Raw genomic sequence first — 72,089 nt, forward strand, 5'->3', positions numbered from 1 at the left:
GAACCCACTTCTTGAATCTCAAGTTGTGGAGATTTTGGGAGACGTGTTGCAGCAAAAGTAGCTCTGCTACTGGAGAAGCAACCGTGGGATCTTTTCTTAATACCCTGCAAACTCTCTTTCTTCTCCTGTGCCATCTTCACCTTCGCCTCCAAACTCTTGATGTAGTTGATTGCCTCATCCACTTGGTCTGGCAGTGGCAATACTTCCTGCGTCATTACCAACACACCAAATCAATAACACCATTCAAACTCGAAAGACACACCAATCATTCTGAGAAAAACAATTCAGGCCATTAACCTATGAGAAATCATCATAGGTATCAGTAGCAAAGCAATATATCAACCATTTGTGATCTAAACAGTATGTAACTTTGTATTTAAGTTTTGTAAACCATAGCCACCCATATAAACATAATTTATAGAGGAATCAAAATCTCCATGCAAGAAAAAAGTCGGTAAGAAAACAAAAGAAGGAAGATTTAAAACCTTGGGGTTGTAGCTAGGGAGAAGAGAATTGAGTTTGTTGAAGAGGATCTTCATCTGGTTTCTTCTGTTTTTTTCAACGAGCCTTCTTTCAACCTTGGTTGAAGAGGGCTGAATTCCTAGCCGATCCATTATTAAGAGATGCAGTTAAATTTTGCAGCAATGTGAGTTTAGAACATAGGAAGATGAATGAAGTGGCGTGTGCATGTGGTATATATATATACGTGATAGAATGGTGAAAGGGTACGAGATTGATGGCAATAAATGAATTGAATTGTGAGATATCGGAAACGTCATATCGTGATGTCATATTCTTGAGTCTGCCATGTCTGAGTCATTTAGTTTTGCTCTACCGTCCAAATATACATCTTCCTTTATTATGCACTTTCCTTCTTTTCTTTCTCACTTCAATATATGCGCTAACGCGTAAAACTAACAAAATACTTTTCCTATTATTTTATATGATAGTGATGCCTTCGTCATATATATATATATATATATATATATATATATATATATATATATTAAAAATTTATTAATTTTATCTTCTGAGATATTAAAAAGGGTAATTAAAAAATGTTTTAAATTTTGTTGAAAGTAATGGATATATATATATATACATATATTTAAAAAATTTATTAATTTTAACTTCTGGGATATTAAAAAGGGTAATTAAAAAATGTTTTAAATTTTGTTGAAAGTAATGGATATATATATATATATATTTAAAAAGTTTATTAATTATTAAAAAGGGTAGTTAAAAAATGTTTTAAATTTTGTTGAAAGTAATGGATAAGTGGATAAAGTGAACAAAAATAAATGGTTAGCCAAACTTCACGTAAATTTTCCCACCCTTTATATTAGGATGGCGCGCTAATCATTTCAGCCTTATTTTTAATATATTATATTTAAAATAAAAATACATATCATTTAAAGTATTATAAGTTTTTATTGTTAAAAACGGTAAATATTCAATAACATTATAATTTAAATTATCAACACCTAAAAAATATATTTTACTTGTTGTAATAGAATAATTCAATTTATAAAAGTAATCATTTTCTTATTTTTTTTAATTAAAAATGAGTAATAATAAATTGAAGACTTAGAAAATGTTTATATAAGTATAATTTAAAATGAAATGTATTTTTTTTTTAAAATAGACTACTTATCAATTGGCCTTCAATATAATAAATCACTCTATCTTAATGAATTAAAGACAAAGTTTAGATGTTATTGTCACTCACTACAAAAAAAAAAACCGATTTACCTACGGACAAAATCCGTATGTAAGAGCAGAAATTCGTAGGTAAATCAGCATTACCTACGGATTTCTCACGGAAAAAAATTCGTATGTAATGTTGGCGTCGGTAATTTACCTACGAAATATGTACCCGTGGGTAACAACAGTCCGTGGGTAATACCCACGAACATCAGTCCGTAGGTAATTCCGTATGTAATCATACATCCATCAAAATGTCTATTCATACATTTAAATGAATGCCTTTTTTAAAACCTGTATAATTTAACATATCCAACACACATTTAATTTCAAATTCAAATATAACATAATTAAAATCTCATCATATAAAAGATAACATAATATAAAGTCAAGTCCACTTGAAACATCTAAAAATCAAAACAAACTTGAAACATAACTAAAGATCCTAATTCAAAAATCAAGTGAACTTGTAATGTATTTTGTTGTTCAAAAAAACTACAAACATAATCCTAATAGTCTGCATAATGATTATCGTCATCTTGTTGTTGCGTAGGTGGTTCCTTTTGCCTTGGTGGTTCTTGTGGCGACAATACTTGTTGAGATTGTTGTGCAACAGAACTTCGTGCTTCGGGAGGAAGGAAAGGAAGAATGACACTAACCAATGATTTCACATGCTCGGTGAGTTTATCATTGTGTTCCTTATAATTTCGAACTTCTTCCTTTAGCAACAAAACGCTTGGTGAATCCTCGGAGGAACTCGAAGGTTGATTATAGGTGAGAGTATTACCACGTTTAAAGTTATGAGCCAAGTCTCCAACTTCGTAGATTCGACCTTTCTTCTTGCCAACTGCTGCAAGAAGCCAACTTTCAAGTCTAATTCTGTCTTCCTCTGCAGAATCTATAGGGGATGATCTAGATGCAACCTTTGATCTGACTTGTGAAAGTCTACTCTGAAATTCTTCCTATTATGGATACACAAAAATAATGTCATATGTACAATATATAACTAAAATAAAGACAAATAACAACAAAATGTAACTCACGTGTGTACGTCTCGATCTTTCATCAACAAATTCACCACTACTTTTTCGTATATGAGTCTGCATAAATACCTCATCAATATATGCAGGACGACCCAATTCTTTTGCCTATAAACAACAAACATAAATAATATTATTTTTATGCAAAACAATATCATCCAACTTCTTAAACTTGATATAATCCAATGTAGTATTATCAAATATCTAACCTTCAAACATTGTATAATAGAATAATATGTAATCATAAAACATAATTCAAAACCAATTACAAACAAAGTCCAATGCAACTTATATGTTTCGTGAATACATACCATGCGAATGGCATGCTCATGTGTACTAATGGAGCCACCTGTGTGTAAAGAACCACCTGTATCAGATGTTCAGTTTTTTTGGTTTTGAATACACTTGGAACGAAAGTCAGGTGAATTCCACTGAGATAGCAAAGAAGTCCAGACATCATCAAACATCCAAATAGGCTTTTTCCCATTTTTTCTAGCTTCCATGAACATTTCAGATAACCTATGTGCAGCTTTTGAGTGGAAGTTTTTTTTAATCCTTTCCTCATGTTCAGGTTTCCAACAGACTTTTTTCTATGTAAACACAAAATTTATAGTTAAAAAAGTGAAGAATTTTTTAATACAACACTTTAAAGAAATAATAACTGAGAATTCAATTATGGAAGATGCCAAATACCAAAACAAATGGACATTTTAATTAAATGCAACAAGTATAATATAACAAGTATTGTTAATATTAAATATAAGAAGAAATACTTTAAAACGTATAAGAAGAAATACTTTAAAACGTATAAGAAGAAATACTTTAAAACGTTTGAAGAAGATTTCTCTGTCTTCATCAGTCATTGAACCCCATGTAAGCCATGGCTGACAATATTGTTGTTTAATGATGAATGTGATTGCCTGTGATGCAACCCTACATGGATGAAACCTTAAAAAAACAAGTAATAAAGAAATTATTAGATAATAAATTGATAAAAGAAATAATGTGAAAGATTTTATTTATGGTCTTTACTTACCCATTACCATAAGGTGAAATCATAGGAAGAGCATGACCAACTGAGAGAGTGTCATCCTCATTGTTTGATTCTGCATCACCTCTATCAGGATAAATCTGTGCACCTTCCCCAATAGCACAATCATTGATTCTAGAAGGCACTGATAGCGGTGAGGGTGTTGATAATGGTGTAACCCTTGGCAATGGTGATGGTACTGATGATGTTGAGGGTCCTGCACCTGATGGAGAAGGCGCTGATGCCACAACTGGGGTTGGGGAAGATGTGGTGGGAGAATTGTCTCTTCTTGATTGAAAAGGTATGTCTGCAGTCGTAGGACATGGAAAAGATGCAGCGGTAGAGATAGGCGTGAGACCTGGGGTAGGAGAAGATGTATGTGCAGGAGTTGGGAATGGGGAAGGTACATGTGCAATAGGTGCATTTGGTGGGGGTGGAATATTTACTTTAAGCACATATCGTGGCCTTTTACGCTTCATTACCCTTTTCCCCTTATTTTGACCAGATAAGTAAGGTTTTGGTTGGTCACATCCTCCTGAAGACATCTATAACAAAAAAATTATATTATCAATTATAAATGAAAGGAACATACTGCAATTAAAAACACACAACATAATAAAAGTTTCTTTCACAGAAGAATCATTGTGTTATTACATAAACAAGAAAATAGCAACACTAACAATCACATAATGTATTCATAACACATAATTCAATCATCATCAAATTCATGTTCTTCATTGTCTTCTTCTGAATCATTTCGTTCAAGTTGCCCATCTTCACTATCCTCTCCAGTATAATCATTTTCAGTGTCCCCATTTTCACTATCTTCAACCTCCTCTTCATTATCCTCTTCTTGAAAATCTTGAAATTCATTATCTTCGTCCACTTCTTCAACATGAACCTGCGAATGTTGGAATCCTAAAATACCTTCAACTTCAATTACTTCATTTACATGTGACATTTCATCTATTTGGTAAGGAACATCATCTTCCATATCAAGAGATTCAATGCAACCTCTAGGCTTTGTTTTAATTGCAACACACCAACTTTTTTTGTCCTTTCTTGATGTCGGATAGGGGACATAATATACTTGTCTTACATTATGTGCAAGGATAAATGAATCAAAGGGTAAATACCTTTTCTCCATGTGAATGTCCACAATTCCATATTTAGGATCCACTATTGTACCTCTATGTGATGGATCAAACCACTGACAATAAAATACCACCACTTTCTTTGGGGAGCTCGAAGAATTGTACTCTAGCTCATATATATGTTCAATGAATCCATAGAAATCATCATGGCCTCCTTCCGTGAGCCCCTTTACATAAACACCACTATTTATTGTTTTTTTCCCCTTGCTCCATGCATGAGTGTGAAATTTGTACCCATTGACGAAGTAAGTGTGCCATTCATTAGCACATGTGAAAGGGCCATATGATAATTCCCTTAAGTGTATGTTTCTTACATTTAAAGGTTCACTTGTAACCTACAAAGGCAAGAGATACTGACTTATTTATATTTTTTTTAGGTTATATAAGACATAACTTAATCACATTGAGTTGATCATACCTGACCCGTAAACCATTCAGGGAAATGTGCATGTATATCATTTGATGCATTTGATGAGCTTATTTGTTTAGATTGCAAGAATGAACTGTGAAACATATTGACACAATAAAGAATGGTTTATTTAGAGGATCAATTTTGTCAAAAATTGAAGTCAATTATTTGATATACTCACTCGAGGTATGGTTTTACTTCGTTGCAATTGATCAAAACATGAACATGGACAGAGTTCCATTCTTTATGGTTGAACCAATGGATTAACTTTTTCCTGAAGAACGACCAGGCTGGTTAAAGATGGATAACATTGATGGAAAACTTTCAATTCCACGAGGTATTTCATTTCTACGATTTCATGGTGACAACATGAAGTTCTTGAAATAGTGGGAACAAAAGTGAATTGTTTCTCGGTGCAAGTAAGATGCAGAAATTGATCCTTCAACTTGAGCCTTATTTTTCACTGAGCGTTTAGAATCACCCATAAACCTATAATTAAGTAAATTGGAGATAGATTTAGACAAATAAATGAACTATTTTGACATAATAACAATAATATTTTTCATACCTTTCAAATGGATACATCCATCTATATTGAACTGGTCCACCAAGTCTTGCTTCATTTGCAAGATGAATTGGAAGGTGTTCCATTGAATCAAAGAATGCAGGGGGAATACTCTCTCCAACTTGCAAAGAATGATTGAAATGTTTTCTTCCATTCTAACCAAGTCATGATCCTTTATTGTTGCCGAGCACAAATCTTTGAAGAAATGGCTGACTTCGATAAGTGGATTCAAAACATGCACTGGTAATGAATGAAATGCAATAGGAAGTAAACACTCCATGAATATATGGCAATCATGACTTTTCATTCCAAGCATCTTCCCCTTGTCTACATCCACACATCTTGCCAAATTTGAAGAATAACCATCAGGCATACGAAGTTCTTTTATCCATTGATAAACTAACTTTGATTCCCCTGTAGTTAAAGTGTAATTTGCTTTTGGTTTTAGAATCTTCCCATTAGCTTGCAACTTTAACTCCAAATCAGGTCTCCTACAATGCAATGTTAGGTCTTTTCTTGCCTTATCATTGTCCTTTGTTTTACCTTTTACATCCATGACGGTGTTAAATATATTGTCAAAGAAATTTTTCTCTATATGCATAACATCAAGATTGTGCCTCAATAAATTATCTTTCCAATATGGAAGATCCCAAAAGATACTTCTTTTTGTCCAATTATGCCACTCTCCATAACCTGGTAATTTGGACATGTGAGGCTCATCTATGACTGTTGGTAGATTCCTAACTATACTCCAAACCTCTTCAGATGTCAACATAGGTGGTGGTCCACCCATTTCAACTTTGTCCTTTTTGAAAGCCTTTTTATTCCTCCTAAATGTATGATCATTAGGCAGGAACCTACGGTGTGAGTCAAACCAACTATTTTTTTTTCCATGTTCTAATCTAAAGGCCTTTGTGTGCTCCAAGCAATACGGGCAAGCCAATTTACCTTAAGTCCCCCAACTAGACAACATGCCATATGCAGGGAAGTCATTAATTGTCCACATTAGACTTGCTCGCATCATAAAGTTTTGCTTCCTTGAAATATCGTATGTTTGAACACCACTCCACAACTTTTTAAGATCATCGATAAGTGGTTGAAAATAAACATCGATACGAGCCTTCGGATTATGTGGACCGGGAATGAGACAACTCAAAAACATATAGGGTCTAGACATGCACATTTCAGGAGGAAGATTATATGGGGTGACAATTACTGGCCAACAAGAGTAAGGTTTTGCTGATGCTTGAATATATGGATTAAATCCATCAGAGCATAAACCAAGTCGTATATTACGTGGCTCAGCGGCAAATTCAGGATGTAATTGATCAAAATGTTTCCAAGCTTCACCATCTGAGGGATGTCGTAGCACACCCGAAGGTCTTCTATTATCATAGTGCCATGTCATTTGTCCTGAAGTTTGCATAGATGCAAACAATCTTTGTAATCTTGGAATTATAGGAAAATAGAACATTCTTTTCAGAGGAATTGGTTTTCTTTTACTTGTTCCAACTTTTGGGTCATGATATCGTGCATGATGACAAAATTTACACTGTAGTAGTCGTCCATCATTTTTCCCATATTCATTGTCATAAAAAAGCATACAACCTTTTACACAACAATCTATCCTCTTAGCCTTCAACCCCAACATTGACACTAACCTCTTAGCATCATAGTAACTTTTTAGCAAACCCTCTTTTATTGGTGTAGCATCCGACAACATTGTTGTGATGAAATCTAAGCATTGGTTAGGAACATTCCAATTAGACTTGCAAGCTAACAATTTCATACACATTGATAATTTAGAATCTACAGCCCCTTCAAACAATGGCTCATTAGCCTCTAACAACAGATCATAAAATCTCTGAGCTTCTTCATTGGGAGGCTCCTCTCTGTTATTAAAATTAGATGGTTCAAATGTCTCATGTTGCCCAAGAGCATCGTACACCATGTCTTGCATTGCTACAAATTGTTCACTTTCATCCACATGTACATCACTACTTGAAACACAAACGTGATCGTCATTGTCATTAACATGTGGCACTTGTTCACCATGATGAATCCAAACATGATAATCATACATGAAACCGTTTTTATAGAGGTGAAGCTTGACCATTTCAATTGGAAAAATCATTGTACATTCACATTTATCGCATGGACATCTAAGCTTCCTTTCATTCAAATAAGACTGTTGTTGACAAGCTTTAATGACAAACTCTTCAACCTCATTCACAAAACTTTCTTTAAACCCCCTCTGCCAATATAGCATCTATCGTACATCCAACTACGATTTACGTGAAACCATTCCATGTTCTGAACTAACGGCAACTAAAGATTTTGCCACAAAGATGCCTTTAGCCCTTTAATGTATTAAAAAAGAGTATTATAAGTTACTTCACCCTGAACTAGCAAGTAATGTAACAATCAATGGTGTTAAAAAATGATATCTATGAACAAAGCATCTCTTAAACCAATATAAAGATATCTCTTAATAAGAAAGAGTTTCATAAATTATTGCATTATATGACAACATCAATTACTTATATAAGTTCTATGCAGGACATCAATCACTTCATAATCTACTTTTCTCCATTATGATATAAACAAACAATTGTCATAAACTACAGGTCTATATAGTATGTAACTTCAGTTAATACCATTCACAAAACAACAAAAAATAAAGCAAATTTTAGACCCACTTATTCTAGTAAAAGAGGTTCAACATGCCACCAATTAGTGAAAATAATGTACATCCTAATAAATTGCAATGGGCATATGAGCATACTTAAATCTATTTTAGAAAGACTTACCTCTTACAAATCCTTTCAACTGATATGATAAAAATCCTAAACTGTTTAAAACCTTCAAAGCAACATCCTGCAATTTTAAAAGTACAATCAAAATTATAATACAAAAATATTAGTTTGTTTTAAAAATATTTGCTCAAGATAATATCTACTAAGAGAAGTTGAGAAAGAAAAATAGATAAATGATATCCCAACAATCAACAACCTAAGAGATAATTAATTGAGACTAATATTTTCATTTCTACTCTAACAATTACAATATTTGAAGAAAGGAGAAGTGTGAATATAATGGGCAATGGTTTATTGGATTATGAAGGAAACAAGAGTTATGCTAAGTTATACATTATTTGTGCAGTTTATGGTTGAGAAAGGTGGTTTGATGCAGGTACGTGCCTAGTAGTACAACACTAAGACGGGCTAAAGGAGGCAATAAAGATGGAGCTGGTAAGAAAAAGGACGAGTGATATTCAAGATTTGGAAGATGCAGAGAAAGCAAATCAGATTGGTGTCGAAGAAGATTCTGCTCGGCCAAAGAGGGAGCTGAGAGGGAGTGGGAGTCTGTTGGAGATCTCTAAGTAGCAGGATTGGTGCTGCTGAATCAACGGATATCAACATGGTGGCGATGTGAATAATATGTCTCAATGGTTTTTTCTGGTGAGGAACTTGTGCAGCAGGATCAAATCTGGCTCACTATTTGGCACAACTTGTTTTCGTTATTTGAAAAACTTTTGGTAGAAAGAATGGTTTATTAGATGTATCTGTTAATTATGTTCTGTTTGAGTCTTGTTCGTTTTCTGAATGACAAATGTAACAACGACAAAGAAAATACAATAAACAGTTCAAGTAAAGCCAAGGAAGCACAATGTGAGGAGTGAGAAACAAGGTAAAATAAGTATGAATCTCGTAACTATGAGCTATACTAAAAGAAAAACAAGGAAAGGATCAGAAAAATTAAATTGCAATGAAGGACACAAGGATTAATTCTATAACTAAAAGTTCTCAAAGATAAATTACTTACTAGAACTCACATTAGAGTTTTCTTTATAAATTTAAGGAGAGATTTTTTCTTTGGCACATGTTCCTTTTCTAAGTCAATTTATTCACTACATATCAGATAGACAGTTGTGTTCTTAACCACCAAATCATGACCAAAAATGAAGACCATATATAAAGAATAATCTTACTCAATTATTGTCTAACCGGGGATTATTGTCTAATATTGACAATACTCTGTTCCATTCTTTTTTCGTCCTTCCATATAAATAAGTTCCAATGACTTCAAGAGCAAGAGGTAATCCTCCACAATAAGCAACTACTCTTCTTACAAGGAATAACAACAGTCTAATAACTACTATAAACAATAGCAGAGATACCAGCACAAGCCTAAAGCTAAAAGTTGTGGCAACAACTAGAAATCGAATTCCAGTGCCTCCAACTAAACGAGATAAAACCACATAACATGAGAGCCAATCCTTTGATTGCAGCCAACATTTTAAGGAGCAGGACAACTCCCACACTTCACCCAACCACGCCCCCAATGCTGCTGCACTCTGGTTAAGCATGAACTAGAAAAAGAGAACGGTTGAAGCAGCAGCGTAGAGTAACTCTCTCCCTGTGACTAACTTTTTGGGCTTCAGATTCACCTCTTGCTCCATCCTTCTTACTCCAATACGACTGGAGGCACCAACACTTCAATGTACAAAGATATACCTGCAGAACTACACCCACTTTAGGTAGAACCAAGTCTGGCAGCTGTGATTTGTCATCTCTATGCTTACGCCAGAATCTTTACAGCCCCTGCCTACAGAGTATGTGCCTAGGCATCACCAGAAGCTTTGAATGCATAGAAAGGCTCTAAGTTGCATCCTGATTTTCTTGGTGAGTATTGGAAGAGAGCTGGTTATATGTATTAAATCCTACATTCTTACAGAAGCGTCCAACATCCCACTCCCAACCCAGCTTAGTCATCTTACATAGTTGTACCAGCCAAGGCAGCATTCCACAACTGGTGACAGACATCTTCCCAACTCTCCTTATTTAGCAGCCTAGAACTTCACCTACTGCAGTCACTAAATCCATCCGCCTTCCAGTAACACCAGCAGAGCACTTAGCAAGTCCACATCAGTTCAGCCTCAAAGATTGCCCCATACCTGGACCATATACCCGTGCAATTCCCCATTATATCATAAAACACCAGGCTGAACAGAATAAATTCCTTGTTCCTAGCAAAAGACTCTCTAGACAACCTTCTACTCGTGGAAAACAACGAGACTTAATGCCATACAACGTTATCTACAGCCAGGTCATCAACCAAACATGATCTCAGAGAGGTTGGTTGTTTAAAAGAAATTGGAGCCCACTTAATTCCAGTGTTGAAGATCCTCTACCAGGAGATTGCTATTATAGATAACAAGAAGTCCTACATTTCTTCAATTTACTTCCAACCCATATTGTTGGTGCAGCTTGCTTTTATTCAAGCACTTATTACACCATCTGCTCGCTGTCCAGCAAAGCTTCTCCATCCAACCCCTCCTTTATCAGGCAGGCCGAGATCCTTATATACTACCTCAGAATCCACACAGCTCCTAGAGATTCCAAAGTTCAACTAACTCAGTTTCCTCCTCCATACCACCTCCTTCCAGTACAACCAGCTCAAGCTTGTGCTGACATCCTGGGAGTCCTCCAAGTCTCACAGTGAGTATGGAGCATAAACCCTCACGTGACCTTGTATAACAGGTTCTACAAAACCTGAGCACATATTCATGGTTCATGTGACCCTGCTGGGTAAAAAAGCAACACAAACTAGGACCTGCTAAACTTCTTGCCTCAGCTCCAGAAACTCCGCCTATATACACAAGTCAGCATAGGCCAAATTGGAAGACTCTAGATCCCCTGCATCAACCTCTTAGAAGGCAAAATTCATACAGCAGTCCTTCACCCAGACCAACAACTTCTCACCTTAAGCTTAACTCATCTTATCACCTGGGATCCTATTTGTAGCTATTTATGCACAACATCTAATTATACATTACGTTTGCTAAACGGTGGAAGCGGTGAGCCACAGCACCGCACCGCTCACCTCTCTAAACTCACTTTAAATGTCAAGTAATCCAATAGAACATATCCAACAGAACATTATCGTACACTAAATCAAAGAAAAAAAATTCAATACCTTTCTCTCGATGAAGAAGTTCGTAAATCGCCCTTGAATCGTCTGCGCTTCAGACCACCATCACGACCACGACGAAGCTTTCCATTGCGTTTTCACAACATTTTCGAAGTCACCATTCAGGATTTAGGTTTACAATCAGGAACACCAGATTAGGGCTTTTGGTTTCACAAATTGAAACCAAAAATTGGGGATTTCAGTGTAGATTTGGGAAGACACGAACTTGGGTTGAAATCTTGGAACGAAACAGAGACTGGGAGAGAAAAAACGGGAACTTCAAAGTTTCATTCTTGGGACGTTTTAAAGCTTTGAAGGTGTTACAGTTTCGGTTTCTCACATTCTCACGGTTCGGTTTAGGATTTCAGAACCTCCATTGACGTTTTCAAACAAAAACTCCAGTGTTTCAGTTTAGGAAACCTGTTTCAGTGAAGGGAGCAAGAGTGTGAGAGTGTTTGAGAGGTGAGTGGAGAGGAATGTTCCTCAGAAGGAAACCAACATATGTTTTTTTTAAAAAAATTACTTTAAAATACATTAAAACTTCCCACCACCTTAACTTTCGTACGTAAAGTCATTTCTCCCCTTTTTATGTAGAATAACATTACCTACAAAATCTTTGGTAGGTAAAAACCTATTTACATACCAAAAAAAGTTCATGGGTAATTATCCATGGGTAATACAGTTTTTTCTTGTAGTGACTCCTTATATAAAAGCATCTTCAATGTCAAGGTCAACAGGGGACTCCTTTCTTCTTCTCCAACTTTTCCTTCGATATCAAAGAATTAGATTTGTGGAAAATCTTTCGCAGTTGGAGAAGGGTGAGTGGTGTTTTCATATCAAGAAGATTGAACATTAAGAAGCAAAGGTTTGGATTTGTGAGATTTCAGGGGTGCAGAACATTAGGGAGCTAGAGAATCACTTGAACACAATATGGATTGGGAGCTGGAAAATGAACGTTAACAAACTGAAATACAATAGGTCAGCTAAAACAAGGAAGGAGTGGAACATGAAGTTGAAAGAGAAGGTAATAGAGCCAGAGAGAGAGATAAAAAAAAGTGTGGAGGGCCAAAGAAATAAAAACGTACGCAAACATTGTTAAGAATGGTATAAGAAACAACGAACAAACACATAACAGGGCAAGGGTGCAGGCTATACATTTTAGAGCAGAAGAAACCCCCAGGGATTGGCTAAAAAAGTGTTATATTGGGAGGGTTTCAGATTTAAGTAAAGTTTCAAGTTTGAATGAATGCTTTATTCTCGGCGACCTCAACCACATAAAGGTAAAATTTTTGGGTGGGTTCCATGTGTTATTGATGGGGAAAAATGAATCAAAGATCCAAGAAGCGATAGAGGAAAATAAAAGGTGGTTTGAAGAATTATTTGATACCATCATTCCATGGGAAGAACAATTTGTAGCAGTGGAAAACTGGTTTGGGTGAGATGCTGGGGTCTACCGTTGAAGCTATGGAATCCAGATTGTTTCAAACACATTGCAGCTTTAATGGGGACACTTGTTGAGGTTGATAAAGCAACGCTAGCATTGGAAGAACTCAAGTATGCAAGGTTTAAAATCAATGTGTCAGTGGGATGCGAAGCAAATTTAACCAACTATATGAGGATCAACGAGAATTTGTATCAGATATCGGTGGAGGAAGAATGCACAGTTCCAGAACACAAGTTGTGCCAATGTCATTGGGGTGAAACATCTGAGGGAATCGAGTCAGAGGCAGATTCATTAGCGTCTCACGCATCAGTAAAATCGGGGAGCTGCGATTTCGAAGAACAAACGGTGGAAATGAGCGGTGAACAACCTTCGTCGACACAGAATTGTTGGAGATCATAACCAATTGTACCGTTACAAAATTATACGCCTTTTTTGACAAATTCCGTGGGAGCTTTTTCGGCACCCAATTGCTGCACATTAACAGGAAAGGAGAAACCAGATTCGGTGTGCCTAACGGCTCTAAGCAAGGTTGACGTGGCACAATGGATTGGGCCTTCAGAATCGGCCCAAAGTGCGTTGAACCAAACAACCCACTTGGATGTGGAAGGGAGGTGCGGCGATCGAAATCACAATGAGTTTCGGTCGAAAAATGGCCCAACTAACAACATGGAGGAGGAGAAATTATGGAAGGGGTCTCTGGGAAACACTTTCTTTTCGAAAAAACCTTTTGTTTTAGGTGAGTTAGAACAGGCGGGACATAACTGGATCAATGAAACCACCGTTCACCAAAAGAAGCTTCGTAACGAGGCAATCATCTCTCCTTCAACCAACACAATCGCGACGACGGAGGGAAGAAAGAGACTTACTCCGTGCTCATCGTCAAAGGTAGAGAAAGAGGGAGGAGCACCATCCTATCAAGCATCGTTGCCGGCGGGAGAAACGAAGGTGAGGAAGGAGGACTCAATGCTGTCAATCTCGAGGGTGGAAGATTCCCTATGCTTGTTACCCTCGGGGGCGAATAGTGTAAGTGTCAAAATGGAAAAAAATACGCAGAGCCACAATCAGATTGGTTTGAGATCGGGCATAATAAAAGACATTTACTTACCGTTTGAGGAGCAGAGGAAGACGGGGGTCGAAGAGCAGAGCAAAGTGGGGTTCAAACAAACGGCAGAAGGGAAGAACAATCAAACAATGCAAGTCAACGGTATTAAATCCTTTAATTCAGTGGATTCTAAAGAAAGAATAGTCTTTTGGGTGGGTAAATCAAGCAAAAACAACAAGTGGGAAGAGCGTAAGCAGCTAAGGTCAGTCTTATCTCAAATTAGCAATTCAATTTCTGACAAGGCTATAAATAATTGCAATCGACTATATTGGTTAAAACATGGTTCTTTAGAAACGATTAGATTATGAGAATTGGGAAAACATATAGGTGCTACGGTGGGATTGAAGGAAATGCTATGACAAATCTAGAAGATCTGGAAAAAAGGGATAGGAATCTAAAATCCCAAAGAGAAGCTGGGGAAAATAATGGTTGTAGATGAGAATTTTATCAATAAATGTAAGAGGGTTCGGGAGTCCGGTGAAATGGAGATATATTAAGGATATTATTAGAAAGGAAGATGTCAGAATGGTGTGTTTGCAAGAAGTAAGAGGGGTAAATTTCAGTTTCAATAAATGTTGTCAGTTGTGGGGAGAAAATGACATTGATTACCTTTATCGCGAACAATCTAATGGGGCAGGGGCATCCTCATGATCTGGCACAAAAATTTCTTTCTATGCTCAAATCGCATAATTAGTACTCGGTTCATTGTGTTTTTCGGGTTTTTTAAGGAGAGTAGTATTCCTGTTGTCATAGTAAATGTGTATTCTTCTTGTACTCTGCTTGATAAAATACAAATGTGGGAGGACCTAAAAAAGATTAGACACAATGAACCTTGCAAATCATGGTGTATTTTGGGAGACTTCAACGCCATAAGAAGAGAAGGGGAACGTAAGGGGATAAACGTGCAAGTGGTAATAAGAGAGAAATGCAGGGTTTTAATAATTTTATTAATGAAATGGAAATGGTGGATATACCCTGTATTGGAAGAAAATTTACTTGGTACAGACCTAATGGCAAAGCTAAGAGTAGGTTGGACAGTTTTTTAACTACTTTTGAATGGTTGCAACATTGGCCAGGTTGTAAGCAATATGTCTTGGATAGACAAATTTCTGACCACTGCGCATTGGTGTTAAAATCAAATGTGGTCGATTGGGGACCAAAACCATTCAGGTTCCTAGATATCTGGCAGGAAGATAAGGAGTTTGATAATTTTGTCAAAAGAAAATGGGAAAGTTATTTGGTGTAGGGAAATGAATTCATAGTGTTAAAAGAGAAATTGAAAATGCTAAAGAGTGACCTGAAAGAATGAAACAAGGATGTTTTCGGGTACACTGATAAAATAAAACTTGATATTTTGAGGAAAATACAAGAGCTGGACATGAGTGACGATATAGATGAATTGGATGAGAACAAGATTAGGGAAAGAAGAGAACTATTGAGCCAATTACAGGATATAAATGTGAGGAATGAATCTTTATTACAACAAAAGTCAAGAGCACTATGGATCAAGCAGGGGGATTCCAACTCAAAATACTTTCATGCGTCAATTAGATGGAGGTGATTAAGGAATGAGATAAAAGGAATACATTGCTCTAGCTCAAGTAATTCGGTGGAATAGTCGAACACAGTAAAGGAGATGATTAAAGAATTCTACAAGAAAAAGATGTCGGCCATTGAGGACATTGGAGTGAGGCTGGATAATGTTGAGTTTAAGGAGATATCTGAATCTGACAATAGTTTTTTGACTGGTCCCTTTGATGAAAAGGAGATTAAGGACGCCATTTGGAATTGCGATAGTCATAAAAGCCCTGGTCCAGATGGAGTAACATTCAGTTTCATTAAAAAGTATTGGGGTCTTTTAAATAAGGAGGTGTCGGGAACACTGAAATTCTTCCACAGAGAAGGGAAAATCCCGAAGGGCTGTAATGCCTCTTTCTTAACGCTGATCCCAAAGTCTGAGAATCCTCAATCTCTTGAAGAGTATAGACCAATATCACTTGTAGGCTGTATGTAAAAAATCTTGACCAAAGTGTTATCTAACAGGATTAAAAAAGTTATTGAGAAAGTGATAGATGGATCACAATCGGCGTTTTTGTCAAATAGAGGATTACTAGACAGCGTTCTAGTAGTGAACGAGGTGTTGGATGAATTGAAAAGAAGGAGAAAAAGTGGGGTGATTGTGAAACTTGATTTTGAAAAGGCGTATGATTCAGTGAGTTGGGAGTTCTTATTTTACATGATGGGAAGACTAGGGTTCTGTGGAAGATGGATACAATGGATTAAAGCTTGCCTTGAATCAGCTACAGTCTCGGATTTGGTAAACAGTAGTCTGACAAAAGAATTCAAACCTTCTAGAGGCCTTAAACAAGGGGATCCAATGGCACTGTTCTTGTTTTTTATTGTAGCACAAGGTTTGGCAGGGTTAGTGAAACAAGCAACAACAAAAAATCTGTTCTCAGGAATAAAAGTTGGGGAAAAAAAGGTGGAAGTGAATTCACTCCAATTTGCAGATGACACTCTTTTTGTATACGAATCGAAGGTACAAAATATTTTGTGCATTAAGGCTATTTTAAGATGTTTCGAATTAAGCTTTGGCCTTAAAGTTAATTTCTATAAGAGCAAAATTGGTGCTATTGAAGTAGACAGAAATGAGGTGAAAATGTATTCGGATATTTTGCACTATAGCCTAATGGATATACCTTTTACATACCTAGGACTAACTATTGGGGGTAATCCATCTAGGTGTTCCTTTTGGGAGCCTGTACTATCAAAGATTAGAAAGAAAAATTTTGTATGGAAGGGGGGGAATATGTCCTTCGCGGGAAGAGTTTATCTTATAAAATTCGTCATCAATGCCATACCACTTTTCTTTCTATCCTTTTTCAAGGCACCGACTGGAGTGTGTAAGGAGATCACAAAGCTACAGAGGAAGTTTTTGTGGGGGTGGGGAGCGAAAGGGAGAAAAATCGCTTGGACTAGCTGGGAGAATATTTGTCAATCGAAAAAGGAGGGGGGACTAGGTATCAGGAGAATCGATCTATTCAACAAGGCACTCTTGGCTAAATGGCTATGGAAAATGGAAACACCAGAGACAGGACTTTGGAGGGAAGTTATAGAGTCGAAGTATGGCTCGAGGAGGCTAATAAAATCATCTAGAAGGTGGAAGGATTTAACAAAAGTCAGAATTTCAGACCAAGGCGACAACTAGTTCAATTCGAACTTGGTCTAGAAAGTTGGAGTTGGGGAGAAGGTCAAATTCTGGGAAGATGAATGGCTAGACAGTGGTCAACTCATAGAAAGATATGAAAGATTATATAATAACTCCGAGTTAAAGGATAAATCTATAAGTAATTTTGGAAGATGGTCCACAAAAGGTTGGGAGTGGAAATTCAGCTTGAGAAGAGAGTGGTTTGAGTGGGAAAAAACTATGGTAGAGGAATTTATGTCAATTATATCACAGGTGTCACTACACCAAGGTCTAAAGGTTATGCCTTCAGCTATGTTTTATGTGTGGAAGGCCTTTTCGAATAGAATAGCGATGAAACAGAATTTTTGGAGAAGGGGAGTTGCAATGGGGGATACGTTATGCGTTTTATGCAGGAAGGAGGAGGAGACAACTTCACACATCCTTGTCTCGTGTAAGGAATCAAATAAAGTTTGGAATATGTGCTTGAGCTGGATGGGGATTAGTTCGGTGAACCACAATGAGTTGATGTGTCATTTTGAACAATTCTCTTGCATATGCTTAAATCAAGAAGGCAATAGGTTATGGAAAAGTCTTTGGGTTTCAGTTGTATGGTGTATATGAAAGCAAAGAAACAGGGTCATTTTTAACTAAGCAAAAGTAGACACAAAGGAAATCTTTACTATGGCACAAGTACAATCCTGGGTGTGGATGAAACATAAAGAAAGGAAAGTTAACTTCTCTTTTTCTGATTGGATTTTATCACCGCTAACCAGTATTAATATGGTAACTAAGTAAGTTTAGTTTGATGCAATCTGTGTAACTATTTTAGGACATAAAAGTAAAGCATGAAAGGCTGGGATGAACCAATAACTTAGTTTGAATTATTCATATCCTTGGTTATGGCATTTTCTGTTTTTTTGTATCACTTGAGAGAGGTAGAAGGTAGTGTTTTGTGATGCAGGTAAACAAGGAGAGGAGCAGAGAACAACAAGTATCAGAGGAGAGACATGTTGTCACAATTGTTAAAACGAGGAACAAAATGCAGTTAAGAAGCTGTGATGAAGGCGTTCGAAAGCTTATGAAGGAAGGAGTCAGGAGGGTGGTTTCTTGGGAAACAAATGGCAGTATTTGTTAGGAGGTTCTGCAGTCAGCAATGGAAGAGGAAGACAGCAAGCGGTGGAAGGGAAAGATGAAATGTACACGAAGAGAAAGAAGAGGTTATGATTAGATAGAGCATAGCAGTTTCAAGAGGACCAAGTGACGTATGTTGGTATGATGCCACAAATGTGAGGTGGCTCAATATTCATAAAAGGGAAGTCAAAAATTTTAAAGTAATATCTAATGAATTCATGAACATTTAACCAATCTGTGAACACGGTGCAACAGCTTCAAGTCGAAGGACCATGTGATGTTTTGCTGGTATGATGCCACAATTTATGCAGATACGGGCTAGGATAGCATTTCTACAACTCAAAATTAGGAGGTTGATTGTTGAAGGCGGAAGAGAAGATAAAGGAAGGAAAAGCAATTGCAACAATGAAGGGAATACAATGATCAATAGTAGAAAAGAAGTTGACTTTCCACTAAAACAGGAAGGTCTTTCTTTAAGTGTCCATGAAAAGGCAAAGGCTTCATCATCCTTCCAATGGCTGAAACTGAAGGACAATGGCTTTTGAAGGTCTAAGACGACAATTTTATAGTCATAGTATATGCACACGTCGTCTATAGCTTTGAGTTATAGACGATAGTCACAAAATCGTATCTATTAGACCACTATAGGCAATGATTATGTACATAGCCATCGCCAATAGCGCATGTGATCTTAAAATATTTTCTTCAATCTTGTTCTTACTTTTCTTGCCCAAGTTTGACGTTGAGAAATTTTTTAGGGAGAACGACTTAGAGTTGTGGAAATTCAAGATGGTGGATAGAGATTGTGGTAAAGGAATAGTGGTTGTGGAGGAGCTCAAGAGCTTCAACGATGACGTACAACAATGGCGATAAGGAGAACACGAGCAGTAGTTTTGAACTTGGGCAATCACTCGTTCAACATTAAAAATGGATAAAAACTCATCAAGAAAGCACAAAAAGTATGAAAAACAACAAAACAATAAGGAAGGCACATTATAAGGAACGAGAGCAATGACAACAAGAAGAGATCATATAGAAGACAACAGTGGGAGCAACAAAAAAGAAAGTGCAAAGACGAAAAAAACTATAGTGAGAAATAAAAAAACATACAAATGAAGTTTATGATCTAATAACCATAGTCTATATGGTAGACATAGGTATAGGTGATGATTGCCTAAAAAATTGTAGTCTATAATGGTCATTATAGGCAGCAATTGCCAAACCGTAGTGTATATGCGCTATTTCAAATAAACGATAATTATAATTAGAACTATAGTCTATAGGTTGAACTTATTTTTAAGATTGTCACCGCATTTTTGTAAACGACGCTCCTGCTTATATTGTTGTATATACATGTTATACTCTTTTTGTACTAATAAAAATAAATTAATAATAAAGTATAAAATAATAATATATTAATAAAAAGCTGACTATTATTTGATGGACTTAAAATAAGTCTTTTCTCCATAAAATACTTCTCTTTTATGTAAAAAAAAGAAGACGTAGTAGAATAAAGAATGAAACGATTGAAAATTTTGAGTGAATATTTATCTAGTTAAATTTTCATAAATTATTTGTTAGGAAATCTTAGTTACAAAATCTTAGGTATAGTGGATTAATTAGGAATAGTTAATTTGATCTTCTATTAAAAGGAGATATAACAGTGAGATTCAATAAAATTATCCAAAATCTTAAAAAATATAAAAAAATATCTACTTATGATACTTAAAATCGATTAAAAATATATAAATTTTAAAAATGAAACAATATTAGTTACCAGATAACTAATTTAGACTTATAAAATATATCTCTTAAATATTACTAAGGAAAAGTCAATTCAATTCTGAATTATGAATGTTGTAACTTGAGTTTTGAATAAGTGAATGGAAGGTTAGCTATAGTCAATCAAAATAAAAGAAATTATAAATACATAACAAATACTGTTGGTGTTTTTTTCATAAATAGACAAAATACCTAATAAAACATGTTGATCATTCAATAATCAATGTCCAGAAAAGACTCAAATTGCATATAATTTTTTTACAGTGGAAATTGACAAATTTGTTATCACCAAAGTTTTGGTAGATCAAGGAAGTTCAGTCGACATTTTATATAGAAAAAACTTTCAAAAAATAGGATTCCGAAATAAAAAAATTCCAACCTTATGATGAGCAGGTAGGGTGAAGCTCGTATTAAGCCGGGTGAAGATCTTCGCCCGTTACTTAACACACATAGGGACTACATTACAGTCAACCGACAACGAATTGATGAGTCAAACACTTGTTAAAAATGATGATTTATTTTCCTAAACAGCCTCTGACATGCCAAGGGTAAGTCTGAATGTCATTCATTACACATCATCTTTTGGTTTATAAAGAAGCAAGATCGGTCGCCCAAAAGAAGAGAAAGATGGGTGAAGAGAAGTGCAAGGCAGCACACAAGGAAGCTGAAAAACATGTCAAAGTCGACTTCATCAAAAAATAACTCTACACCACATGGCTGGAAAATGTGGTTATGGTCAAAAAATTTAATGGTAAGTGGAGGATGTGCATGGATTATACCGGCCTCAACAAAGCTTGTCCAAAAGATGTTTAGAGAGATGCTTACCTAAAAGGTTGAAGTTTATGTTGATGACATAGTAGTCAAATCTGATTCATGTTCGCATCACATTCAAGATCTTAAAGAAGTCTTTAAAGCTTTCAGAGATCATGGTATGCGACTTAACCCCAACAAGTGCACGTTCGGGGTTGAAGGAGGAAAACTCTTAGGCTTCAAGCTCACACATTGTGGCATCAAAGCGAATCTAGAAAAATGTAAGGTTATTACTGAAATGAGAAACTCTGAAAATGTAAAAGAAATACATAAGTTGATCGACCGACTAACGACCCTATCCAATTTCTACCAAAGTTGGCAGAAAAGACCAAGCCTATATCATCCAACTTTTGCAAAAAGCAACTAAGTTTAACTCGACGCCCGAATGTGAGGAAATCTTTCTTCAATTAAAAGCATTCTTGGTAGTCCCTTCGCTCATACAAAAATCGGATGCTCAACGACCAATCATAATATACCTTCTGGTATTAGAGGAAGCGATCAACGCGGCTCTAGTACAAGAAGTGGAAAAAGAAGAACGATCGATCGATTTCATTATGTGAGTCCTACGCGGGGTAGAGGTCCGCTATTAGATGATTGAAAAGGTATCTCTAGCACTTGTTGTCAACGCACGAAGAATGTGAATGTATTTTCAAAATCATCGCATTATAGTGAAGACCGATTATCCTATTATGAAGATCCTAGCTAAACCTGATTTGGTTAGACAAATGATTGGATGGACAGTTGAATTATCAGAATTTCACATCTAGTATCAACCAAGGGGGGGAATTAAGTCTCAAACCTTAGCTGATTTCATGGCTAAACTTAGCCCTTGATCGACCGAAGACGAAGATCTCCAATGGACCTTACATGTGGATGGTTCATCCAATGACAAGTCATGCAGGGCAAGGGTAGTTCTTGAAGGCCCAGGCAATATTCTCCTTGAACAATCATTGAAGTTGGTTTCAAAAACGTCAAATAATCAAGCAAAATATAAGGTCATCCTGGTCGGGCTCAATTTAGCTTATGACATGAAAGGCCAACAACTTCTTTGTAGGAGCAACTCTCAACTAGTAGTTGAACAACTTAAAGGAGAATTTAAGGTGAAAGAGTCTTTAGTGCAGAAATACTATCACTTCGTTCAGAATTTGATGTCTAAATTAAAAAATGTTCACATCGAACACATTCAACGAGAGCACGATGTTAGAGCTGATATGCTTTCAAGGTTGGCTACCACTAAAAAGAAAGGGCTCCAACGGTCAGTCATCTATGTAATCCTCAGGAATCCCACCGTCAGCACAGACGAGTGCATGGCCATTGTTGAAAAAGAAACCTGGATGATACCTATTAGACAATTTTTAGAAAAATGGTGAATATGAAGCACGAGAGGAGAAGATGATGAAGCAACAGACCACTCGATTTGTCCTTATCGGTTTCGACCTATATTGACGAGGATACACTCTGGCACTATTGAAATGCATATCAACAGATCAAGTTGACTATGCCAAGTGTGAAATACAAGAAGGCGTGTGCGGGAGTCATTCAGGAGCAAGAACGATGGCTACTAAGGTACTAAGGGAAGCATATTACTGACCAACCGTCCAAGGTGAATGCACGGAGTTTGTGCACAAATGCTTAAAGTGTAAGGAGTACGACACTTTATCTCATCAGAAGCCCGAGAACCTGCATTACATCCTTTCCCCATGGGCCCTTTGCAAAATGCAGTATGGACATTATCGAACCTTTCTGCCCAAGTAAAGGACAATGTAAGTTTCTCTTAGTTGAAATTGACTATTTCACTAAGTGGATAGCGATCAAACTCTTGGCAGTGATTACAACACGGAATGTTCAAAATTTTGTTTGGAAGAATGTAATATGTTGTTTCGGCATACCACATGTTATCATCACTGACAGCAGTCGACAATTCATTGATTGTGGACCTTCTGAATTCTATGAGAAACTCAATATCAAGCACATCACTACTTCAGTGGAGCACCCCAAACCAATGGGCAGGCCGAAGCTACGAACAAAATAATTCTTAATGAATTAAAGAAGAAACTTGGTCCAACCAAAGGCAAGTGGACCGAGAAACTTCTTGAAGTCTTGTGGGCTTATAGGTGCACACCACAAACCACCACTCAAGAAACTCCTTACAGTCTAACGTACGGTACTGAAACAATGATCCCAGTAGAAGTCAGGGAACCTTCCCTACAACATTAAATGTTTGACATCAACATCAATCAAGAAAGCTTATCGGTCGGACTCGATCTAATCAATGAATTTAGAGACAAGAGCAGGATAAGAGAAGAAGCTTGCAAGATTTGGGTGGCTAGAAGATACAATTCAAAGGTAACACCTCAAAGCTTTCGAAAGGGGGATTTGGTATGGCAAATGCACAACGATGCTAGGAAGAATGCAGGCAAATTTTCAAGCAATTGGGAAGGACCTTTATGAGTTAAAGACACGACAATCGGTGGAGCCTATTATTCAGAATTTTTATCTGGAAAATCTACACTGAGAAAATGGAATGTCACGCATCTCAAGTTTTATTACAGTTAATATAATTAATAGTGCACTCATTCCTCACTCGGTCGTTTTATCCCTAAGGAGGATTTTCGATCGAGAATGTTTTAACGAGGCTCTTTAAATTTACATTTGTTGTTATTTCAGTTGAAACACGCATTACATTAATCTTTTTGATAAGGCAAAACATCAACTTGAAGTTACGAAGACCTAGTCGGATAGGCAGTTCGCTTAACAATTAAATGTCTTTAGCGACTGCACGCATACAGGATCAGAGAATTTTCCATAAAAATGGTTATCAACTAAAGCAGTCTGCTTAACAATTAGCAACCCTTACCGATTACATGCATAAAAGCATGCCCACAATCAGAAATTTTGCCTTAGAAATGGCTATCGACTAAGGAAGTTGCTTAACAATTAACAACCCCAACCGAATGACTACATAACAAGATTGATATGGACATAATGTTGGTTCATTAAACGTTCTATTGAACCTTGAAGCCTAACGCGTAATTTTGTTGAAGAAAATCATAATTCATTGCAAGAAGTGTGCCAAAGTTTATAGCCCGGACAACATAACAAAAATATTAAATGATTATTTGACTACAAGTTATCTAAAGAAAACCCGTGAAGATTATTTCAAGCGTACGCTAGGTCAACATTAATTTTATTTTATCTAAAAGGTCAAATTCAATATCATTCGGTCAGTACTTCAAACTATTAAATTTATTATAAGTTAAAACTAAAGAGATCAAGTTCAACAAGTATTATCGGTTGCCATAAGAAAAAGATAAGTTGTTGAACCAAGTTGTGTTCAAGCTTTGAAGAATCCAAACCCTTTGAAGGATGATAAAGCCTTGGCTGTGCTTGCTGTTGCTGTGCTGTTATAGTCTAATTTTGGGGTAGTTTGAGTGTTGTAATTCACCCCTTGATCGAATCTAAAGCATAGGCATTCTCAATCTTTGTGAAAGTAAAATGTTTTCAAACTAAGTTAAAACAACCGATTGTTTACACTTAGATGTTTTGAGAAAAGATTTGAAAACTGTTTTTCAAATGGTTAAGATGTTAAAACCAAAACAACCGATTGATTCGAGGAAACAACCGATTGTTTGTTTTGGGACCATAACAGAAAAACGGTTTTATCTTTGACTGAGCTTTAAATGATTTAACTGATTACGCTCCAGTCATTAAATGCTTTGACCAATCTTTTAATGCAATTTAAGAGTTTGTTAAGATTTGATAACAAACTACATCTTTGAATAAATTCAGAAAAACAGATTTGAAGATAAATCTTTGACAAGTTTTTGCTAAGAGTGTTTGAGTTTTTCAAAGAGCTGAGATTGCTGAAAGTTTGTGATTGATCAAAGTTTGTGGAATAGGATTCTGCTTGTATTGATTTCAGATTATCTTCTGTAACAAGTGTAATCCTTGTACTCTATGAAAGAAGTTTTGTTTCTATGTTTGCTGAGATTGGCTGTGTGTTCTTGAGGGGATCAAGATCAACAATCTTAGTGTTGGTGTGTTGGCCAAGAAGAGTGTGTGTCTTGAGGTGTTCAAGGTCACTTTCTTGGTTGTGGTGTAAGTGATCAAGTTGTGATTGCTTTGTGGATTTCCTCAGAGGGTTTTTGAGAAGACTGGATGTAGCTCTGGATTTGGAGTGAACCAGTATAAACATCTGTGTGCATTCTCTCTATCTCTAACTCTTTAAATTCAGTTTTGATATTTGTTAACTGGTGTAAACAACCGATTGTTTCGATAAAACAACCGATTGTTTTTACTAGTTTTGGGCCTTCTGCTTTATGTTTTGAAAAACTGATTTCTTAATCAAAATTTTCTTGAAGTATTTTCATTCAAGGCAGAATAGATTGCGAAAACTCTCTTTAAACAATTCACTCCCCTCTAGTTTAAAGTCATATATTCTAACATAAGCCACTCAGATAAAGATAAACATTACATTAATTAAAGGCAAGTATTTACATTGTTTAATGCCCACATCCCGGGCCCAAGAAATTTTTAAAAGATAAATAAATTTACAAAGGATCGAACAACTCTTTTGCAGAGAGTGTTCGACCTCATTGGTTGGCTCCACGCCACCGCTTTCACCTTGGCGTTCTTCCTCTTATTTTTCTTCCCCCCGACCGAGACCAACTCACCATTAATGACATCTTTATTCTCGTCATATCAGGCATCATCAATGGGAACTCCATGAAAATATGTTGCTTGGCGGATCCCTTTGTTGAAGCATTGCTTACTAATCCGAAGCAAAAACGATTGATAATGCGCCAATTCCTCGGCCAGGGCCTTTCGTCTTGTTTTTGCCTCCTCCTCGGCCTTCAGTCACTCCGTTTGCTTGACTTGTAAGTCAGTTTCAAGGGCCGTAATCTTACTTTTCACATTGTCAACTTTAGTATTGATTTGGCACAGTTTATCTTCTAGCAACCCCATCGCTTCAAGGGTCGCTTTCAATGAGTTGGATGACTCATTCAATTCAACTTTTAACTTCGCCATCACCATGGTTGAATTTCTCTCCAGGTCGCTTCCAAGGGTTCGGCTCACCATGAGCGATCGACTTAACATCTTGACGAGGCCCAAAACCAAGTCGTTTGTAGGAGTTGTTGCCATAATGCTTTCCTCCTTAGGGGTAAGAGCAACCTGTACACCCCTGGCGAGTTGTAGACGCTCGTCCAAGACCGAGGGGTAAATGAAGATGACCCCGCCTCCACACGAGGTTAAAGTGACCGAGCAGGTCTTCCCCTTTTCTTCAGCTTCGTCGACTGCTCGTCGTTGGAGGGGGGACTAGGTCTATTAAAAGGGTGGATGTGTCAACCCTCATCTGCTCGACCGACCCCTTTTGTCGTTTGGTCGCTTGCCTCCTTAATTGTTTTAATACATTGATGAAACTGAGGTCGACCTATGACATTATCTCTGCAAATTCAGAAAAAAAAAATTAAGCACACAATCAACATATTAAATAAAAATACAAGTGCATAAAACAAAACACACCGAAAAAATTTGCCCATCGATAGGCCGACTCATATACAGTTAAGATCTTCTGAGTAGGAAGTCTATTGGGGAGTTGATCGAATACACAAAAAATTCTTTATCTTGCAAATTCATAAATGACCTCGACCAATAAGTGTAACAGGTAGGCAACCGAGTCCAATGAAATAGAAATTTCGGTTTCCCCTCCGAGTCATAGAAATATGGCTTACCGTCCGATTCAATCAACATTTTATAGTACCTCTCCTTGAATTTTTTATAGGACGAGGTAAAAGGTTTAAAAATGATATTGCCCGGACGGCTTGTCAAAGATAACCAACCCACGGGATTGGTCGAGTGGGAATTATAATAGAAAAGAAATGATTGAGGAGACAACATCAACCTAAAGGCATCACAAATCAACCTAAAGGCTTGGAGGGTCACCCAATAATTGGGATGAAGTTGGGTTAGAGCAACATTGAGGATCATAAGAACCCCCATGATAAACTCGTTGAACGGCAGGGTTATGTGCAGATCATTAAAAAGACAGGTATATAAAAAGAAAAAATCATGAGCACCGTTTTCTCGACCGTGACAAACCCAATCGGTATGATTGCAATTATTGATTGTAACCACATCCGAAGGGAAGTCAGGTTTTAATATAGAAAGTTTACACAAAAAAATCATCTAAAGCGGACGAACTCCTAAAACAGGTAGGGATATCAAGGACGCGTGGATCAACTCATTCATAATTTGGATAACAAGGCGGGTCGGCTAGCAAGGTCGACCGACAAGTTAGAATATCATACATCCCTTACCTCATTAGGTTCGACATGTGTACGCTCAGGAGAAGACGGACATGAAGGAAGACTGAAAGACCCAGAAGAGGAAGTCATTACTAACCTCTTGAAGCACAAATGCAGAAAAGGAAGGAAGTTGAAAAGCCATCGGCACTCGGATAGCTCTATATGACTTAGAAACAATGATAGCAGAGGCAAACATGGCACAGTTCAACCCACACCTCTATTTATAGATTCACAAAGGGAAAGAACAAAACATCGTCCCATTCGGCACCATTAGATTCAAATTCATCCAAGGGTGCATAGTACTTGACATTTGAAATGACACTGCTTCTGAACCGTTAGAGCTCTTTGATAAAAAAATTAAAGCTCGAACAACGCGTTGAAAGGACGCATGTCCCATCTCTAACATAAACATGTAATGCATCCATGTCACTTCTCACCTCGAGATACCCAACATTCACATCTCAAATCTTTAGAAGTAAACGTTCCTTGAGCCTGGGGACAAGTGTACCAGTCGGTACCGGATGAGCCATGTCACACGACCTCAACGACCGATCGACCGAGTTAGAACAAATTAAAGTAATTACAATAAATAGCAGTTAAGGCAGTTGTAGAGACTCCCTGAGAATCAAGATCACATCCCACCAAATTTAGGTAACATCCTAGGAAATCAGAGAAACTTCCTAGAAATCAGTTAACATTGATATTTGATAGATTCAGTCCATCATAACAGAGGTCTCATGACCAAACACTGTAAATAAATCCTCATCAAATGAGTAAGGTACATTTGTTTATCAATTCTTAATATATGCTCTAAATACTAAACACTTACTTGATCGTCGGAGTACTTTTTGCATGTCAACCCTGACTGAGCGCCGACAAATTAAGGAAGGAGAATTAGAGTATTGAAAAGCAAGGAAGTAACTGAGCGACTGACACCTCAACAATTGTACAATCAATTCCAGATACTATTTAGGCTTCGTCTATACAAGTACACTTAAAAAGCTAATATTTTTGGTCCCATTAAGTCTTAAGGAATTAATTCAACATTAATCAATACCCTGATAGGACTCAACTTGCACGTCTTCTTTTTTTTCTTAAGAAATTAAGATGAAAATTAGTTAAGAGGAAGGAAAATAATTGTTGCTGTTATTGTAGTCTTTCGATCCCAGGAAAAATAAAATACTGATTTTATGATATTTATATGCGGAAGCAATTATAATCACCACGTATTTGGTCTACCCAGGAATATAAAACTTTATTAGTATTTGATAATTTCTTTATTATCCCTTTTTATTTTTAAGTTATTAAAAAAAGTTATAAACATTTTTTTAATCATCAGAGGTATAATCTTATTTTTTTCCTCCAACCCACATTTTTAAAAGTGATAGGATTAGGGAGGGTAATGCACTTAAATATATATATATATATATATATATATATATATATATATATATATACTTGTATGGACAAAGAGGGACCTAGATAGTACCTAAAACTGGTTGTACAATTGTTGACGTGTTGGTGATTTTTAGATTCCTTCAAGTCTCCTTTCTTCAATGTTAATGCTCGGTCGGGCGGGGGAGGTACCTGTGATTGCACTCCGACGCTCAAGTCAATGCTATGATTTAGGTATATTCTCTAAAGCTGATTAAAGCGTACCTTACACCTCTAGAGAGAGTTTTATTTATAGTGTTGGTTATGGGCCCTTGTCATGATGGACTGGATATCAGTTATTGACTGATATGCATCGTGATCTCTGATTAATAGGAAAGTATATTGGTACATAGGTATATTGAAATATTTAGCTGATTTGTCAGAGATATTTCCCGCATATTTTGGGATATGAATGTGACTCATTTAGTGTTATTGTAATTGTCGTTACTGTTATACATGGCATAACTTGAGATGTTTTTTTTACTCAGTCAATCACCAAATCCGAGACTGACTTGTCTAGTACCAATTAATACAATATATATATATATAAGTATTCATTATTATCTAAATTTTAATTAGCGTAAAAGTTAATAAATAAATAAATAGATTAAAAACATAATTTTTTTATAAAATTAAATATTGTGTACTGGGACGACCAAATCACTTAGTGAGTCGGTTAGGGACTCGACCACTCAACCATTCAACTACAATGAGAAGGTCACTTGACGACGCATGGCCGACCTACCCATGACAACGAGCGATGGGTTAACCAAGTCAGCAGGGTTAATCCATAATTAAGGTTGCTTAGCACAATCCTAAACACAAACCAACCTCCTAATCTCGCCCATTAAAGTAATATAAATATCACAGATTCCAAGAATCAGGTATGTCATTATCTATAGTACTCTGACAATCGAGTGTCGACACCCTAACTGACTTGATCGTCGGAGTGCCTTCTGCAGGTACCATCCTAACTTGTGAGACCAGACGACCAAGAAGATGAAGGCGAAGCAGAAAGTTAATAGTGACAGCGACCAATCGAAAAAAGGAGCAAAACAATCGTTTTCTAAACCCCAACACCCATTCAAGAACATATTGTAAACATAACTACAACAAATTTTACTAAAATATCCCACGAAAAAATATTTATTAACTTTCAAGTTTCAATTGTGAAACTCATTGCAGTGCTGTTCAGTCAGAATTAAGTAATAATTCATTCAATACTCATGCAAGCATAGAAAGGATGAGCGCAGATCGATTTATGAGATATCTAAATTTATTTAATCAATGTTAATCTATTTATGAATTACTTTAGTTTTTTTCAAATAAAAAAATAACAGTGGGAACCAAACTATCTGAATTTTTTCAGGTTGGGTGATCAGGTTTGTTACTAAAATAATAAAAGTGAAAAATAAATAGAAATTTATAATAAAATAAAAAATCTGCATGTAAGAATACAGAGTAATTTCTTTTTATCGATAACAGAGTAATTACATATACATAGTTATATAATTTTGTAGAAACGTTGTATTCTTAATTATCTAATATAACAACACTTTGTGTAACGAAGTTTCCAGGGGAATTCACAACTAAGAGATGGCACCAGCATATTTCTTGAGTCCATTCTCATTCATCATTAACTTTGTGTTCATATTTGAAAAGATTCATGTATGATAGTGAGAATGGTGACTATTCACTCTAACTGTTCAATTTGTGGCGCTGTCTCTACCCTTTATGTTCACATTATCGTCCCACCTTTTACTCTTGTTTGTTTCTGCCACTCATTTATTACACTATACTATGCCAATCCTTGTTTGTTTAGAGATAGATACTCTCCCTCATTTCTTTTTATTTTAAGATTTTTTTAAAAACTAAGAATCTAATAGATTGAAATTCTACATCAACAAAAAATAATAAATTAAATTTATATTATATAAATATATACAAACTTCATTTCAATTAATAAGTCAATTTTATAAAATTATATTAAATTCAAGACGATTATATAGTCATTTATAACTTATGATAACAGTATTCGTTAACGGTTATTACTATTCATTTACAAATTACCTATATAGTCTTGTAAAAAATTATATGTTAAAAATTCTACATTTGATAGTATCTAAATATATGTAAATACTTTTTTATAATTAAGTTTTATTAAATTGAAATCAACTTAAATTTCATTTTTTTAAAATAATAAATAAAATTAGTTTGCATTTGAAATAAAATGAAATGAAGTTTTATTTATATAGTGTTATTAAAAATAATTATTTGTTAATTTAGATAAATTCGTTTAAATGAAGACTTTGTAAATAACGTGTACTATTACAACACCTTTTCTTATTTGTGATAAAATTATTTTTGCATGCTTTTGATAACTTCATCCACGAGGATTCCTCATTTCTTCTGAGAAAATTGTTGCATCTCTTTTAGACTTGGAACATGTCAAAATGGAAAGTTAAAGTTGGAGGAATATCAGCTTTAATGCATAACCAACAAGTCATTAAAGGAGAAAAATGTGTACTAATTAAATATAGTAAAAAGTGAAATATTTAAAACATATTTGTAGTTATGAAAAAAAAAACTACATATGTTAACACAACAGAAAAAAGAAGTTAAAGATGGTACTGTAAAAAATATTCTTTGCAATTTTTTTAAAATAATCAACAAAACTTTTACAAGAAAACAAGTAAAAAGTGTTTTGTGAAAATATGCTAGAAAAGAAGAGCAAAATAATCTATAATTATTGCATTTGAATGAGTTTTTTTTTTTATCAAGCATTCTTTTGAAATTAAATTTGTGTAAATATTATTAACCAATTAGTGCAGTTTCTGACCTAATCTAGGTGAAGTATAATTGTCCTAATATTTGCCAAATGACGCAATAATATGACCAAAAAGTAATTGTTTTTTTGAACTTCACATCCTTCAAGACATTAGACTTTGGTCAACCATGGAATTGAAGTCTGTTTAATATTTATTAAAGTAAAAAGTTGAAGCAGAAAAGGACCTTTATTAATTTGGGCATGAACACACTCGGACATTTTTCTCTTGAGCAAAATCTTCGATGCTTCTCAAAACTTTATCTGGAAAATGTTTGTAATACTGATTCTAAGATTATACATGTACACCTGATTTAGAATTAAATATATTTTTTTATCTTTTACAAATTTTAAGCTCCTGAATATTTATAGTAAAAAACTTATAAAAATCAATTTCCTACTAGTATTCAGATTTGAAAATTAGATTAAAGATAAAAAAAACAATTTTCTATTATAGGGCAATAAGAAACTTTACCTCTTTAGTTAATGACTTGTTGGTTATGCATTAAAGTTGATATTCCTCCAACTTTAATTTTCCATTTTGACATGTTCCAAGTCTAAAAGAGATGCAACAATTTTCTCAGAAGAAATGAGGAATCCTCGTGGATGAAGTTATCAAAAGCATGCAAAAATAATTTTATCACAAATAAGAAAAGGTGTTGTAATACACTTTATTTATAAAGTCTTCATTTAAACGGATAAAAAATAAAGTTGCTCGAAATGAGGCGTGATATATTTGCATTTTATGTGATGATATGACAGTAGTTTAGGGTTTGTGGCAAATTCATTCAGTGAATGTTAGGATAAATAATCTTCAAATGAAAGTTCTGATGAAGAAGTCAGATAAAAAATGAAAGTTGATCGGAACGAGGTGTGACATATTTGTTAGAATATATGGCCTTAAACTAGAGGGGGGTGAATTGTTTAAGAAAGATTTTCGTAAACTTTTAAGCTTAGAATGAAAATACTTCAAGAAAACCTTGATTAAGAATTCAGTTTTTCAAAACATAAAGCAAAAGCACAATACTGGAAAAACAATCGGATGTTTTACCGAAACAATCGGTTGTTTATACCAGTTATTAATTGACAAAACTGAATTTAAAGAGATAGGGATAGAGAAATTGTACACAGTTGTTTATACTGGTTCACTCCAAACCCAGAGCTACATTCAGTCTTCTTAGAACCCTGAGGAAATCCACTAAGAAATCACACCTTGATCACTTACACAACAACCAAGAGAATGACCTTGAACACCTCAAGAAACAAACTCTCATTGGTCAACACACCAACACTAAGATTGATGATCTTGATACCCTCAAGAACACACAGCCAATCTCAGCAAAACACAGAAACGAATACTTGTTCAACAGAGTACAAGGATTACACTTGTTACAGAAGATAATCTGAAATCAATACAAGCAGAATCTTATTCCATACACTTTGATCAATCACAAACTTTTTGCAATCTCAGTTCTTTGAAAAACTCAAAACTCTTAGGAAAAACTTGTCAAAGATTCTTAATTCTCAAATCTGGTTTTTCTAAATATATTCAAAGATGTAGTTTGTTATCAAATCTTAACAAACTCTTAAATTGCATTAAAAGATTGATCAAAGCATTTAATGACTGGAGCGTAAGCAGTTAAATCATTTAAAGCTCAGTCAAACAGAAAACAGTTTTTCTGTTATGGTCCCAAAACAAACAATCGGTTGTTTCCTCGAATCAATCGGTTGTTTTTGGTACTTAACAGTTCAACCATTTTAAAAACAGTTTTCAATCTTTTTCTCAAAACCCCTAAGTACAAACAATCGGTTGTTTCGATAAAACAATCGGTTGTTTTAACTTAGTTTGAAAACATTTTACTTTCACAAAGATTGAGAATGCTAATGCTTTAGATTTAATCAAAGGGTGGATTACAACATATAAACTACCCCAGAACTAAGCTAAACCAGCACAGCAACATCAAGCACAACCAAGGCTTCAACATCCTTAAAAGGGTTTGGATTCTTCAAAACTTGAACACCACTTGGTTCAACAATATTTGTATTTTATGTGATGATTTGTCAGTAGTTTAAGTTTTGTGGCAACTGAATTTAGTTAATATTAGGATAAAAAAAACTTCAAATTGTCATAAAAACGTCAAATGGTAATAAGTTTTGACAGAGAAGTCGGATAAAAAATGAAAGTTGCTCATAACGAGGCGTGACATATTTGCATTTTATGTGTTGATTTGTTAGTAGTTTAGGGTTTGTGACAACTTCCTTTAGTGAAAATTAGGATAAACAAACTTCAAATGGCCATAAAAAAACTTCAAATGGTTATAACTTTTGACATAAAAGTCAGATAAAAAATGAAAGTTGCTCGGAACTAGGCATGGCATAATTGCATTTTATATGATGATTTGCTTGTAGTTTAGGGTTTGTGGCAACTTCATTTTGTTAATATTAGGTTAAACAAATTCTAAATGGCCATACAAAACATCAAATTGTCATAACTTTTGACAAAAAAGTCGGATAAAAAATGAAAGTTGCTCGGAACGAGGTGTGGCGTATTTGCATTTTATGTGATTATTTGCCAGTAGTTAATGGTTTGTGGCCTCTTCATTTATTTAATATTAGGATAAAAAAAACTTCAAATGGTCATAAGTTTTGACAGGGAAGTCGGATAAAAAATGAATGTTACTGAGAACGAGGCGTGGCATATTTGCATGTTATGTGCTGATTTATCAGTAGTTTAGGGTAAATCTGAGTAGAAAAGGGGTTTTGGTGGATAGCTTGATGTGTGGTTTGTGTGGGTTGGAGGAAGAATCTTGTTGCCATTTGTTCTCGACTACAACTTTGCTAGGCGAGTTTGGGGTTTATGTCATAGGTGGCTTGGGGTTCTGGTCGTGTCCCAAATTGAGCTAAAGAGTAACTTTGATCAATTTAGGATGAGTCGTGCTTCAAAAATGATTAATAATGTTTGGAACACAATTTGGGTCGGGGTGGTGAGCGAAATATGAAATCACAGGAATAACATAATTTTTAAAAGAGGAGTGGGGATGCATTTGAAGTTTTTTCTTTGGTACAGGTAAAAGTCTGGTTGTGGGTTTCTATTAATTGTAGGTCAGCTTCGTTTTCCTTTTCTGACTGGTGTTTAGAACCTTTGGTTTGCATGAGGTTAATCACTTGAGTTTGGTATGTTTAGAAGTTCCGGAGGTTTTAGGCAAGTACGTGTACAAGGGTTGAACCACCCCTGAAGTGGTTCCTATTTATTTATTTTTTATTGTCGATAAAAAAAAATTAGTAGTTTAGGGTTTGTGGCAACTTCATTTAGTGAATATTAAGATAAACAATCTTCAAATGCCCATAAAAAACCCTCAAATGGTCATAAGTTTTGACAGAAACGTCGGATAAAAAATGAAAGTTGTTCGGAACAAGGCATGACATATTTGCATGTTATGTGTTGATTTGTCAGTAGTTTAGGGTTTGTGGCAACTTCATTTAGTGAGAATTAGGATAAACAATCTTCAAATGCCCATAAAAAAACTTCAAATGGTCATAAGTTTTGACAGAAAAATCAGATAAAAAATGAATGTTACTCGGAATGAGGCGTGACATATTTGCATGTTATGTGTTGATTTGTCCGTAGTTTAGGGTTTGTGGCAACTTCATTTAGTCAATAATAGGATGAACAAACTTCAAATGGCCATAAAAAAGCTTCAAATGGTCATAAATTTTGACATAAAAGTCGAATAAAAAATAAATGTTACTCGGAACGAGGCGTGACATATTTTATTTTATGTGTTGATTTTTCATAAAAGAATATTTTTTACATACCATCTTTAACTTCTTTTTTCTGTTGTGTTAAGATATGTAGTTTTTTTTTCCATAAATACAAATATGTTTTAAATATTTCACTTTTTACTATATTTAATTAGTACAAATTTTTCTCCTTTAACAGAAAAAATACACCACCGTTTTCGCTATTTTTTATAAATAATTCTGGTCGCATTCCTCTTCTTATTATTCGTTAAATTTAATTAAAAATACAAATTTTAGTGAGTTTTACTTCTCATACGACTAATCTTTATTTAAATACAAATTTACCAATATTAATTATTTAAAAAAAAGTCAGTTAGTAGTCAAGAATGTTAAAATAGACTTAAATATTTTGGATCAACTTATGGGTCCAGCCTGATCTATTGAGTTGATTTTAGGTCTAAATTTCAAACATTTTTTACTTTAATTTATGAGTTTGAATTATTTCATCTTAAACCTGATTTTATTTTTATCATCTTTATCTCTTATATACTATGAAAAATAGATTTGATTAAACATTTTAACCAGGTTACCTCAGTTATTAAGATTGCTTTGGAGAGAGAGAGACCATCCCATCTGATAATTAAAAAGTGTTAGAGGCAATGAAGAGAAATAACATTAATTAATTAATTAAATAATTAATATCAAGAAGTAATGTTAGGTTTTGGAATGTAGGAATGATAACATGATTATACTTTAGCATATATTTTAGTTAAACTAATATTTTTAATCTATATTATATATTTTAATATAAAAAGAACAGCTCAATTATAATGATATTATACCAAAACATCAATTTTAGTCTAAAATCTGTGTTGGTGGTACTTCTTATTTCTATGTGTTTTTGTCAAACTTTCAACTCACATAATTCCTAATTTCTAATAAAAATATTATAAAATTTAATAAACTACTATTAAGGACAAAGCAGTGTGCAACAGCACATTCATGCGTCAAGCTTAGTGTGGTTACCTCGAATGTCTTTATTTTCTGTATTTTTTAATTCGGAATGGCTAATCCTTTGGGAGTTTCCCAGTTAGTAATGAGTAAAGAAGGAGATTGATTAAGTAGATTGGAAAATTGTTTTCAAAAAGCATCATGTCCTCTCTGTGTAAAACCAAAAAAAAAATTATAAATGTAGATAGAATCATAATCATAATTACTATAAGTTTAGATTTGCATCATTCCATGTATGAAATAAGATCAAATATAAATAAATTAAATTAAATTTTTATAAGTTAAAATTAACTTTTATATAGACTACAAGAAAATCATGAAATGAAATTAATTTTAATGATAAAAAATAATTAGTTATTATAGTGACTAAATTACAGATATTTTAGAGATTAAAAAAAATTGTTTTTAAATTAGTTTCTATTATTGTTAGATAGTTTCTAAATTAGTATTTAATTAGACATCAAGATTTTAATTACTAATTATTTAAATTTTAAATTTAGTAACTAATTAGATACCAATTTAAAAATCATTTAATAAATAATTTTGAAATCAAAATTTTTCACAATTTTCTTCGCTTAAACCGAGAAATATTTGGTTTAACTGGATTTAAATTTTTTATATTTAATATGTATGATATTTTGAATTTTTAAATATAATGAAATGAATAAAAGCGGATAATGTAATAGTGTTAATACATGTTTATTTAGTTACTTAAATTTGATTTTATTTTGATGGTAACTAATAATGATAAGTATATTTTCATTTAAATATGAAATTTTAATTTTCTAAATATTATGAATTTTTTATTTTAAGAATTAATAATCGGGTTTTCATATTTATTTTTTATATACTTTCTCCAACCTTACAAAATAATCCATTAATATGTAAAATCATGATGATTACAAAGTCACTATTGTTAAAAAAATATGGTGACTTGTTCTTAAAAAAGATGAGAACGTGTTGACAACGGAGTCAATAGTAGTCAAAAGATAAAAATTAGAAAAGTTAATTTGACACATGTGTGAATTGTTCCATCTTGTTGATGTGCTCAATTATTTTCTTTCTTTGTCGATTATGCAACTATCATCCACTTTTGTATGAATGTTTATAATCACTCTCAATCTTATCATCGTCCGTGTGCGATCCCGATACTGTTATCCTTTCCATTTTTTTTTATTCATTTTTAATTATATTTAATTAGTATTTATATAATCTTAAATTAGATAGTATTTATTTTTCTTAAACTTATTCATATTGGATTCACGTATGTTTAACTTTTGATAAATATTATTAGTTTTTTTAATTTCGTACTTTTATTATGTTGAACTTTTGTTAGATTAACTTGTATAGTACTTCTCAATTTTAAAACTTTCTTTCTTCTTGGTAAACTTTATATTAAATTAGTAGAGGTTGTATCAACACTAATTGTATTCAATCTTGAATTGTCCAGTTGTATAGTTTAAGAATAATAATAACTTTTTATTATTTGATTAGTACATAATCTATAATCTACAACATCTCATACATTTTACTTAATTTTGGTTCATTACATTTTGTGTTGATTTTCAGGTTCATATTTAATTGTAGAGATTTCGTGTCACCCATATTGCAAATACTTTCAAATTAGTTTCTTAAATAGATTCAAAAGCAAAAATAAATTAAAATATTACAAATTTAAATTTTCTGTTTCAAGCATCTAACACCAAAAAGATGAAAATATGAAGATATTGCAAAACCTAAACTTAACTAATTCAAATATCAAATGACGGATTTGAAAAGCTATATAAAAGGGCAAAAGCAAGGCAAGACAAGCAATTCAAGTTATTCAAGTGATCTTGCTGAAAACATAAGAGTTACAGTAAGTGTATAATCAAGTTGTTAAAGCATTTAGTCTTTTGGGTTGAGTGTTAAATCATTGTAATTCTTCACATATGAAGTTATACTCTTTATTTTTCTTAAAAGTTCTTAATTTCAATGGGAGTTTAAGATGGTGTAACCAAGAGAGGTGTCAATACTCATTATAACATGAAGATATGAGAATACTCGGTGTACCTTGGAAAGATGAGAGTACTTGTTGTAACCAAGAGTGTTGGATAGTGGAAGTTCTTCAGCGATTTCTTAAGGGGACAAAATGTAGCCCGACTTTAGATGAACCAAGATAAATTATTGTGTGTTATCTCTTGTTACTCTTGTTGTTGTTCATGCTTTCTTGTTTATTCTATTCATCTTGTTATACAATCTTTTAGAAGATTTTGCAAAAACATTTTTACTAGACGGTCTTAGACGATTAGTAAGATGATTTACTAGTCAAAGGATGGAAGCATTAGCACATTCATATTCTAGTCAAAGGATTTTATTAAGAGTTTATGAAAAAATTAAAATAATAATTAATAAAAATATACTCAAGTTTACAATTCACAATTGTTATATGTTTTTTTTTTCAACAAATAATTAATTAAATAAATAAAGGGAACACTTTAGGGGTGTTCCAACCCTTATACAGAAGACTCCTAAAAAAGTAAAAAAAAAAATACATATCATGACGGAGCCCACAAGATCAACCCTTACATCCCAAAACCAAGATCAAACCCACAACCCACAAACAAACAAAAAAAAAAAAAAAAAAAAAAAAAAAAAAACTACTAAAAAATAAATTGTTGCCTACACTCATAGACCACCAAACAAGCCATTATCGCTCAAAACCACAAAAAATCTGACTCGGTCCTATGACGATTGAGCACATTAAAAAGAAAGAAAGTTGTTCCTATGTGGTCAGTTTAATACACTAAAACAAAGGATAAACAAATAGTCAAGCATAAGTGCTTAGCTATAGAGAACCACAATCTCCCTGCTGTAAGATCTAAAAAGCACAATACTATTCCCTGACCAATATCTATTCTATTCAAACTTCATAGTTCGTCTCTGTTACACTCAACTCCCCAAAAAGATGATTTCAATAGAATTTAAAGTTTGTATATGTAACAAGAGCCTTGTGCCATTCTAGTGGAGAGACTGTAACAAGACTTCATTCCTTTGAACCTAAGCTTTTCCTTCAAATTTTCACCAGATGGGGTGTCTTATACCTTGCCAACATCAACTTCGTCAATCTGCCCCCTGCCAACAGCATAATCAAGCCAAGAATACCAGCCATTGACATGTGTTCTTCTAACACTTTAACCTGCACCACATAACACTACCTTCCAAACCTTTCAGCTAGTTCAAAATATAATACATACCCATAACAGTGATCATAGAATAAGTCATTGACAGATTTATAACAAAACCAGCAAACCATGTACTTAATTGAGAAAACAGTAATTATGCTTATCTATATTTATTTTGTTTCCATATTAATGCATGTTAAAGGGGATAAAATCCAATCTGAGAAGGAGAACTTAACTTTTCTTACTTTATGTTTCATCCACACCCATGTTTGTACTTGTGCCATAGTAAAGATTTCCTCTGCATCTATCTTTGTTTGGTTAAAAATAACCTTGTTTCTATGCTTCCAAATGCACCAAACCACTGAGACCCATAGACTTTTTCATAGTCTGTTGCCTTCTTGGTTAAAACACATACAAGAAAATTGTTCGAAATGATGAATCAAATCATTATGATTTACCGAACTAATTCATGTCCAGTTAAAGCACATATTCCAAACCTTAGTTGATACATCACAAGTAACAAGAATGTGTGGGGTTGACTCCTCTTTCCTTCCACATAAAACACATATTGTATCCCCCAATAAAACTCCCCTTTTATGCAAATTCATCTTAGTTGCTATCCTATTTGATAGGGCCCTCCACACATAAAACTGAGTTGATGGCATAACCTTTAAATTCCAAAGATATTCGAACACCCCTGATACCACCCCCCCCCCCCTCCGATGTTTGGTTAATTGACTTATTGTAAGCAGATTTAACTGAAAATGTGTATAATGGAGGATCATTCCATAGTCGTAGGTCCTCTTTGTTTGGATATAGTGACACCTGTGATAAGTTTTCCATAAACTCCTCTATCATCGTTCTTTCCCACTCAAACCATTCTCTTCTCCAGCTAAATTTCCACTCCCACCCCTGTGTAGACCAGCTTCCGAAGTTACCAATAGTCTTGTCTTTAAGATCAGAATTATTATATATTCTTTCATACCTACCTTTGAGTTGACCATTGGCTAGCCACTCATCTTCCCAGAATTTGATCTTGTCCCCGGATCCAAGTTGCCAAACCATATTTGAATTGACCCAATTGTCCCCTTGGTCTGAAAGGCTAACCTTGGATAAATCATTCCACCATCTAGATTTATACCTATTTCGATTCGGTGTAAATGAGTTTGTCATACTCCATAATCCATACTTCGATTCAAGAACATCCTTCCAAAGACCCTTCTTAGTGGAACCCATTCTCCATAACTATTTTGCCAAGAGTGCCTTATTGAATAAATCAATACTTTTAATACCTAACCCTCCCTCCTCTTTCGCTTTACAAATGTTCTCCGAACTAGTCCAGGCAATTTTCCTCCCTTCTGCTCCCCATCCCCATAGGAACTTCCTCAGTAATTTTGTGACCTCCTTGCATACTCCAACCGGGACTTTAAAAAAGATAGAAAGAATAGTGGTATGGCATTGATGACAGATTTTAGAAGGCAAACTCTTCCCGCGAAGGAAAGATTCCTCCCTTTCCATACCGAGAGTTTCTTTCTTATCTTTGATAATACAGGATCCCAGAAGGAGCACCTAGCCTGATTACCACCAATAGGCAGGCCTAAGTATGTGAATGGTATATCCATTAGGCTGCAATGAAGTATCCCCGAGTACATTTTTACCTCATACATGTCTACTCCAATTGCTCCTATTTTACTTTTGTGGAAGTTTACTTTGAGACCAGAGCTTAATTCAAAACATCTTAACATAGCCTTGATGCTCAAAATATTTTGTACATTTGATTCGCACACAAAGAGAGTGTCATCAGCAAATTGTAGTAGATTCACCTCCACTTTTTTATCCCCAACTTTTAAACCTGAGAACAAGTTTTTTCTTGTCGCTTGTTTTACTAGTCCAACCAAACCTTGTGCAACAATCAAAAACAAAAATGGTGTCATCGGATCCCCTTGTCTAAGGCCTCTAAACGATTTGAATTCTTTTGTCGAGCTACCGTTTACCAATACCGATATAGTAGTTGATTCAAGGCATGCTCTAATCCACTGTATCCATTTTTCACAAAAACCTAATCTACTCATCATGTACAGTAGGAACTCCCAACCCACTGAATCGTAAGCCTTTTCAAAGTCAAGTTTTACAACCACCCCACTTTTCCTCCTTCTTTTCAAATCACTTATGACTTCATTCACAACAAGGACACTATCTAATAATCCTCTATTAGATAAAAAAGCTAATTGTGATCCATCTATCACCTTCTCAATAACTTTTTTAATCCTTCTAGATAACACTTTTTTCAGAATGTTGTACAAACATCTTACAAGTGAGATGGGTCTATACTCTTCAAGAGATTGAGGATTCTCAGACTTTGGGATCAATGTTATGAATGAAGCATTACATCCCTTTGGGATCTTCCCCTCACTGTGAAAATGTTTTACTGCACCCATCACGTCCTTATCCAACAAACCCCAATACTTTTAATAAAACTGAATGTTACTTCGTCTGGGCCAGGGCTTTTACTACTGTAACAATTCCATATAGCCTCCTTAATTTCATTATCCTCAAAAGGGTCAGTCAAGAACTTGATGTCATAATCTTTTAATTCTTTAAATTCAACATTATCCAACCTGACACCAATATCCTCGACAGCCGACATCTTTTTCTTGTAGAATTCTTTAACCAACTCCTTCACCATACTTGGTTCTTCCACCCATTTATCAGAGTTATAACAATGTATTCCTTTGATCTCATTCCCCATCCTCCTCCATTTAATTGAAGCGTGATAGTACTTAGAATTGGAATCCCCTTTCTTAAACCATAATGCTCTTGACTTTTGTTGTAATAAGGATTCATTCCTCATATTGATATCTTGTAACTAGCTCAAGAGCTCTCTTCGTTCCCTAATCTTGTTTTCATCTAACTCGTCTTCATCATCTCTCCTATCAAGCTCTTGTATTTTATTCAAGATATCCACTTTGAGCTTATCTATATAACCGAAAACATCTTTATTCCACCCTTTCAAATCGCTCTTTAGCATTTTCAGTTTCTCTTTTAACACAAAAATTTCATTTCCCTGAACCAAATAACTTCCCAATTTATCTTTAACAAAGTTATCAAACTCTTTATGTTCCTGCCAAATGTCTAGAAACCTGAATGGTTTTGGTCCCCAATCTACTATATTTGCTTTTAGCACTACGGCACAGTGATCAGATACTTGTCTATCTAAGACATATTGTTTGTTGCCTAACCAATGTTGCAACCATTCAAATGTAGTTAAAAATATGTCAAGTCTGCTCTTAGCCTTTCCATTAGGTCTATACCATGTATATTTTCTTCCAATGCAAGGTATATCAACCATCTCTGATGGAAGAGGGCCAAGCACAACTTCACAAGAACGACAAAAGCCAAGACATGAGCATCCAAAGCCAAACCAAGAGCGTCTAGGGCTAAGGGAGGAGCGTCTAGGCCAAAGGGGAGGAGCGTCTAGCCCAAGGTGGAGAGCGTCTAGGCCAATGAAAGGAGCGTCTAGGACCAAATTGCTAAGCCCATGGCCAAGCGAATCCATGCAGATTTTTTTATGCTACATGAAGGCCCATTAGGGGTAGCTTAGTATTAGTTGTGGTGTAAATAGCATAAACTTGATTCCATGAGACTTGACCTAGATTTGCTAAAGATTTGGTCACTTTCTAGAAGGATTCTCCACATGGCCATGTGCTCCATGTGATGTAAATTTGCATTTCATTTTGTTTAGCATTAGGGTTGCATTATGGTCCTCTTTAGCCTATAAAAAGAGGAGCCTACACCTTGTATTTTCAAGTTTATTGTGAGTAAAGTTATGCTGTCATTTTGTGCCAAGCTTTGCTTCTCCCTAGAACTCTAGGCTCTAAACTTCACATCCTTCACCTCTCCTTGGGCTGGCCAAACCTCCCAATATTCATACACATCATGCACCTTCAAGATCAACACCACTCTTAGGAGGATCTTGCACACACACATCCATAGCTTCCGCACCATATCTTACATGATTCAAGAAGACCTTCATGAAATTTGCCATCATTTGGTATCATGAGCTTGGGTTCTTCAAGATGAGTTGCTTTTGGTCTTTTCATTTCTAGTTCTTCTTTATTTCATGTTGTTCATCTTATTTCCATAATTGTCTTGCTGTTTTTTGCATTTTAATTTGTTTTGGTGTGCTATTTGGAAGATCTAACCAAAGCACTTTTGTTCAATTGATCTTGAACAATTTCTTGTGCAAATTGTGATAGGATTCCATACACCTTGAGTTGCTGTTTTTCTTTTAGGAATTTCAGTCTTTATTGCTTTCTTATTTGGTTCATATTATGCTTTTGAGTCTTTAATTTCTGAATCCATATATGTTTTGTCAAGTCATGTTCATCCACAATGTGAACAATTCTTAGTAGTCCTTTATTTGGCTTGATTATTTCTTGATTTTGGGTATCTTTAATTGCTTTGAATTTGCTGTTCTTTGATCTTTTGGTGCCTTTTTAATTTTAGTTTGAGTTCCATTTGTGTTTAGATCCTACACAAATTCTATTTCAAAAATTCTATTGTGTTTAAATTTTGGTATCTTGCTGTTTTTTGTTTCCAGTTTCCAGAATCCCCTGTTTCAAATTTTCTGTGCTGGCTGTTTTGTTCCAGAAAAATATTTTCACTCATAGGAAAATTTTGATTCTCTGAAATATGCAAGTTTGAAGTGTTATAGAAAGGACAAAAAAATAATTAGTTCAAAAGAATCAACAGAAAAAAAATGATAAATCTTTTAAAATCAGTGTGCAAATCTGAGGCACTACAGCTGGCGTAACTGAACACCAAAATTGCAAAATTTATTAAAAAAAATTGGTGCATGCGTTTTGAGTGATTCCAAAGCCAGATTTTAGTTAAGATCTTGAATATCTTGCATATCAAATTTAAGAATCATATCTTAAAAGCACAGCTCAGCATAAATTGGGGAAAAACACGTTTCTGGCCCACAACATTTTCCAGTGGTGCTGTTTTTTTATTTGGTCATCTAATTCTAGTGCCATTCTTAGGATTCTTTTGTGTGCCTACCTTTATTTTGGTACCTTTTATTTGCTTGCTTAATATTTCTGGGACCTCTTTCTAGTTGTCATAATCTAACTCCTTTTGGTGGTACTGTTTTTTTTAATTAAATTGTTTCTTGCTTTTGTTCTTTGACCTCTAATTTGGTGCTGGACTTTATTTCTCCTTTGGTGCTTAATTGAATGGAAACTTGACTTGGGTAAGGTCTAGTCTTTTGATAGGTGCTGGAATTGGAGAATTAAAACCTTCATTCTAAGGGGAAACAAAGCCAAGGCCAAAACAAGCTTTCTTGAAAAACACTACAAACACTTGGAGGGCCAACAAGCAAAGACAACAAGGAAGTGCATTTAGCAAAAGAAGGATCAACAAAGGGAGTTTTCTTAATTTCTTTGCAACTTAGTTTGTGTTAATTACTTCTTAATTACGTACTTAGACGGTTAGTGTGTCTTCAAGGGCTCCAAGTGTCCAAGAAGCCTCACCTAGGGCCGACTAGTGTAGAACTCCTTAATTAGCAATTCTTAATTGTTTTTAGTTGTTTCTATATTGCTTAATTAGTAACGCTTTGTATGTGTGGTTGTTTTAAGCTTTGTTAAAACCGTCTAGTTTTGTTAATTAGTTAGCATACATTGTTTTCTTGCATTGAAAAAAAAATTGATTTCTCAACTTAATTGTGTTCTAAGTAGTTTACTAAGAGAAAGCTTTGTGTGAAGACATTGGGGGATAGTTTTTGGCTAAGGCAAAGGCTTGGTATTTAAGTAGTCCTTTGTGACTCACCTCCCTTACCTGGAAAACTACCTTCTTTGACTTTCCTAAGTTTTCTCAAGGTAAAATACTTGTATACTCAAAGCTTTAGCAATGTCTTCTTCTTCTCATTCTACAAAGTCTATTGGAAGTGAATTAAAATCTTTAAAAACTCTTTTGAAAGAAGTTTCACAAACTGTGCAATCAATTGCTTATAGACAATTGGAGAGTGAGACTAAACTTAATGTTTTGACTAAAGCAAAGGATGAGAAGTATCACATTCTAAAAAAATTACCTTCTCATGCATATATCTCTAAAGATCATGATTCTTTTGGGGAGGGAAGCATTAGAGTAAATGATTATTATCAAGCACCCCCTAGAAGACATAGAAGAGATAGAAAAGAACAAGAAAACCCAAGAGAGGTTAGGGTAGAACAACCCCATTGCCATGGAAAAGAAAATATAGAAGCTTGCCTAGATTGGGAAATGAGGGTAGAAAAATTGTTTGCTTCCCATAAAGAAAGAAAGGAAAGAAAAATACAAAAGAAGAGAGGGGAAGTCGAAAGGGAAGCTAAAGAAAAAGAAGAAAAAGAAAAGCATGAGAAGACCCTTGAAGAACAAAAGGCGTGGGAGAAGAGTGTTCCTTCCCACAAGGTCATTCAACAAGACCAAAGATTTAAAAATACCTTTGAAAATATGTGTCTTGCTGAACAACCTCAAAGCCTTACCTTTTGTAAAGGAACACTTGCAAGCCTAAGTGAAAAAGAAGAGTCTTTAAAAGAAGCTTGCATAGATAAAAATGAAATAGATTATTTCTCATATGTGCTAGGATATCACCAAGTGAATGTCAAGTTTTTTATAAGCATCTACAAAAACAAATTTTTATGTGAAGTAGGGCCTAAAGAAACTTGTCATGTCTTATTGAGACAACCATTGCAAAGTGTACAAATCCTTATAAACAGTGGTTGTCACAACGAGACTATCCTTACACATAAGAGAAAGAGTCTTCATGAAGGAGAACTCATGGGACAAATTAGAGTTGATAAAACTCTAGAGCTTTTAAAAGGAAAACTTTTGTCCCCCATGAGAAAAGAAGTTCAAAGACATTACCTTAGGTATAATTCTTGTTTTCAAACTACACCCAAGACAATGTCTCATGAACTGTATACTCCTTCACCTTTTGCAAATGATCCTTGGGAAGATATAAATTTCATATTAAAACTCCCTAGGACAACAAAAGGTTGTGATTCAATCTTCATGGTTATGGATAAACTCTTCTCTAGAGAAGTGATACATCTTCATGGTTTATCTTCAAGCATAGTGTTGAATAGAGTTCCAAATTTCGCAAACCATTATTTGAGGATTTCCTTTGGAAAACTTGCAACTAAATTGCACACTTTAAATTCTTATCATCCTCAAACGCATGGTCAAAATATATTTGAAAATCTAGCTCTTTCTACTATGCCTAGAATAAACATGAAGTGCACACACAACTCTAGAGGTGAGCAAACATACCATAAAGTAGTTCACAAAACTACTTATATTTCTACTTTTAAAGTTATGTGTGGGTTCAATCATCTTTCTCCTTTTAAGTTGTTACCATCTTCTATAGGATTTATGCCTAAAGAGAAAGTAACCACAAATGAACCTTTTAAAATACATAAGATGATTAGAGACCACACACAACCATTAAAAGAGAAACTTTGTCCAAGGTTGCCAAAACCAAAAGAAAAACAAAAATGGCAACCTAGTAAAATTAATTTGCAAACTAACACCTATGCCTTATTTGATTATTTCTATAGGTGGACGTTTGACCCAGGAGGACAAGCTTTGGCGAAGCAAGAGGCTGCTATCCGAGATCAAGTCTGAAGATCTGAGGATAGATCTTCTCAAAGAAGGAGGAGATGATGGACACCATCCAGCCACAACCATCCCCTAGGAAGTAAAAGCATTGGATTTGAGGACAAATCCTTTTCAAGAGGGAGGGGATGATGGAAGAGGGCCAAGCACAACTTCACAAGAACGACAAAAGCCAAGACATGAGCATCCAAAGCCAAACCAAGAGCGTCTAGGGCTAAGGGAGGAGCGTCTAGGCCAAAGGGGAGGAGCGTCTAGCCCAAGGTGGAGAGCGTCTAGCCCAAGGTGGAGAGCGTCTAGGCCAATGAAAGGAGCGTCTAGGACCAAATTGCTAAGCCCATGGCCAAGCGAATCCATGCAGATTTGTTTATGCTACATGAAGGCCCATTAGGGGTAGCTTAGTATTAGTTGTGGTGTAAATAGCATAAACTTGATTCCATGAGACTTGACCTAGATTTGCTAAAGATTTTGTCACTTTCTAGAAGGATTCTCCACATGGCCATGTGCTCCATGTGATGTAAATTTGCATTTCATTTTGTTTAGCATTAGGGTTGCATTATGGTCCTCTTTAGCCTATAAAAAGAGGAGCCTACACCTTGTATTTTCAAGTTTATTGTGAGTAAAGTTATGCTGCCATTTTGTGCCAAGCTTTGCTTCTCCCTAGAACTCTAGGCTCTAAACTTCACATCCTTCACCTCTCCTTGGGCTGGCCGAACCTCCCAATATTCATACACATCATGCACCTTCAAGATCAACACCACTCTTAGGAGGATCTTGCACACACACATCCATAGCTTCCGCACCATATCTTACATGATTCAAGAAGACCTTCATGAAATTTGCCATCAATCTCCATGCTATCAATGAAATTATTAAAGCCTTGCATTTCTCTCTTGTTACCTCTAGCTTGACTTATCCCCCTCCTTTTCCCTTCATTTCTTATAGCATTGAAATCTCCCAAAATGCACCATGAGTTACAAGGTTCCCTTTTTCTGATTCCTTTTAGTTCCTCCCACATTTGCATTTTCAATTGTAAATTACATGAAGAATACACATTTGTAATAACAACAAGAATATTACTCTCCCTAAAGATCCCGACAAAAACTATGAACCATCTATTAATAATATGATGAGAACATTGGGGAAAAATTGTGTGCCAAATTGTAAGAATACCACCTGCTCCATTAATTGGTTCGTTGTAAAAATAATCTATATCATTATCCCCCCATAACTGACAACAATTATTTAAACTGAAACTTGCCATTTTCACTTCTTGCATGCATACCATTTTGACACCTTCCTTCCTAATTATATCCTTAATATATCTCCACTTTACAGGACTCGCCAAACCTCTCACATTTAAAGATAGAATTCTCATTGATAACCCATATTTTCCCCCACTTCCCTTTGAGATTTTAAAATTATATCCCTTTTTTCAAGTTCTTCCAGACTTAACATAATATTTCTTTCATCCCCACATGTAGCACCTAACTGTTTACCCAATTCCCATAATCTAATCGTTTCTAAACTTCCACGTTTTTGCCAAAATAAACGATTGCAATTGTTTATAGCCATGTTATAAACATAATTACTAATTTGAGATAAGAATGACCTTATATGCTTGCGATCTTTCCGTTTGCTATTTTTGCTTGATTCACCCATTCATAAAACTCTTCTTTCATTTGTGTCGATGGAATTAAAGGACATCAATTCATTGCTTTCCTTCTTTTGTTTTCCTGTTCCATCCAATACCGGATGAGACTCCCTTTTACTTTGCTCATTGAACGGTAAATATCTGTCATTTATTTTGCACGATCTCGACCCTGAATGAAGATGCTTCTGTGTGTGATTGTGCTTTGCGGAGGCTGGAACATAATGAAAAGGAGATCGCCCTTCCACCCCCAAGGGTGTCGTACAAAGAGAATCCTCCACCTTCCAAATTGACAGCATTGAAACTGCCTCCCTCACTGTCTCTTCTCCCACCGACGACTGAGCATGGTAGGATAAAAACCCTTCCTTTTGCGTTGCCAAATTCAAGGTGTGCGGTAGTTGATTCCGTTTCTCCTCCATTTCCTCTACTGTGTGGGATTGGAGTGTGATGGCTGCTTCGTTTTGAGCGTGGTGTGCCGATGCGATGTCTTTCTGAGGTCGGCCATGAGCACGGTGTGCGACGGCGGTTCCGTTCCGAGGTTGCCCAATCTGTTCAGCCTCTTCCAGATCGTTAATCCTTGCCATGTTAAGCGAACTTCCCAACGATCCAATCCAGACTGAATCCTCCACCCTTCCAGTAATTACAATTTTTATAAGAGAATGATTGTCTATATGAAACTTGAATTTAACATTCTACTAAAACTACTAATAATGACTAGGAATATTTTAATTATCATAAAATAAAAAATAAATTATATAAACTATTTAGACCCAAAAGTATTTTAACTATTTTTTTTATGAAAGCATTTTTATAAAAAAAAAAAAAAAGTAGATAGAGGTGTTGATATTAGTCAAAGTAAAAAATGCAAGTATTGATGGGGGATAACTATAAGGGAAGCTCAAAATGTGATGGTTTAGGAACTTATTAACTTGGTGGATTTATACAATAGAATTAACAAAGATGAAATCTTGAAATTGCTTGATGACATGGGGAATGAACTTTACTTTCTCATTAGGATTTGGATGTTGAAGTTGATCACATTGACTAGGTGAAGCATTTTAGGGTTTGTAGATGCTGATAAAAAAAAGGGTTTCTAGAGAATGATTGGAGGATAATATTTGGGGGGTGGTTACATAGCAGCCAAAAGATGGTCTTTAAAACTTCCAAACTTACTTGTTTTAGACTTGCGAAGATCTGGTAAGCAAATATGAACACATATTTGTTAGAAAGTTTGTGATTTCACAAGAAAGTGATGGTCGGTAGAGATACGTGACCAAATTGGCCTATTATTCTTAAGGAGAATAAATCTCCATACTTTTATTTTATTTTCAGAGTTTCTTATTTGTATGTTGACCCAAATGATAAGGCTACCATGAAATAATTATATTTTTCTTTAAATTATACATAGATATATTGTTTTTCCGTGAATGAATTAGTTAGTTTATAAACTCGTAGATTAAATATACTTAATAAATATATCTTATAAATCAAATTGCATGAACTAGTAACTAAAACATTATATTCTTTGGTGAATTTGTACCAATCCTATTATCTAGCCAATGGGATGAATTGTGTTTGTGCAAGGTGGTAGGTACCGGTGTTAACCTACATTGAGGTTTCTAGTTTTTGTCTCTTATCACTTTTTTGTCTTCTGATCATCTTGGTTTTGTCTTCCTAGTAAATGTGTTAGTCTTAAGTCAGAATTACCATATACTGCAGAACAATTGACTATTTATATAGGTCACTTTCAACCTTTAATAGTAGTTGTACGAAAAACTTAACAGAGCCTAATCTGATTCAACAAAATAAATAAATTTTTTATTAATATCAAATTATAGAGTAGCTGCTTTTAATACATATGAAAGTGAGTAATAAAACTTTTAAAATGATTTATAAAACAATAAAAAAAATTAACGCTAAAATTATTAAAATATGAATGTTTAACAATATCTATTAATTCTCAACTTATAGCATAAAACTAAGTTATAAATAAAACTAAAAAAAAAATACTTTAACAACTATGTACCATTTTTTTATGTGATTGATTTAAATATAAATATATAATAAAAAATAAATTTATAATTGAATAATATTAAAATATTAAAATTATAATTGGACGTATAAAAAAATAAAATTATTAATATATCATTACCTATAAAACTAGTAGAATGTAAAGATAGTTAAAGTAGGTAACCTATATGTAGCACAGACACTAAGACAAACACAAATACGACATGAACACACGGACACGAAGATACGTATAATATCTAAAATATAGGATACAGGAACATGAATCTATATATTATATAATTATAAATTATATAAATTAACAATAAATATTTATGTACACAAGTATGTTTCAGATTATTTTTTGGAGCAGAAAAATGTTTTTCATTACTGGTTCAAAAAGATTTGTTTCTTATTTTTATAATCATAATAAAAATTTATACAATAAATTTGAGATTTTAGAAAATTAATATATTTTTCTTTTTTAAAATTATATTAAAACCGTACTAAAATTGTCATAAATCCAACAAATACTTTTTGAATTAGACACTTCACATATATGTCTCCTACAAATGTCGTATAAGTATTGATGTCCGATATAAATATCCGACAATAATGAGAAATATCTGAGTTTCGTTTATATAACAGTAGTATATAACAGTAGGTAGGTACAACTGCGACAACGAGACTAAACTTGAATGCACGTGAGAGTTGTACTGGGCTGCGTCATGACTTGTGACAGCACAACGAAACAACCCAGAAAAAATGAGGACAAAGTGGACTGCGCTGGATTAGACAAGATTTTACATTGGTTGTTAGAGAAATTGACAACTTTTTTTTTTCTTACATTAATCAATGTAAAAGAAAAATACTTTGTAAGTTGACTACTCCGACAACCGATATAAAACAAGCTGTACAAAATTTAAATATTTAACTCCACATTTTTATCGTCGAATTTTCTTACATGTCTAAGTAATTACTTTATTTTATATTAGTGATAATTATTTTAGTAGTCATTATTCAAATTTTATTAGTGATAAATAATTATCTTATTATATGAAATTGTATCATTTTGATATAATTTTTATTTCATTTAATATTAAAATCATGTTATTTTGATATAATTTTATTTTTAGATAACATAACTTTTTACATTTACATTAACCCATATAGCTACCTCTAAGTGCAGTTATTTTTAAAAGTTGTGATGCAGTAAATAATTATATATATTGGAAGTTGTTATTGGCCTACTAGGGGAACAACACTATTTACAAATCACAACCCAATCGAACCTACATACGCGTAAGGTACTACGGTTTTATATGGCAGTGGAAAAGTACCAAGTTTTTATGTTGTTCTTTAAGGAAGATATTCTCACTTTCCATAAAGATATTTATATACAGATAGTCAAGGAGTTAGGATTTTAGATCCTAAGAATGGCTTAAGTAGGCTTATACTTTCCACTCAACCAAATCTAACTAATACTAATTTAATTATTTTCATGCTTCTTAGGTTTGTGCAATAGGTGCAAAACAAAGTCCAATATGCTCCATTATTATATTGGTCCAATTTATTAGACATCCAAATAATTCAATTAGAATTAACTTCAAATCTCTAGTTAAGAAAACAGATTATATTTCATAAATCTAAATATAAAAAGTTACATTAAAATACAAATTCATATTTTCTAAAATAAAATATTTTTGTGTTTATACATTGGTTTCATATCAATTTTGAAACTGATATTTTTTTCAATATCGATTTTAAATCTAAAATAATTTAAAATCAATAATAATGAATAAATAAATATTTGGGAAATTACATGATGTAAAGAGCATAGTAATATATTAATTATTTCTAATATTAATAATAAAAATAAAAATAATATTTAGTGTAAAACATCTTTATATAAAACTTATATTTATAGGTAAATAAACATTATTTATTTAAATAAATATTAATTATAAATATATAAATATGATTTGACAATATATAGATATATATAATTTATATTACAATGTGTAGTGTTGTATGCTTATGATTTGATAATAAAAAATAATTTAATTTTTTTCCAACTCTTAATAAGTGGATAACTTTTTTTAAAGGATTACAAAGAAGTTGTTGAGTCAACCCAATTCAAATTATCTTAATGTTTAGTAAACACATATGCTATTTTATTTATTTATTTACTAAAATATGAAAGTGGTATCTCTTAATCATCATATTTCAATCCTAAACTTTTAAAAGTAAAATATATATTTTATTTTTATATTTATTTACTAAAGTAGTATAATGAGTATCTCTTAATAACTATGTTTTAACACTACTAAGTAAAACAACATATACTTTTTTTATAAGAAGAGATATACATATATATATATATATATAATATATATAACATTATACTTATTTTTACAAAAACAAATATGTACTAAATATAAATATTAATTTATTATTTAAATTATTAATTGATTACACATTTTATAAAATATTATAATATAATTTCATTCTAAAAAATATTCTTAAAAAATAAATATTAACTTTAAATTATATTAAATTTAATACAAATTTTAAAACCGATATCAAACTCATTTATAAAATTTAAAATAATTTTATTTAAAAAATATAAATATAAATTTAAAATTAAATTTAATATTAAAATTTGAAATTATTTTTTATTTTAAATATAAATTTAGATTTTGTTTGAATTCCACAATTTAGTTTGAATGAGGTCTAGTATATACGCAAGTCAATGCAGTGTGGTAGTTCTAAAACGTATTCTTAGAGGTATAATTTTCCCTTTTGTTTGATTAGGACATGCAAGTTGTTTGAATTCAACAACTATTTAATTTGAATGAGGTATAGTATATACGCAAGTCAATGTAGTGTGGTAGTTCTAAAACGTATTCTTAGAGGTATACTTTTGCTTGATTACGACATGTAAGTTCAGTGCTTCGACATGTGTATCATTGTACATAAATTAACAATACACCATCAAATATCATCATGCAAAAATATTAGTAAAAAATGAAGTTCTTCCATCTTATGCTAAGTGCTGTTGACCAATGATGATACTTAGTGGAGAATTTTGAATGAGCGATTTAAACCAAATAAAAACAGTTTGCTCCAAGTAAGTAATTTTCTCATAAACAATTCCTAACACACAATTGTGCCACGTGATTTGGATATTTTTGAATCATTATACTTTTAATATAATAAAACTAGTGTAACTTCAAAGTATTTTTACAAATGCGTTCTTCCACTAACTTCAATAATTTCATATACTTTTAAATACATTTTTTAATTTTCATACGTTTAATGACATAATAATTTTAGTGTAAATTAATGCAATATAATTATATATTTTATGTCAAACTATTAATAATAAAAAAATAAATAAATTAAAAATTGGTAAAAAAAAGAAAAGAAAAGAAAGAAGGAACTGTTTTGTCATCATTCGAGACATTTTTGCTAAATTTTAGGTTTCACTTTCTGTTTATTCTAGAATTTGCAGTGAGTTTTGAATTCATCTATTGTTACCATAGTTCTAAGTCAATTTTGAATCTTATATAAAAAAAGTAATGCATGTAAAGAAAATAGAAAAAAAAATTAGTAGTACCTAAAAAAAGAGAAAAAAGAAAATAAAAAAAGTGTGAACGGAGACGTTTGTATCTAAGGGAAAAAGATGTGGGAGAAGGGAATGAACCTTGAGATATGTTAATATTGCAGTTTAAGCAACAATAAATTAAGAAAGAAGTGAGAAGTTTTTTATAGAGAAAAAGTGAAAAATTGTTAAGTTACTTTTTGATTTTTAGAGAATAGAATTAGAAAAATAAAAATAAATACTTTAACAATAAATGATGGAAATGTCCAAATTAATAATAAAATAACAAAAAAATCTCTTAATTATATATTTTTAAAATAATAAAATAAAATATTAGTATAATAATAAAATAAAAAAGTAAATGTGTATAACGATAAATTTTTTATATATAGATATAGATAATACAATAAAAAAGTCTATAAAAAATTCAAATATTTTAAGTAGTGTGTCGAATCAGCAACATAATAATAAAAACAGAGGAATTTTCCATAAAAAAAAAAGGGCTTAAGGAGCTTCTCACTTATGGGAGTTTTAAAGAGTGAGGAACACGGCGATAATTTTTCTAGGTTGGAGTGCTAATAGCATAAGAGAGATGCCAATAGCGAGTCCAGGATCATGAAGAACATAAAGTGAAAAGTAAATGCATGCTACCCAAAATGCAAGCACAAATTTCTGCACCTCTATATGTTATTCTGCCACTCCATATAAAACATATTGCCGATAAAAAAAAAATTCCATATAAAACATGAAAATACCTTTTTATCATTCTTCTGTCATCACTATATTTTGGATTATATAATCTAGAAATTAATATCGAATTCGAAAATAACTTACGGATTATGTAATCCAAAATATATTTTTAAAAAATGGTATTTTTGAATTATATAATCCAGAAATCTGGATTTGAGAGTATCTTCTGAATTATGTAATTCGAAAACTAATTTAGACTTCCAAATTATATAATCCAGAAACTAATTATACATATAAAAAAAGCTTATGAATTACATAATCCAGAAACTAATTACGAATTTGGAAAAAGACTTTCAGATTATGTAATTCAAAATATTACATAGGACATTTTTTAAATATAAAAAATTTATGAGGTGGAAGAAGTACGTATGGAGTTGCAGGAAGAAACACTCTTAGAGAAAATCTTTGATGTCGAAATATATACTTAAAGCGAATGTAAAGTTGTCCTTAAAAAACACCATAAATAAGACTAAGAAGAAAGAACTACGTGAACATAAAATATGTGTTTTAGTAAACATAAGTATAGAGTTTGATAGTTATTTTTACTCTATTTATTTAGAGATACAAGTCTTAGTAATAATGGATATTTTGTTATTCTCTCATAGGGTTGGGAGCTTGCCTTTTTCCCACTCAACCACATTGGTATGTTATTACATTTGTGATTTCTTTCTTTTCTTAAAAAATATATACTTTTATTTTGAATTTATTTGATTTACTTTATTTTTTTATTTCTATTAATTTTTTTAAGATACCTATAGTTCTTTAAACTAATTTAAAAGAAAAAATAACCTAACCTGAAAAACGGCTGGCCTATTAGTTTTGGGCTATCAAATTTGATATTTCTCATGATCACTTGAGTCTTTTTGACCTATTAGTATTTTCACCATTTCCTTCTCTTTTTCAGGAGTGACTCTTTTATCTCGATACATATTAAACCCATGGGTTCCATTTTACTTTTGAGCCTACTTCAACCTAGTAACCCACTTCAACTCTTTATGTGGCTGCTAATATTCTTTAATTTCTTTTATAATTAGGAAATATAGTTCCCTCCCATTGAATCAATCCATTTTAAGGTAAAGTGATGCCTCTAGTTGTTACTTCATATTCAAGCAAAGATCAAACCCTAGACCTTAGTTAAATAATTCAAGTATAAAATTATCTTTTGATTATTTTTAACTTAGCAACTACTTCTCAATTAAAAGTTGTATCCAACTTATTTATCTATATTTCAGTTTTATTAACATTTATTTTAATTAATCAGAACAACAAAAACTAATATAACAAAAACAATTAATTGAAGTATATTTTTAATTTAAAAATATTTATCTATTGAAATTAATTATATTGTGGACAAATCTTTTATAAAAAATTGTGAATGTAAACTACAAGAAAATTATTAAATAAAAACTAATTTTAGAGATAAAAAAAATAATTAATTATTTTATTGATTAAAATTTAATGAGATTGGGTGTTTATGAGTTTTCTGGGAAATACAAGGAAAAATTAAAGGTGTACCATGACAAGAAAAAACATGAAAAGAGACTTAAGTCCAAAGCAATCAATTTTGGTTTTCAAATAGTTAGGGTTTTCACCATGTATGAGGACAAGCCTTATGGAGTCACTGAGATTGAATAACCATCATCCAAGTCAATTGGATTGTTAATGGGCAAAGAATAAAGCCATATCTTGGTGGTGAATTTCAAAAACTTACCACAATATTTTATTTGAATGATCCTTAGTGCTCACACCATCCATTCAACTAGTGACGTTAAAGAAGTGCTACTCAAAGACAATCCAATTTTCTATTATTTCTATTTTTTTCATTAATTTTATATTTTAAATATTTGCAAAAGTTTTTAAATCTTTAGTTGTTTTCATTTAAATATGCATCTTGCGTGAGTTTTCATTTAAGATTTTTCATAATGTAGGTGTATATATGCTTAGCTTTTGAGAATTCTCTTTGATAAACATTTTACTTAGGAAATTAAGTAAAATTAATTTACATACATTGAATAATTTGCCTAGCAAATTCTCAACTAATGAGCAAAACTTCCACATGAATTCAAAGAAACTTGTATGGCATAATTCACTTAAAAAAATGTGTTTTTTTCCCAAGAAATTTAACTTTAATTAGTTATAAATAAAAAAAAATTTGAGTTCCATGCACCTTTATTTACGAGTTTATAAATGAAGATAAAAAAAAGTAAAGCACGTAATTCTCAAGAGGATACCTAAAAGCATGATAAGAGAATATATTCTTTATCGAGACATTAATAACTTGATTACTTTTAGATAATAGTAGATAGAAACAACACTGGTAAGAATAAATGATTTTTCAAACCTAAATTTAATTGAATTATTTATTTATTTTTATTGTATAAACTAAATTAATTTTTTTAAAGTTTTATTTGAGTTTATAAATTTTTAATTAAATGTTTAAAATTCTTCTTTTAACTGAAGTCTGTTGTGACCCTCACTACCTCCGTCGTGTCTCCAGTTCCCTCCACCATGTTCAGCTCCCAGTGCCTTCATCGTCGCTGCTCCAATGTGTATTCTTTCTGGGTTAAGTTTTAAAATTTTTGAGTTTTTAATTAATTTTTTTTGTGATTATTGTTGTTTATGTGTTGTTTATGTGAATGTTGTTTTTTTATGTGATTGCTGTTGAGTTTACCTGAATACTACAAACATAATTTTGTTTTGAAGTTAAAAAAATCAGAATTGTAATGAAACACCTTGAGATCTTATGTACGTGAAAATGGAAGAGAAGGAAGGTGTTGAGTGTGTACCTATTATCACAATACATATGTTAAGCTCATCTCAATTTAACTAAAACTGATTTAATAGGATTTATCATATCAATTTGACTAAAATTAAATTAATATGACTTGAAGGTTAAAGTTTTCTTATACAAGGAATGAAAATGAGAATAAAAGGAAAGGTAATTAATAAAAGGAGAGATGATTGGAAAGAAAAGAGATTAAAGAATGATTTAGGAAATTGCGTTTTTCATCAGAATTTTTTTTATTTTTTCCGTTGGTTATGTTGAAATAATTAAATACATTATACATTTAGAAGTTTTTTTTTTTTTTTCATTGGTTATGTTGTAATAATTAAGTACATTATATAGAGGTTTTTTTTTTCCGTTTTACTTAAAGGAAATTGTTGTGTTTTAAATATTTGTCATATATATAATTTTAAAAAAAATAAAAGCTGGTGAGTGTAGAAAATAAATAGGTGCTGCAGAGAGTAAAAGTCATGGACAACAGATTGGGCCAAGTTTTCAAGAAACTGTTACAAATAGTAATTTGGTAAGTGTATAAATTAAATAGGGACGGCATAGAGTAAAAGTGATGGGCAGCAGAATGGGCCCATGTTTTTCATTAATATGTTGCAAATAGGGCAGTTTCTTCCTGCACCCCTATATTTTTCTTCCTGCACCACCAAAAAGTTATGCAAAGACTATATTGTCCCTATTATTTTTTAGAAATCCCAAAATGCATGTAAAATGTACTTATTTTTTTACATTCTGGATTATGGAATCCGTTTTTTCGGATTGACAGTAAATTTTCGGATCTACCAATCCTTAATTCAAAATATACATTCCACATTCAGAAACCCATCATTCAAAAAAAAATTATGGATTCACCAATCCATAACAAAAATATGCATTCTGGATTCAGAAATCCATAATTAAAAAAAAAGCATTATGGATTCACCAATCCGTAACAGAATTAGGCTTCCGGATTCAGCAATCCGGAAATCAACAATTTATGCAAAATTTGCTTTTAGAACACCCCCTCATCCGGAAAACACAATTTAATCAATTCTGGATTCATGAATCCATAATACATTACCGGATCCCGATATTCGGTAACCCCGAAATCTCCATAACCACCATGCTCATAAAAAAAAAACTTAATTCTTACCTCTACAAACAACACTTTGGCAACATAGCGTACTCCTCCACCTTGCCTCGAACAACTACAAAAACTCTCCACCAGTGATTGATATTCAATGATGAAGATGAACCGTGACAAAGGAAGGTCAAGGTTAATTTGGGATATTCAAAATTGTGGGGTGCAGGAAGAAAAACGTGGGGGTGCAGGAAGAAGAAGCTTGCAAATAGTGAATTGGTGGGTTTAGGAAACATATTGGGGTTGCATAGAGTAAAAAAGTCTTGGACAGCAGAATGGGCCCATATTTTTCAAGAATATGTTGCAAATAGTGAAGTGGTGGGTGTAGAAAATAAATAGGGTTGCATAGAGTAAAAGTCATGGGCAGCAGAAATTGGCCAAGTTTTTCAAGAAAATATTACAAATATGTGGGGGTGTATAAAATAAATAGGGGCTGCATGGAGTAAAAGTGATGGGCAGCAGAATGGACCCATGTTTGCTCCAGAGCATGATGACCAATCCTTTCCTTAAAGTGCATCTCTGATTGTAAGTTTAATTATTTCATATTTTTATTATATATTAAATATTTTAGTTATTCACGTTGTTTGTATTTTTTTACACATTTTTACATATCACATCACTGCTATTTCTATTTCATGGGACACATTTTATATTTTCATTTGTACTTCTTTTATGTAATTGTATTATCGAATATATTAAGTTCTAATACTTTTAGTTAATTTCTAAAGTACAATTTTAATTTATGATTTATTTTAATTCTAAGTTCTATTTTATGTACTAATATTTAGTTTGAATGAAATTGTTTGGATGACTTTGTTTTTTCTATTTGGATGATTTTTTTATTGTGAATGTGGTGTAAATGTTGATTGAAGATTTGTTATTTTGAATTGTGAATGTGTTGTGAAGGATTTTTTCTGATTAGAGATTTGTTGTTCTAAATGTTCCAGGTAAAATGGTTGGAAAGAAAATATAAAATATTTTTTCTAAAGCACTTATGCGTTGACTAAGCTCATGTAAATAAATTTTATTTTTTTCTTAAGTTTTGCATCGGCTTGCCATGCATAAGCCGACGATATTACGTCGCTTTTAGGTTGGCCTGACCGACGACATTTGCGTCCCTTTTACTTCGGTTTGGCTTACACAAAATTTGTCGCTCATGCTGGCCGATGAAAAAGGCACTTTGTTTCCCCGACTTTTTCCTCTGATGCTTGGCCGACGCAAATCCAATGTTTTTTCGTCGATTTTGAATAATTTGCATATGTTTTTAACCAAAAAAATATAGTGTTTTTCTTGTACTGTCTATTATTCTTTCAAATCCTCTTAAGATCAATTTTGAGTATCAAATCACTGACTCAAGTTTTTTATAAGCTGATTCATGATTGGAAACAATGAGGAGATTCAACACTTATTCAATTTATGTTTCATATGTTTAAGTTATACTTATATAAGGAAAACTTTATTTGTTATTCAATGAGCAAATCTTAATTCACTAAGCAAACCTTGAAGCCTTCCAAGGGTGCTTATTGTCATTGAATTTTCTTAGAGAATTTAGTAAATTATGTTCATGCATTCCCTTAGTGAATATATATATTCTTCCAGTGAATTCATTCTTCATTCAAAGGAAAGTTGAATTGAAGAGTTATCCTGAAGCATTTGTGTACCAGTCGGTACCGGACGAGACAGTCTTGGTCGCATTGACCGACCTCCCGAGTAAAAAACATAGGAAATATAGTAAGTAACAAACAATTACAAGTAGCGTTGAATGAGTCAATGTGCATCCCAGAATATGCCGGAATAACTGAATAATTGAAAGATACACATTCCTGATATCATGGAACCACTATACATATAAGTTAATAACTGATGTTCAACCCATCAGGGTTAAGACCCATAAACCAATGCTATAAATAGAACCTCTGTGAAGGAGTAAGGTACATTTTTCACATTTTACCATAACACACCTAAAAGCGTCTGAGTACCTTTTGCAGGTAACCCCTAACCAACCGAGAGCGTCAACACTAAAGGAAGGAGAATTAAAGAAACCGGGAGACCACCGACACGTCAACAAACTGTACGTCCAGTCATAGGTACTATATGTGCCCCTTAGCTTATACAATTACAATTGGCGTCCACTGCGGGGCCAAGCTAGTATTCGATTTTTCAGCAACAAGTCACAAGCGACAATGATGGTGTCAACAAGGAATAATGTTAACAATGACCGTATGGAGGATGAGCAGATAACTATAATCCAGACCCTCTAGGCACAAATGGAGGAGTGAAGGCAAAAAAACATCGTGGATCAGTTGTGGAATGAAGAGGATCAACGTCGACATGAGGAGGAAATGCCCCTTTTGTAGGAGCAAAATAAAAATCTACAACAACGGCTTGATGGGTGTGAACGGGAAGACCAATCTCGAGCACCACCACCAACCCCTCAGACCCATCAAACCCATCAAACTCATCAAATCCATCAAACCCATCAAACTCATCAAACTCACCAAAGTTCCAGAAACACTCATCTGTTGAACAAGATGCTTTGATGTCTGCAAATCCAAGAGGAATGCTTGAAGAGCTTGCTGCTAGTTGTGTGTGTGTTTTTAGAAGTCTTTGAATTGTTAATTCACTCTTTAGAATGATCCAAGGTTAGTTGAATCTTAATCCTTTTGAAAAGATGAGTTTTCTAAAGAGTGTGAAATTTCAAACTATTGAAATGTTGATTCAACCAGTTGTTTGACACTTAGTGGCTTTTAAAATGAGTTTGAAAAGCTTGGCTTTGTTTTGACTTTGTTGTCAAAATGATTCAACCGGTTGTTTCGAGAATTCAACTGGTTGTTTTTCTGAAAACCTTAATAGAATTGTTTTAGGTGGTTCTAATCTGTTTTAAATGATTCCAACTGCTTTTGGTTTTTTATTTAACTGCTTTGACAATGTGATTGGGGTACAAAAAGGTTGTTTTACACTCTTATGCATTAACTAAGAAAGAGAGATTAATCAAAAACAGTTTTCAAGATTTAAAAGAGCTTTTGGATCATCTTAAGTGTGGAATAGGATTGGGTCTTGTAATTTTGAACTTTAATCTTTGATTTACCCAGGTGTATTCTATTCCATTCTTCCTTGAACATTGTATTTCTGTGTTTTCTGGTGTGGTGCAGTTTCAGAAGGTGTTTCTGAAAACTGTGTAGTTTGCCAAAAGTGGTGTGTGTTCTTGAGGGGTTCAAAATCTCACTTTTGGTGTGTGGTTTATAATCTAGGTTTGATTACATAGTGAATTCTTAGTGGTTAGTTGAGAATTAGATGTAGCTCTTGGTTAAGAGTGAACCAGTATAAACATCTTGTGTGAATCTCTCTATCCCTACACTCATTAAATTGTTTTATCTTTGTTTTTCAAATCTGCTGGTATAAACATCCGGTTGTTTCGTGAACACAACTAGTTGATTTTTTGGAATCTAAAAACAGCTTTCTATTTGGTTGAACAAATTTTTAATTGATTAATTCTTCATAGCTTTTGACTCTACCTTCAATACATGCGAAAATCTTTCAAAAACAATTCCCCCCTCTTGTTTAAGGCCTCTAATTCTAACATCATCTCCCTAACAACGAGGAAGACCCGAGAGGATATCCATTCACAGATGAGATAATCGACACACCACTCCCTCCTAAGTGGAAAGGTTTAACTATCAAACTATACGATTTTTTCACTGACCAAGACGAGCACCCAAACATCTTCAAGACACAAATGACTCTTTACAGAACTGATAAAACAGTATGGTGTAAGGTCAGAGAGAACACTACGATCGACTTGGGCGAGGGGATTCACATCGACATGATGACAACCAACGTCCGACGAGATAAATGTTGAATCAAGTATGTTCAAGCTTTGAAGAATCCAAACCCTTTGAAGTTTGATGGAAGACTGGCTGTGCTTGCTGTTGCTGAGATGTTTTAGAATAGGATCTGGGGTAGATTATTTGTGTAAATCCACTCTTGATTGAATCCAAAGCTTAAGCATTCTTAAACCTTTTAATTGAAAGTGTTTTTCAAACTAAGTGAAAAACAACCAGTTGTTTTGTTGAAACAACCGATTGTTTTATACTTAGGTGTTTTTAGAAAGGTTGAAAACTGTTTTTGATGGTTGACTTGCTGTCAAACCAAAACAACCGATTGATTCGAGTATTCAACCGATTGTTTGTTTTGGGACCATAACAGAAAACTGTTTTGTGCTTTGACTGAGCTTTGAATGATTTTATAACTGAATATGCTTCAGTCTTAAATGCTTTGACCAGTCTTTGAAAGCAATAAATAGTTTGTTATGTTTTTGTAACAAACAACCAAGATTTAATCATAGAAAAACAGATTTGAGTTTTTCACTGATTTGGCTTTTGAGGAGTTGAAGTTTGCTTTTGAGATTGCTTTGATCAAGAGAGTGTGGAATACGATTTTCATCTTGTATTGATTTCAGATCTTTCTGTAACAAGTGTAATCCTTTTGTACTTTGAGAAAACTCTATGTGTGAAGCTGAGAAGTGCTGTGTGCTCTTGAGGTTGTCAAGATCAACATTATTGGTAGTGTTTGTGCTGAGCCAAAGGAAGTGTGTGTCTTGAGGGGATCAAGGTAACTTCTTTGGTGGTGTTGTAAGTAATCTAGGGTTGATTGCTTAGTGGATTCCCCCGTGGTTTCTGGGAAGACTGAATGTAGCTCTTGGTTTAAGAGTGAACCAGTATAAACCTGTGTGTACAATCTCTCTATCTCTTGAAGTCTTTAATTTTAGTTTTTATTTGTGAACTGGTATAAACAACCGATTGTGTTTCTGCGAAACAACCGATTGTTTTTCTGGTGCTGTGCTAAATTGCTTTGTGTTTTTGGCAAACTGAATTCTGAATCAAGTTTTCTTAAAAGAATTTCATTCTAGACAAAAAGTTTGCGAAAACCCTCTTTAAACCATTCACCCTCCCTCTGGTTTAAAGCCATACATTCTTATAATTGGTATTAGAGCTTGGTTCTTGAAATTTATTCAAGTGTGATCCTAAAACTGTTTTTATATGGCTGATAGATTACCTTTTGGGGAAGGTGCTTCAATCAACAGACCACCTCTGTTTTGTGGTTTGAACTACCAATTTTGGAAAGTTAGAATGAAAATCTTTGTGGAATCACTTGATAAAGGTATTTGGGATGCAATTGAAAATGTTCCCTTTGTTCCAAAATTTGAAAAAGATGGATCTTCCATTGAAAAACCTTGGTCTCAATGGACTGATTCTGAAAGCAAGAAGGCCAAATTTGATTGCTTTGCTAAAAACATAATAACTTCTGCCTTGAATTCAGATGAATTTTTCAGGGTCTCTCAATGCAAATCAGCAAAGGAAATGTGGGACACGATAACTCATGAAGGTACTAATGAAGTGAAAAGAGCCAGAAAGCATACTCTAATCCAAAAGTATGAAATGTTCAGAATGCTCAAGGGTGAGACTATTGTTGAAGTTCAGAAGAGGTTCACTCACATCATCAATCACCTCATGAGCCTTGAGAAAACCTTTGAAAAAGAAGAGCTAAACATCAAGATCCTCAAATGTCTTGATAGGTCTTGGCAACCTAAGGTAATTGCTATATCTGAATCAAAAGATCTAACATCATTGAGTATGGCTTCTTTGTTTGGCAAGCTTAGGGAACATGAGTTGGAGATGAATAGACTCAATGTTCAAGAAAGTGAAGACAAGCATGCAAGGAGTATTTCCTTAAAAGCTATCAAACACAAAAACAAACAAGAATCCAGTGATGAAAGTGCTGATGAGAACCTTAGTTTGCTATCTAGAAAGTTTAGCAAATTCTTGAAAAGGAACCGCAACAAAGACACCAACAAAGAAAGGTATAGAAACAAAAAATCCAATGATTTTAATTCCAATAACTATATTTGTTTTGGTTGTGGTGAGCAAGGGCACATAAAGGTAGATTGCCCAAATAAAGAAAGCAAGGAGAAGAAGTCAAGCTACAAAGAAAAGAAGGGAAAGTCAAAAAGGGCCTACATAGCTTGGGATGAGAATGAAGTCTCCTCATCAAACTCATCATCAAGTGAAGAAGAAAAGGCAAACATATTCTTGATTGCAGAAGGAGATGATGAGTCATGCAACTTAAGTGATGTAAGTTCATGTGCTTCTCTAAATGTTGAAAATTATAGTGAATTGCTTAAAGCTTTTCAAGAAACACATGATGAAGCTAATAGATTGGTTCTTTCAAACAATCGATTGAAAGAGCTTAACAGCTGGCTTGAAAAGAGAGTTAAGGCACTTGAAGAAGAGCTGGAAAAATCAAAAAGTGATTTTGAAAATCTAGAAACTCATTGCAAAAACTCTTCTTGCAAGTGCGACACTCTCATTTGTGAAAATTGTGAAAATCTTGAAAAGAAAGTGCACTATTTTTGTTAGTACTGTGGATAAGCTTTCAAAAGGAAAATCTAACTTTGAGAATGTCTTGGCATCTCAAAACTGTGTTTTTGGAAGAGCTGGATTAGGTTTTAATCCACAAAACAAGCAAGATAAGTTTTCAAAGAATTTTTCAAAACAGCCAATAAAACAACCAATTGTTAAGTCGAAACAACCGGTTGTTAGATGCTTTTATTGCATGAAGAAAGGCCATTATGTTAGATTCTGCAAAATAAGAAAATTTTTTGTTCCCAGAGGCTTTATGAAATGGATTCCCAAAGGTTGTGAGGTTTCAAATGATAAAAATAAACCAAATGGACCCACATTTGTAAGGGGAAAAACCTTGTTGCTTAAATTCATGTTCATGTAGGGAATCTAGAAGAATATGAGGAGCTGAGTCATCTGATCAGGTTCTTGGAAGGAAAAGTTTAACATTGAAGCTAAATCAATGTTATGTATCAGTCCAAGGTTCTCAATAGTCAAAAGAGGCTTTTTGATCAAAGTCATATGACTCATTGAAGGAACATCATAAAGGATAAAACCTTCCTTATCTTTAACTTTAATTCTTTTTAAATTCATATTCATGCTTAATATCTCTGGTTAAATACTTAATTTCATCTACATTGAATCCTATTTGCAAATTCTTAAAATTCAAAATCTGTTTTGCTGCTGTAGAAAAACAACCGATTGTTTCCTTGAAACAACCGATTGTTTCCTTGAAACAACCGATTGTTTCCTCTCTGACAACACTGTGAAAGAATGAATTTAATTCTTTTTTCAATTCTGTCTGTTGCAGATCTCAATTATGAAAGAATCCTTAGTCAATAAATCAATGTTGAAAGCTGATCACGTTCTGGAGGAAGTTACAACATGTCATAAAGGAATATATTCCAAAATCTTGAAAATTTAAGAGCCTTTATGACTAGTCAAAGATCACATGTGATGACCATGTGATTTTCTGCTTTTTCTGACGTTTTCTGTGCAGGTCTTGGTCAAGTCTTTTCTCTCTGAAGACTGAAACCCACTCACATCATTGAATGCAGTTTGGTTCTGTGTTTCTTTAAATTCTGTTGCAGTTGTTCTTTCTCATAAGAACAATCAATTGAGCCATCTCTTGCAACATCTCTTGCTCTCCTTGTGTGAGTCTTCTTTGCCCCTTTTTCTGCTGTCATGGAATCAACTCCTCCTACATCAAAGAGGGTCAAAACCAGAGCTGTGAGGACTGGAGGGAGATTAGAGGGCTGGTTTTTTGGAGACAATGAGCTCATTGAAAGGTATAGGTTTGAAACTAGCACAAAGGTGATCAACAACCCCAAAGTTGTTTCCTTTGATTGGCTGAAAAGCCAAAAGCTAGACAATGTGAGGAAGCTGCTCAAAAACCAATCTCTAAGAAGGTTCTTGGAGATGAAGGGAAACATATACTCTGATTTGATTCGGGTATTCTACACCAATCTCAAGTTTGAGGGAAACAATCTTGTTTCTCATGTGAAGGGAGTTGACATGGAGATCACTTATGATGTGTGGACTGCTGTTGCTAGTCTGAAATATGCTGGTCTAAAAATCAATAAGGGAAATCTTGGAGTAGTGGAGGATTTTAACAAAGTCCAATACTACAAGAGTTGCTTGAAGAATCAAAATTCCCAAGTGAGAACTTGTTCGGTTGAAGGCTTAAAGCTAGATGAAAGGGTGCTTGCTCTTATTGTAACTTGGATTCTTACTCCAAGGGGGAGCAACCATTATGTCCTAACAGAAGAAGACCTTGTATACATCTACTGCATCATGAAGAAGATCAAAATCAACTGGACCCACATCATTAAAGAACACATGCTAAAAGCCATGAGGTTAAGTGATTATCACTATCCATATGTTGTTTTAATCTATAAATTCTTGCTATTTTTTGAAGTGAATCTTGAGGATGAGTCATCTGAGTTGGTTAAGTCAACACAAGAGATGAACAATGGCTCTCTTAGCAAGATGGGATTCACCAAAATAAATGGGAAATGGGTGAGCAAAGATGGTGATCATGGTGCTTCATCAAGTGCTGCAGCTGCTGATTTTGATGAAGAAGATCAAACTGCTGACATGGATTTTCACCATGAAGAACAACCTGAAACCAATCTAGGTGTTGGAACCAGTGCAGGAAATCAAGGAGATGAAATGCCATCCATGTCTTCTTTTGAAAGATACATGGTAAATAGGCTTGATGGTTTTGCCGAGAATCAAAGGACTCTTCATGATTTGTGTGTAAACAACTTCTAGAATATAGACAACAAATTCAACAACATGGATACACGGTTTATGAACTTGGATGAACAGATAGAAGCTGTTCAGAATCAGATTTTTGAACTCCAGTATGGCAAGGATGATTAAAGGAAAAATAACTGGTTGAATTCACGAAACAACCGATTGTTTTTGGCTTTGTATCAGTTTAAGTGCTTCTGTTCTCTATTTATGTATAATCTGGAACAATTATCTTTTTATCTCTTCTTTTTGTCTATTTGTGAAGATAAATAGGGGGGATTTTGTTGAAGATGGTTGCTGCCCCTTCATGACATGTGTTTGATGAAGCCATTTGTGTAAATTTTACTTGTATTTACATTTGCTTTAAGGATGTCTTAGATATAGTTTAAAGGTTGTTTAGAGTAAGCTTTTTGCTAGGTAACTCACCTCTTAACCCCTGACCATGTGATAAGAGCAAGCATAAGTTTTCTGAAACTGTTTTTCACATGTTCTGCAAAAATATCCTTACTGCATAAAAAGAAATGAATCTGTTCTTTTCTAAATGAATAGATTCTTTCTTAAACTGATGCCTTGATTAAATGTTTTTTGAAAATCATTTTTTGTGCATCAACTGCTTTGACTAAGTCTTCATTCAATCAAAACGACTGTTTTTACTTGTTGAGAAGTTTCTGTTATCGTTTTGAAAATGAATATGTTCATCTGTAAATGAATAGATTCTTTTTAGTCTGGTGCCATGCTTACGTTTAAAAGGCTTTTTACGTTTTGCCCTTGCACCAGAGTTTTTGACTAAGTCTCCTTCACATAACAGATTCTCTAACTACCTTTAAAAATAAATCTGTTCATTTTAATTTCAATCTGTTCTTTTTATAACAGCTTTAACTGTTTTTTGAAAAACTGTTATAAGATGTTTTTCTATAAAAGGAGAGTTTGTTCCTGCGCTTAGTGATTGATCATACAATTGAGAAAACAAGTTTTACAACAGAAAAATAAGAATTTTCAAAGGATTAGCATGTGTTTTTGAAAGATTTTCCAAATCACAAAGTGTGCTTGTTCTTGGTTGGTTCTAAGGCTTGGTTAGAGGTGTTGTCACTGTGTGAGCAATCTGTTCTACTGGTCTAAGGCAGATTTCTGCATTCTCTATCAGGTGTATTTGTTTCTTTCTTCAATTCCTTGTAAAGTGGTGTTGTAAACTCTTCTTGATAGTGTTTCTTGAAAAATGTGTGTGCTGGAATAGTGTTTTTCAGCTAGTGCGCCAAGTTTCTTGTAGGGTTCAAGAACAGTGGCTGTGTAAGTGTGTTTGATACGTTTGTTTAGTGGATTTCACCTTGGATTAGGTGAGACTGGATGTAGCTCATTTGAGTGAACCAGTATAATTGTTGTGTGTTCAATTTCTCTTCATCCCTGCACTCTTTTATTGCTTTATCTGTTAATCTGTCAGAAATTAAATCTGTTCAATTAATAATAAATCTGTTCTTTCTGGGTTTGTCTGTTCTGTTCTTGATTTCCGGAAAACCTATTTGGCTCTTTTAAAAAGGTTTACGAACTGTTGTATACAACTGGAACTGTTTGATTGTGGAAGGTTACCCAATTAATTGTCAAGCTAGTAATTGAACACTTATCACTTGCTTTAGAATTTGAAGTTCACTGATTTTGGTTTTCATAGTTTCATTTGTATTATCAATGTGTGTGTAGCTTGAAAATTAATCTGCTTAACATCAAGAAGTACTTAACTGATATAAACGATTTTAATACATAAACAGTGTAAAAATAAATATGTTCATTGCTAAATAAATTGATTTATTTTCTGTGTACTGTGATAAAATCTGAATCTGCGCGAAAGTTTTAAAAGGTCAATTCAGCCCCCCTCTTGAACTTTGACACTATTGAACCCAACAAATTTTATGTTGTGTATGAGTGTTTAAGTAAGCCTTATTTCTGCTGGTGTTAATGCTACTGTTTATGTTTTTGCTCTAACCCTCTATCAGAGATATTGTGCTTTGCTTAAAATTTGTCTTGCAGGAACTGCATCAGATTCAATCAAATCCAACACAAGCAACCAGGGATTTGTCTTCATCAAATAGGGGGAGATTGTTGAATCAAATGTGTCCAAGCTTTGAAGAATCCAAACCCTTTGAAGTTTGATGGAAGGCTGGCTCTTGCTGTTGCTGAGGTGTTTTAGAATAGGATCTGGGGTAGATTATCTGTGTAAATCCACTCTTGATTGAATCCAAAGCTTAAGCATTCTTAAACCTTTTAATTGAAAGTGTTTTTCAAACTAAGTGAAAAATGACCTGTTGTTTTGTCGAAACAACCGATTGTTTTATACTTAGGTGTTTTTAGAAAGGTTGAAAACTGTTTTTGATGGTTGACTTGCTGTCAAACCAAAACCACCGATTGATTCGAGTATTCAACTGATTGTTTGTTTTGGGACCATAACAGAAAACTGTTTTGTGCTTTGACTGAGTTTTAAATGATTTTATAACTGAATACGCTCCAGTCTTAAGTGCTTTGACCAGTCTTTGAAAGCAATAAATAGTTTGTTATGTTTTTGTAACAAACAACCAAGATTTAATCATAGAAAAACAGATTTGAGTTTTTCACTGATTTGGCTTTTGAAGAGTTGAAGTTTGCTTTTGAGATTGCTTTGATCAAGAGAGTGTGGAATAGGATTTTCATCTTGTATTGATTTCAGATCTTTCTGTAACAAGTGTAATCCTTTTGTACTTTGAGAAAACTCTGTGTGTGAAGCTGAGAAGTGCTGTGTGCTCTTGAGGTTGTCAAGATCAGCATTCTTGGTAGTGTTTGTGCTGAGCCAAAGGAAGTGTGTGTCTTGAGGGGATCAAGGTCACTTCTTTGGTGGTGTTGTAAGTAATCTAGGGTTGATTGCTTAGTGGATTCCCAGTGGTTTTTGGGAAGACTGGATGTAGCTCTTGGTTTAAGAGTGAACCAGTATAAACCTGTGTGTACAATCTCTCTATCTCTTGAAGTCTTTAATTTTAGTTTATATTTGTGAACTGGTATAAACAACCGATTGTTTCTGCGAAACAACCGATTGTTTTTCTGGTGCTGTGCTAAATTGCTTTGTGTTTTTGGCAAACTGAATTTTGAATCAAGTTTTCTTAAAAGAATTTCATTCTAGACTAAAAAGTTTGTGAAAACCTTCTTTAAACCATTCACCCCCCTCTAGTTTAAAGCCATCAAGTTTTACAATAAAGACAAAGCAAAAGCCCAGTAAGAAGGACTCGACCACGAAGTGAAAGTCCTGAGAGGAATAATCGTACCAGACATAGGGTCCAATAGGTTATCAATACTATAGACGGGCCGATATCATTCGACATTCCCGGACGAGAATCAATACAATAGCTGGAGGTTTTACGATAGATGGATATTCTAATTCAGCTAGAAAGAAGCATCTCTGGGCTATCTAGTTGGCCCATTCCACCTCCACTCGAAATCGACCGAGGATGCCCCTAATCACTTTCATCAACGACGACTTTACTGCAATAGATCCGACGTAAGACGATCCCATGGTGATTATCGTGGAAATAGATAAATTTGCAATTACTAAGGTTCTGGTGGATTAGGGTAGCTCGGTGGACATCCTCTATTGAAAGACCTTCAAGAAAATGAGAATTCCAGAAACAAGAATTCAACCTTATGATGAACAAATTGTTGGATTCTTAGGTGAGAGAGTGAATACAAGGGGTTTCATCGACCATTACTATGTTCGGAGGAGAAGGGTGTCTTAGTAAAACTATAAAATCAGGTATTTATTGGTTAACTTAAATACCTCCTATAATATACTACTCGGACGATCATCCATAAATTGCTTAAAGGCGATAGTGTCCACCCCTCACCTAGCGAAGAAGTTTCCATCAACGATTGGAGATATTGTGATGGTTGGTACCTTAATGACCGAATTTTTTTCTTGAATTTTGGATGGAGTTATGGTTTCCTTGAAGGTACATGATAGGTAGGGAGAGTGATTGGTTGGGTCATATCACTTGGAGAAAGGTGAAGAAGAAGATTAAGGTGTCTATCCTAGAGAG

At 33.8% G+C, this 72,089-nt stretch overlaps 3 protein-coding genes and 1 long non-coding RNA gene across 4 annotated transcripts in view; all 4 read right to left on the reverse strand.

The window, feature by feature from the left end:
- Positions 1–675, reverse strand: part of LOC137823484 (transcription factor bHLH162-like) — a 1,153-nt gene extending 478 nt beyond the window's left edge. Inside the window, exons 1-2 of the mRNA XM_068628650.1 lie at positions 486–675; positions 1–206 (exon numbers count right to left, since the gene is read on the reverse strand). The exon at positions 1–206 is cut by the window's left edge and continues 148 nt beyond it. Coding sequence (XP_068484751.1) covers positions 1–206; positions 486–614 — 335 coding nt within the window. The 5' untranslated portion in view covers positions 615–675. The remainder of the gene's footprint in view (positions 207–485) is intronic.
- Positions 676–3,565: 2,890 nt separating this feature from the next.
- Positions 3,566–3,864, reverse strand: LOC137824325 (uncharacterized). Its single transcript, XR_011083240.1, has 2 exons — positions 3,781–3,864; positions 3,566–3,692 (listed from the first exon to the last, which is right to left on the reverse strand). It is a non-coding gene; the product is annotated as an uncharacterized lncRNA (long non-coding RNA).
- A 2,987-nt stretch (positions 3,865–6,851) lies between these two features.
- On the reverse strand, positions 6,852–8,171 carry LOC137836006 (uncharacterized). Its single transcript, XM_068644807.1, has one exon. It carries the CDS (start codon positions 8,169–8,171, stop codon positions 6,852–6,854), a length of 1,320 nt encoding a protein of 439 aa, XP_068500908.1.
- Positions 8,172–42,676: 34,505 nt separating this feature from the next.
- On the reverse strand, positions 42,677–43,159 carry LOC137836029 (uncharacterized). The gene has a single exon (XM_068644839.1). The coding sequence runs from the start codon at positions 43,157–43,159 to the stop codon at positions 42,677–42,679; it is 483 nt and encodes a 160-aa protein (XP_068500940.1).
- Positions 43,160–72,089: the final 28,930 nt, after the last annotated feature.

This window comes from Phaseolus vulgaris, chromosome 11 (assembly GCF_000499845.2).
Source record: "Phaseolus vulgaris cultivar G19833 chromosome 11, P. vulgaris v2.0, whole genome shotgun sequence".
Taxonomy (NCBI): Eukaryota; Viridiplantae; Streptophyta; class Magnoliopsida; order Fabales; family Fabaceae; genus Phaseolus; species Phaseolus vulgaris.

Coding starts and splice junctions, on each gene's coding strand:
- LOC137836029 (XM_068644839.1), bottom strand. CDS start 43,159: ATGGTTGATATACCTTGCATTGGAAGAAAATATACATGGTATAGACCT.
- LOC137836006 (XM_068644807.1), bottom strand. CDS start 8,171: ATGCTATATTGGCAGAGGGGGTTTAAAGAAAGTTTTGTGAATGAGGTT.